This window comes from Spermophilus citellus (assembly GCF_964194105.1).
Source record: "Spermophilus citellus genome assembly, chromosome: 2".
NCBI lineage: Eukaryota > Metazoa > Chordata > Mammalia > Rodentia > Sciuridae > Spermophilus > Spermophilus citellus.
In genome coordinates this window covers 151,227,725-151,299,813 of record NC_138183.1, presented here as the reverse complement: position 1 = coordinate 151,299,813, position 72,089 = coordinate 151,227,725, and the positions used below count along the sequence as shown (strand labels likewise).

Below are 72,089 nucleotides of genomic sequence, written 5' to 3'. Positions count from 1 at the left end.
GGACCAGGGGTCCCGCATCCTTCAGTCACCTCCCCAGTCCCGGAGCAGCTGGGGTCCACCCTGGCACAGATCCCCTGCCTGCCTGCCTACCTCTGATGACCAGATCCTGCAGGGGGGCCCAGGCATTGGGGAAATCCCACTGCTGGCCTGTGTTCCGGAGAGAGGTCGGAATCCCATGCTGGTAGGTCAGGACCTGGCTGTCCTAGAAGGTTCCAGACATTGCTGGGACTGTGGGTGGAGCCTGGGCAGGGAGCCAGGATGCTGGGCCCTCAGGGAGCAGAGGGGCCCTTCCTTCCCTCCTCTTCTTGGCTCACAGCTGTCCCCTGGTGGCCTGAGTGGGACCCGCAGGCGAGGACAGGCACTGATAGCAGTGGGTAGGTGGCTGGCCTGCCAGGTCCCTGCTCAGTGTCTCCAGGGGCTCAGAGCGGCCAGCTGTCCCTCACCTCCAGGTATTTCAGAGCCTTGTCCACGGTGGCAGGGTCAGAGAAGCAGCCGGCCCAGAGCGGGGCGAGGTTGGAAGGGTAAAACTCCAGGTTCTTGCCCTTCTCTGTGTCGTAGTCGAACCAGGCGCCTTTCTGCTCGTCCCACAGGAGGGCATTGAGGGCGGCCAAGCGCTGGGCCCGCAAGTTTCTGTACCTTTCAGCCTGGGAGTGGTTCCCTGGTGGTGGCATTGCATTTGGACTGAACTAGCAGGGCCCTGCCCTTGGGTCCTAAGGAAAGAGCTTCTGAGGTCTGAAGCGGAACATCTGCCTCTAACCCCTCGTTTCAACCAAACAGCCTCCCCAGCCTCCTCAGGTCAACGTAGACTGCGGTCACCTCCAGGCTGCCGAGTGCTGCCCCCTGTGCCACGTGGGCTCCCCACTGGCTCTCCCCTGCCTGAGCTCCTGGGCCAGGCCTCTCCACCAGGGATGGTACTGGTGCCCTGTGTGGGGGGAACTTCCTCCCCTTTCTCTGAGGCTAAGAGAAGCCAGCAGTTTGCCCAAGTTCACCCAGGACCTGGCGCTCCCTGGCACTGAGAGCTGCTCAGCATGTTTGTGCTGGCACAGCCCCTTCCTCCCTGACCTGAAAACACCTGCACCCTCTTCTGCTGGTTCCTCAGAATCCCTGAACCTCCCACACTAGAGCCGGCAGAAAAGGGCAGAGAGGACCTGATGTGCAAGCCCCCGTGGCTCCTGCCCTTGCTGTTCCCGGGACACATTCCTCCATGTCTACCACACCTGGGGAAAGCGTTTGGGATTTCCTTCCCTCTTGGCCAGACACTGGGGTGGAGGCTGCCCCTTGGATCTGGCTTGTTGGTGACAGCCGTGATGTGAGGATAAGGGGACACAGGGGGCCACAGCCTCTCAGTCACTGCCAGGTGCTCACCTGCCCAGTGCCAAGCTGAGTGGTCAGCTTTCTACTCAGAATCCAGTTGAGCCAGGTCCTCAAGGGCCAGTAGCAGGGAGTTGAGGACACCAAGGCTTGGCCTGATCCGGCCCTGACCACCTGGACGAGCAGCCGCAGACCTGGAGCGGAGCCTGGCCACTGCCTGCTGCTGCCAGGTCTGTGTGGCATGTGGTGCTGCGGAGCCTGGAGTGCTGGGGAACCTGGAGCCAGGCAGTGTCCTGGGCAGGGCCAGGCCCGCTGATGTGATGTTCCCAGGGACTGGAGAAGGCCTGGTGTGTCGGTGTGCGTGTGAACACGTTTGTGTGTGTTTGTTGGGGGGTCTTAAAAGTCTAGTGACAAACATGGCTGAGAGAAGGAGGGTCATCTTCCCAAACATGGCAGTGAGCTCAACAGAAAACACTCAGCCAACCAGCCTCTCTGAAGTCCTCACTGCAATTGCTCAAGACAAAGCCTGATTGTTCCAGATACTATCTTTCCCTTCACGCTCCACAGCTGATCACCAACAAGTTCAATCTTCAAAATAAATCCCCTTATCGAACCACTCAGCACCATCCCAGTGCTACCCCTGGAGACAAGCCAGGGTCTCCTCTTTCTGGGAGCCCCCTCCCTCCTCTTACACTCAGCCTGTTCTCACCTCTATCCTGGCCACAAGAACCTGCTTCCTGATCCTTGAAAGGTGCCTCAGGGCCTTTGCATGCAGTTTTTATGACTGGATTGTCCCCTCCCTGATCCAATCAGGGATTGGTCCTTCCACTATTCTGCTCCCCAGAGACACTATTCTGCTTCCTCTTGTTCAACACCCTCTGTTCACCCTGAGCAGTTCCCCAGCTGCATTCACTGTGATTTGTGCCTCTCTCCCTATCTAACTTCCGTTCATGCTCTTCTTGCAAGAGCTAGTGAGGTGGTCAGGGTGGGCGAGGAGAGCTCTGCAAGTCCACATGGAATGAAGAGTGGTCGGCGCCCTGCGTGCAGGAGGCAGGATGGGCTCACTTTGTAGTTGGCGATGGAAGCCAAGACTCAGGAGGGAGGTTTGACTTGCCCTGGGGCAGAGAGAGAGAATATCAGGTCCGAGCCTACCCAGGGGTTCTGGAGGCCTTAGGCCCCCTCTCACACCTAGGCTGGGGACACTGGGCAAAATGTTTGAGTCCTGTGGTTCAAGGAGCGACTTGGAGGGCAGGCTCTGGTCAGCAGCTCCTGGACTGTGCACAGGCCATTCTCAGGCTGCTTCACCTCGTCCCAGGTCTGGAGGCTCCATGCTGAACACTGTGCCAACTGTGCAGGGAAATGGGGCCACAGGCTCCTTCAGGCTAAGGCTGCATCTTACAGAGAACCTCCCAGGGCTGCAGGGCAGACTTGCCCAAAGATGGTAACTTGGCAGCAGAAGCAGGCCAGGATGCCTGATGGCAGAGCCTCCTAGAATTCTAGTCTCTTCTCTGAGTTGTCCCTGGGGCAAGAGAGATTGCAGAGGGCAAAGAGTCAGGGGCCTGTAGTGAGGGGGCTGGACATGGGGCTTGCTCCTCTGCAGCTTGACCCTTGACCTGTTACTGCTGCCCTCTACTCCCAGGGCAGAGCCTCCCACTTGGCCAAGATCTGGTACAAGACAAGGAAGGCTCAGCTCCCCTCCCCCTACTCCTTCACTCAAACCACAGCCACCAGGGCTGGGGTGGAGCTCAGTGGCAGAATGCTTGCCTAGCATGTGTGAGGCCCTGGGTTCAATCCCCAGGACCACAAAAAAAAAAAAAAAAAAAAAAAAATCATCTACAGTCAAACCACAGCCACCTGTGGATCAACAAGGCCTCTCTCTTTTAAATTTAACCCCCAATTGCCCTAAAGATGTGCACCTGAAAGATGTGCATGACTGGAGCTGGAGTTGAGTCACTGTGCCTGCACACACCGGGGACTCTGAGCGCTCACCCTCAGCGTCTGCAAGCTTCTGCATTTCAGCACATGGCAGCAAATTTTGAAGCAAGTATGTAGAGTGCGCCTCTGGGCCTGGCGCTGGCGAGCTGCAGCTGCCTGCAGCCGCCTCTGCCCACCAACAGCACCCGCCCGACCTCTTGTTCTCACTTCAACCACCGTGGCTTCCTCTCTCCCTGTGGGAACAGGGCAGGGGGTCAGGGGCACCCACCATGCTTGGGCTCCTGGGCTTCTCCCTGCCAGCCGGGGAGTCCCACTGCTGCTGTCTGTATCAGCAAAGTCAGATGCCACTGGTGACCCCAATTCAAGTCATGTGTTCTCCTGCGTTTTCCCTGCAATCCCCAGGATTCCTAGATCCCTACAAGAGACGTTTTAAATCAGAACTGCATCCCAGGAGACCCGATTGAAGCCTCAGCTACTGCACCACAGGCCGTGTGCCCTCGGGCAAGTCCCAGCTCCTTTTCAGGTCATTTACTATGAATTGAAGGCTTTGCTCTTTATCTGTGGGTGAAACTCAAATTCCAAGTTGTCGGTGAACAGGTGAACAGGTTGCAGATAAGGAAGCCGGCAGTGCGATGGCTATGAGAGGTAGGGTGTGCTCAGAGTGACCGAGACTGGAGTGACCTGGACATACAATGCTGTGTCATGAGGGGCTCAGCCACAGGGGATGGTTGCTGTGGGGCATGTGGATTTCTTATTTAAAGAAGTTCCTGGGTCAGGGGGGTGTGCTGGGGTTGTGGCTCAGGGGTAGAGCGCTTGCCTTGCATATCTGAGGCACTAGGTTCGATCCTTACCAACACATAAAAATAAATAAGTAAAGATATTATATCCGTCTACAACTACTATATATATTCCTGATTTGTTGAGGGTGGGTGGGAAAGGTGGAAATGCATATTTCTAAGTGTTATCTTCTCAGTTTTCAATGTCTCAATGTCTCAAATTCTAACCGTAAATCTGAGAGCAATTGCTGTGTGTGTGGTGGTGGTGGTGTATGTATTTAAGAGGGGGCATGACCACCAGAGGGTTCTGTGTGTGGGATCCTCTCCTTCCACAGTGCTCAGGGCTCTGTCCTAGAACCCAGCCTGAGCCTGGAATTTATTTATTTATTATTTATTTTTACTGTAGATGGACACAATATCTTTTATTTATTTATTTTTATGTGGTGCTGAGGATCGATCCCAGTGCCTCACACTGGGTGCTAGGCAAGCACTCTGCCACTGAGCTACAGCCCCAGCCCCTGAGCCTGGAATGTTAGCTGAATCATTGGTGTCCCCCTTAAATCAATGTGCTGTGTGTATACTGATATCCTTAATAGGTAGAGATCTCTTACAAATTTAAAAGGAAAGAAAAACAGTGCTTTCACACAGAAAAAGTGTACAGAATACATTTGAACAGTCAATAAACATAAGTTGTGTTCATTCTTCTCTAGATGTGGAATAGGCCTCGGCCCCAGGACCCAGCTGCTGGCCACCCCCTGGGTTGCCCGTGCCCTGATCCTCTAAGGCTCACCCTTATCTTCCCAGTCTTTTACATATTTATAAGCAGAAACAGCACTGATGGGAAAAACAGCACTTCAAACTATTTACTCAGCTTTGACTTTGAGGTGGCATTGCAGGCTGGGAAGAGAAGGACTGAGACATCCCCACTCCAAGCTGCAATCAGGGCTTTGTTAGAGAGCCTAAGGGGTCAGCTTTCCTTCTCCTAGTAACACGACCTGATCCCAAAGTACATTCCTGTCAGCAGTGGTGCTGAGATTTACTGGCCCAGCACCCTTTGACAACATCTTGGGTGTGGCTCATTGCCCTCTGAGCCTACGTATTTCTTTAAGGAAGAGCCACCTCTGTCTGGAAAACCTAAATAAACTCTCTAACTTTGCTTAAAAAATCACTAATTTTGAAGTTACACAACTTGGCAATCAATACATTATTAGTCTCCCACTAGTTTTGCTGTTGGTAACACCTCTGATGTGTCTGTAATGATGGTAACAGTTGCCTAGGTTACTCTCCAGGGACCTGAAGGCCACTTTTCTTTTATTGATTGATTGATTGATTGATTGTACCAGGGATTAACCCCAGGGCACTTAACTACTGAGACATATCCCAGCCCTTTTTTCATATTGTATTTAGAGTCAGGGTCTCGATGAGTTGCTTAGGGCCTTGCTAAGTTGCTGAGGCTGGCTCTGAACCTATGATTCTCCTGCCTCAGCCTCCCAAGCCACTGGGATTATGAGCATGTGCTACTGCACCTGGCCTGAAGGCCACTCTTCACTCGGCCTGCAGATGTTGGTTAGGGGCTGGAATGGGAAAAAATGGCTTGGCATCTCTTCCTTCATATCGTGTCTGTCTGCTTTGCTGCCTTAGCCTTCGGTCAGATTCTATTCAGCATGTGGACATGTGGAACATTTGAGAAATGCGTTGTCCAAACCTATAATACAGGGTTAACTTGACCTAGACTTGCCTAGTCTCCCTAGCCTGTAACCCCTTAAGGTTAAAGATACCTCCTAGCTGCTACAGAAGGAATGAAAAGAGGTGGCACCTGAGTTCCTGAAAGATCTGTCTGTCTCTCCTACCTTGTTCCTGTCCTATGTCTCTAACCCCTCAACCCTGCAGTAGAGAAGCTGATTTGTGAGCTGAGATTCCTCTTCTCCATTCTTTGGCTACTGAACAGAGCCTTTCTTTCTCCCTAGCACTTGTACTTTGGACATTGGTTTTTCCATAGGATGAGCAAGAGGAAGTCCCTTTTGCTTTCCCTGGAGAGGGTTTAGAGAAAGCTCCTTAAAGGAGATTCATCTGGTTCAGGTGCAGTGCACATGCCTGTAATCCCAGTGATTTGGGAGGCTGAGGCAAGAGGATCACAAGTTTGAGGACAGCCTCTGCAACTTAAGCCCTAACCAACTTAGAGAGACTGTCTCAAATTTTAAAAATAAATAAATAAACAAAAGAGCTGGGGCTGTAACTCTATGCAAAAATGTCCCTGGTTTCAATCCCCCGTATTAAAAAAAAAAAAAAAAAAAAAGATTCACCTGACTTGGCTCTGTGTTCCTCACCTTTTACCCCTCCCCCTTCTTCCTGTCTGAAGGACAGATGAAATGTTCTGGAGCTGCAGAAGCCACCTTGCAATCAGGAGGCAATGGACAGCTGCAAGCTTCAGCAGAGCAGGGAGGTGGAAAGAGACTGACTGGGCCCTTATGGTCTCTGTGAGTCACCAGAGCCCTGGGATCCTGTTATATGAGACAGACAAACCCCTTGGTTGTTTTCAGACTGCTCTGGTGTTATGGCTGAAGGGAGTTTCTAACAGAGCAGCTCTTGTTCTCTTCCCCAGATGGCTTCGGGCCAGGACATGTTCCTCCATCCCCACGACATTTTCAGCCAGATTCCAATGTCCCAGTACTGTTGTGCTCCTGGCTGCCTGTCCTAACCCCAGCCCAGCTCTAGGGGTGTAAGAAGGAGGAAAAAGGAGGGAGAGGATACCTTCTAGCACACAACCAACAAAAGCCTAATATCCCTACTCACATGGATCCAAATATCCCTGCAGCAGGTGGTGCTGAGCATGCGCATTGGCTGCCTCCCAGTTTGCCCCAATACAGAGGAAAGCAGTTCCAGACACCTGACCTTATCGGCTCCCTTGGGTAACCAGCTCCTGGGAGCTTTGGAGCGGGTAGTGAGGCTGGGGCTGTCTGGCCACGCACTTCCAGCTCTGGGTGCTGGTGATGCTCAACTTCACGACCCCATGATGAGGTGTCTGCCACACAGTCTTACGCATCTTCCTGCGCCATGTCATATATAGCTCATAATGAAATCACTTGGAAATTTTAAAAACAAGTCCATCAGGCAGCATGCTTTGGCTCCATTTGGACAGGAGGGGAAAGGGCGTGGATGGCCAGTGGCTCGCCTTGGGACGTGGACAGCTGCATCTGGCTGGAGGATGGGTCCGCAGCCTCCCGATGGGTCGGCGTCTGGGGTTGGCTCTCGCTGACCCCCGGAGCCCTGATGGGAAGCCGAGCTGTTCATCTCTTAGAATAGCTGCGCACCTGCAGATAAGCAGTTTCTGTTGTGGTGAGAAATAGTGAAAAAATAAAAATAAAAAAGCAGAAAAGGACAAGCTCATCCTCACAGACAATTCTCTGCTGCTGTAAAACTACTACGGTCTAACACCTCCCACGCACTACCCTCAATCAGTGCCCTGGGCGAGGGCAGCGGAACTTGGCCAAAGCCATCTGAGACGCGGCTGCCCGCCACCCCTGGATTGCTCACTCTTGATCACTAGGCTGAGGCAGCCCTCTGCGGGGGACTTGGAGACACGTGTCCTGGTTTTGCCACACTTGGCCTCATGAATGCAGGCAAATCGTGTGCACAGCCCTTGCAACCTAATCACTTCTTAAAGGTCCCACCTGGTCCCATCTCTCAATACCTCTCAATGGGGATTAAATTTAAGCATGAGTTTGGGTGGGACTTTGAAACCATTGCAGAGCTTCGAAGGGAAGGAGGAAGCTCTGGCAGCAGACCCTGACCCAGAACATTGACCACCTTTCCATGGCATTGACTGCTGCCTGAAAAACACACTTCCAGGTCTCCACCTGAACAAGGCAGCCTTCCCTGCTCTACCCACCTGCCTTGGCTTGTCTAGCAGCTTGGCTCCTCTGGCACTTTCTCCACCCTCCATTCCTGGGGTTTACAGTGCGGATGTGTAGATGGTCCCGTGGGGATGGGCGGGTGGGGTCTTCTGACATGAAAATTTTCAGGGGAGACAGAAGCATACAGGAGGCTCATCCCCAGACTTGTCAACAAGATCCCCAAATCAGTGTGGGCTGCTGCAGGCTCCTGAAGGAGGGAAGAGCCTATTACCAAGGAAGAGAGAAAAGGAAAGAGAGGTGAAAAGGGCTTGAAGGGGTGAGTTCAAAGCTCTGCCCTTCTAGCAGCCTGAGGACACGGCAACAAAGTATCACGTAGGAAGGAGAAAGTAAGCCTCTCTAGACAACTGGTCTCCTGGAGCCTTGACCCTGGACTCCTCAGACTCCTCAGATCTCAGAAGTGGATCCCAATCAGTTTCTGAGGTTCCAAATGATCCAGTTCTGGCTATGTGGATAGAGCAGCATGAAGGGATTGAGGCATCTGGGATGCCTCGGTTTCTCTGCACTCTGGAAAGGACACTCTCTGGCCATAGGGTGCTTAGCTGACAGGATCACCCTTCATCACTTTGAAAATACCAACCCACTGCCTTCTGGGTTCCAGGCAGGTTCTGGTGAGCAATGTGATAGGAACTTGTGAGGAAGTAATGTTGGAGGAGCCCTTCCTCTCAGGCTCCCAGATGTTAGGAATGTGGCCATGGGTCTCAGGGGGGCAGAGCATTTTGTTCCAGTGTGGTGATATGAGTGAAGTGCCACCAAGCTTTTGACGCCAGTCAATTGAGTTGGAAGGAGGAGGAATTACATCGCTTGAGAGGACATAGAATGGGGTCTTTACAAGACTCAAGTTATGGCACATTTGTGTACTCCTAGAGCTACTGCCTTGCACAGAGCATGGTGCACCGGGACCTGAAGGCAGACAACATCCTGCCAGAGGCAGCATCAAGTTCTGTGAATTTGTTCTGGTCTGCAGTTTCATGGCTGGGCAGTAGCTGGACGTGTTCTGTACCACCGTTACCTCCTGGTCCCCAGAGCTGTACCAGGGGCAGGAGTACATAGGCCCCGTGGTGGACGTCTAAAGCCTGGGTGTCCTCCTGTACCATATGCTCATGGGGTGCCTCCTGTTTAATGGCACCACCTTGGCGCAGCTCAAGAAGCAGGTCCTGCAGGCCAGGTACAACCTCCCCTCCAACCTGTCCATCAAGGTGCAAAGCCTCATCTCCCAGATGTTGACCATGGAGACCAAGCACAGGCCCATGCTAGAGCAGATCCTGGGGCACCCTTGGCTGAGCCAGGGTGAGTCCTCCTGCTGAGCTGCTCCCCAAGTACCCAGATCCCACATCTTGCTGTCCGTGTTGGACCTGGGTTATGGGCTGCAGGAAACTGGGTGTCGGTGACAAACCGCCCATTTGACGAAGTCATAGCGACCTACCTCATGCTCCACTGCCAGAAAACCCAGGGGTGGGGGGTGAGCTGTAAGGTCCAGCTGCAGCCTGGGCAGCAGAGGTGGGGCTCTGCCCATCCCCCTCTATCCCTTCTAGCTTCACTCTAGACTCAAGGAGAGGCACCAGCAGGCTGGCTGTTTGCTCCTGGCCCCTCTTGTCCCGCCTGCAGGTGCCTCCTGAGCAGCACAAGATGTCAGAGCAGAGGGCAGCAGAAGAACCAGCCTGCCTGCCGCTACCCTGAGTGACCTGCCGCCTAGTGCCCCTATTCCCAGCCTTATGGCCCCTCTGCTTGGCTGCTGGCCAAGCGGCAGCAGGAGGGAGGCAGAGAGCAAGTCCTCCCAGGCTGTGGCATCCAACCAAGCTCCCACTCCACCCAGCAAACCCCACCACACACACAACCGGGATCCCTGGCTTTGCTGGTGACACCACAGGGGCTGGAGAGGAGTGGCCAAGAGGATGGCCGCCTGTCTGGCAGCTTCTGTTACTGTGTGCGGGTGCCCCAAAGCTGGGCCCTGAAAACAAACAGTGGCTCCCGGGCCAGGAGGACACACACCACCTGCACCTTTGGACCCAGTGACTCCCCCCAGTGGAGGGCAGGGCCACAGAAGGTGGTTCAGGAGTAGAGTGGCTCCCTGGGGGCACACAGCTGAGACACCAGCAGAGCCAAGTAGGAGGGGCGCTGCTGCCTTTGATCTCACCTGTGCTTTGCTTGGTGTCCTTTTCCAAAGCACAGATCATCTCCGTGCACACTTGTGGGGTGCTGTGAGGTTTAGGCCAATCTGGGTGCCATGGGGTGGTTGACTCTTGCCTATTCACTTATCTGTGTCCTTAGTCAGATCCCATGGGGTCTCACCTAGGAGGAGCTGCAGCTGCTGGAGGGAGTCGAGCAACCTGCTGTGCCTGCTGCCTCACGCAATCCAAGCCGCCAGACTCCAGTGGCCTCTCCGCTCCATGGGAATAGACATTAGGGACCTTCCTGGGACACTTTCCCCTGTGCTGCCTTCTCTGCTCTTTCTCCCAGGTTCCTGGGGTAGACGTGCTTTTCAATAAGTTCCTAATACATTTCCATCTCTCCCAGATCTTATCATAAATTTGGTGCTCCATCAATGATCAGATATTTCCTTCCTTGGCCTCCTCCCTGCAGCATCAGAAGAGTGGGTGGTAATGTTGTTATGGGAATGTGTAAGTTGGTAGTGACTTTAGAGACCTACTAAGGTCCACTGAGGGCAACACGTGACTCAAAGTGTTCCAATGGACAAGACTCTGAGCTGCCTGGGGGCAGAAATGTGGACCTTGTGTGTGACCTGACACAGATGGTGCCCGGCTGCCATATCAGAAGGGAACCATTGACAGGAGGAGCCATCAGCTAGCGTACTCCTGGGGAGACACCCAGAATAGCTCAAGGAGACCCCGTGGTACAGACCAGGATGGGAGTCTGGGTATGGGTGAGTGCCTCCCCCAGAACAGCTTGGGAGCTGCTCTTGCTTCTTAGTTTGACCGTAACATGCAAGGAGTTCCGTCTTCCAAAGGTGATGCTTGACCTCTTGAGCAGCTCCACAGGACTGTCCCTTTGAGAATCCTGACCCAGGGATGGGCTCTTCAGCCACCCTGAATTTCCAGGGGTGTTGAGCAGTGAGCCAGACATCCTATGGGGTGAGGAGAGCAGGGGAGGATGTATGTCCAGAGATATCAGCCTGGAGGGGTGGAGGAGTGGCCAGGGCAAGTTTTTGGAGTAGAACATTTCTCTTCCTATCACCAACTTGGGGTGTGTGCTCTGGCCCTTTCTTTGTGATTCCCATGGGGTTTCCACTTAAACTGTGGAAGATACAAGTCTGATGTGAATCTACAGCAATAATATTCTTTTTTTAAAAAATATTTATTTTTTAATTGTAGTTGGATATAATACCTTTATTTGATTTATTTTTATGTGGTGCTGACGATTGAACCCAGGTCCTCACATGTGCTAGGTGAGCGCTCTACTGCTGAGCCACAACCCCAGCCCCAACAATAATATTCTAATGTGCAGCCCTGACCCCATCCCCCTTGGTTGTTGATGTCACAAAGCCACCTGGGCATACACAATGTTTTCGGTATCACAGACTCTTAATTGAGTGTTTTTTCTAAATTAGTCCCTTCCACGTAGACAACTAAAGTAATTCCAGCTCTTAGAATTGTCATGAACTTGCATATCCAGAGACTTGTGTGGCGTCACCCATTTCTGAGTCCCTGTCTAATGTCATTCAGTTCATCATGAAGGACTCTTCTCATGAAGGGGAGGTCCAGGCGTGACCAACTCCCTTGACTTTTGTTTCCTTGTGCTGTGGTTTGAAGAGTGTGTCCCTCCAAAAGTATTGTTGAAACTTCAATGCCAATGCAGTAGTTTTGAGAAGTAGGCTTTCGGGAGGTGTTGAGGCCACCAGGTTCTGCCTTCCTGGACAGGATGTGTTACATCCTTGTCTAGCAGGCAACAAGGCCCAGTTCCACCCTCAGTACCACACATGTGCATGTTCGGGCACATGCACATGTACACATGCACACTCATGCGCACACACACACACAGACTTATCATGTTGGGCATAATGGTAACTGCCTCTACGTGTTGGTTAGGAGGCTGAGGCAGGGGTATTGCAAGTTCAAGACCAGCCCAGGCAACTTAGTGAGACCCTTTGTTAAAAGAAAAGAGAAAGATGCCAGGCATGGTGGCACAGACTGTAATCCCAGCAGTTTAGGAGGCTGAGGCAGGAGGATCACAAGTTCAAAGGCAGCCTCAGCAAAAAGGAGGCATTTAAGCAACTCAGTGAGACACTGTCTCTAAATGGGGCTGGTGATGTGGCTCAGAGGTCAAGTGCCCTTGAGTTCAATCCCCTGTACTACAAAAAGAAAAAAAAAATATGGAAAGGGTTATAGGAAAGTAGCTCTCTACTTTAGAGTCCGAGTCTCTAAAAAGCTGTTCAATCTCCGCTGTGCAGATGGTTGCAGGGCCCCTTCCCTTCAACTTAACCAGGTATGGATAAAATCTTCTTTACATTATGAATCTTCAAGGCATATTGGAATGTTTAGAATATAAGAAACACAAATGTGCCTACCACCTGGCTTTGTCTTCTTTCCTTCAGATTTGATTCTGGATTTTGGATTTTTTTTTTTAAGTGGAGATTGATTTCAGGGGTGCTTATCCTGATTTTGGAATGGAAACATCACAGTTCCACCCAAAATATCCTGAATTCCCTTTCCTTTATCTTGCTCCTTGTCCTGGACATGACTGGCCTCCTGAGCCTGCAGATCAGCATTCTGTCCTAACAGTTATGCTGCTCTTGGATATGTGTATGTCTGTGAACAGAGCTTGGTGAGGAACAAAGCATGGTTTTCATCATGGTAAAATACACATTATATGAAATTTACCATTTTAATGACTTTTTTTTTAATACCAAGGATTGAACCCAGTGGCACTTAACCACCAAGCCACATCTCCAGCCCTTTTTATTTTTTTATTTTGAGACAGGGTCTTGCTAAATTGCTTAGGGTCTCACTAAATTGCTGAAGCTGGCTTTAAATTTGTGATCCTTAGTCGCCCGAGCCGCTGGGACCATCGGTATGCACCACCATGACTGGTGCTCAGTTTAATTTTTGAGGAACTGTCACAGTGCTTTGCTTTATTAAAAACCTTATGTACAGTGGTGCACACCTGTAATCTCAGAAATTTAGCAGGCTGAGACAGGAAGATTGTAAGTTTAAGGCCAGCCTGAGTAACTCTTAGTGAGACCCTGTCTTAAAATAAAAAATAAAAAGTACTGGGGATGTAATTCACTGTAAAGTGCCTCTGGCTTCAATCTCTGGTACTGGGGGGGGGGAAAATAGGACAAGGTATTTGACTATCATTTGCCAGTTTGCTGCCTTTTTTTAATGCTGTATGTTTTTGAGACTTAGCTATCATAATACACAAATTCAGTCTGAGCATTAATGCCTTCTAATGTAGAAGTTTAAGTGATTTAAGGTTATTTTGATGATGATGATGATGATTATCTGAGTTTGATTTTCCCTTTTCTGAGTTTCCCTTCTCTTGCTTCCTACTCCTTTTTTTTTAGAGAGAGAGAGAGAGAGAGAGAGAGAGAGAGAGAGAGAGAATTTTATTTTTTATTTTTTTTAAAGAGAGAGTGAGAGAGGAGAGAGAGAGAGAATTTTTAATATTTATTTTTTAGTTCTCGGCGGACACAACATCTTTGTTGGTATGTGGTGCTGAGGATCCAGGCCCACACGCATGCCAGGCGAGCGCGCTACCGCTTGAGCCACATCCCCAGCCCCGAGAGAGAGAATTTTAATATTTATTTTTTAGTTTTCGGCGGACACAACATCTTTGTTTGTATGTGGTGCTGAGGATCGAACCCGGGCCGCACGCATGCCAGGCGAGCGCGCTACCACTTGAGCCACATCCCCAGCCCACTTCCTACTCCTTTTGAATTTCTTTAGACTCTTATCACTTGTAAGTTTCATTCATCTGTTCGATTCTTTGGCTTGGAAGTGCTGGATTTCATTCCTATTCTAAGTGTTTGCCTCTATTGACAAGACTAAAATTAATCAGGGACGGTCTTTATGGGGAGTGGGACTTGGCCCCGTCACTCCTGGCTTCTCACTGTCCCCGGATCATCGTCATGTGGTTCTCCATGGCAGTGCCCACATTGGTTTATCCACAAGTTCCATTGGTTTGTTTTTACATCTCACTCCCGAGCTCCATTTCCTTTCTCTCACCATAATATCTCAGTAGTTCTGCCGTTGGTGATGCTGGGAGAAACTCTTCCAGTCTTCATCTGAAAAGGTCCTTTTTTTGCTTGCACTCCATTTGGGATGACCTGTGGAGGTTATGGCTGCCAATTTTGCCCTGTGCAAGCCCCCACTCCTCCCAAGGAGAGGCAGAATTGATTTTCCCTCTCCTAGTGTCTGGGCTGGCCTCGTAACTTGCTTTGACCAATAGGAGGTGGATGGTCCAGGCCTTGGCTTTGGAGGTCTGGCAGCATCCATTTTCACTCTCTTGGGATCCAACCATCATGAAACCAAGTCCACCTGCCCTACTGAGAGAGAGCAAGTGGACCTGAAAGATGAAAGCCAACAAGGGGAGAGAGATGGCAGCCAGTCACCAACGGCTCCAGCCCCTTCCACTGAGGACCATGCTTGTGAGTGAGGCTGTCGGATCTATGGCCCAAGTTGAGCCACCCCCCACCCCCAACACCACACAGCACAGCAGGACGTCCCAGCTGAGCCCTGACCAGACAAGTGACTGTGCCCTGAGTGAGGAGGTGGCAGTGGGTTTTACGCTGTGGCATCTTGGAGTGCGTTCAAACAGCAGTAGGGAACAGGAACCCTCCCGAGTGGCTCTGTGGGGTCTGAATTCCAGCGTGAGTTATTTCTTGTCAGCACTTTGAATCTGAACTCCAGTGGCTCTGCCTTCTCTTGCTGCTATGGAGAGTTCTGCTTCCTGGACACCCCTCACCCCCACCCCCTGCCTCTGCCCCAGGTGATCTGTCAGGTGACTTTTAAAATCATCTCTGTTGTCCATGTTCTGTGGTTTCTCTGAAATGTATCTAGTACAGGCTTATTTTTATTTATTCTGTTCAGGAATTGTGCTGCTATTACTGCTTCTACCTTCTGGTCCTTTTCCTTCCAAAGGTGTGTTTTAAGCGTCTGTTATACGCTAAGAACTCTTCCATATCGCCACCTACCCAGTGGCGCCCTCATGCTGGGTTCACAAAATCGGACTATTCCAATAACTTCAGAAAATGACAAAGAAAGCACACAAACGCACAGAAGTACCTTTTCAAAACCCATTACGGCTCTTTGACCTTAAGGGCCACGGAAAGGGAGAGAGCCACTGGAATTCTTTATTCTTATATAGGGGACACACAAGGGGAGGTTCCATGGAATGTCCTATCCCGAAAAGGACAAAGGGGAAGGATCACAAAGGAACAGGTGGGTGTAACTCAACCCCAGCAGGTGACACCTACTCCTACAGCCACGCCTTGTTATCCAAGCTGGGGGAACACCCAGGGTACTACGGAAGGCAATAATTGCTCAGAACCTGGTGCATCAGAACTTAAAGGCGTCTGCAACTTGCCGCAGTCTGGCTGGGCACAAAATCACGAGCCACTCACAGCCTTGTAGATTCAAACAGCAATTCTTTATTCCCGAACTCACACCGGCACTCTACACACGTTCTGGGGAAATTCACGTTCTGAATCCCAAATACTCTCTGAATCCCATTTTAAAATCAGGTTTTCTCTCTCTTACTGTTGAGCTTTAAGAGATCTCTGTGTGTTTTGGATGGCACATCTTTATCAGGTGTGTCTTTTACAAATATTTTCTCAGTCTGTGGCTGTCTTTTCATGCTCTTAACATTTGCTTTTTTTTTTAATATTTATTTTTTAGTTCTCAGCGGACACAACATCTTTGTTGGTATGTGGTGCTGAGGATCGAACCTGGGCCGCACGCATGCCAGGCAAGCGCGCTACCGCTTGAGCCACATCCCCAGCCCTTAACATTTGCTTTTTCAGAACAGTTTTTAATTCAATAAAGCCCAGCTAACAATTGTTTCTTTCATGAATTAGAACTGTGGTGAAACTAAAAAGTCATCACAAAACCCAGGAACATGCTTTTTACTCGGTGTTTATAATTTTGTGTTTTATATGTAGGTCTATGCTCCATTTTGATTTCAGTTTGTGAAGGATGTAAGGTCTGTGTCTAGATTTGTTTTCTTGTATGCACGGCTGGAATTTTTGCTGTATTACTACTTTTGCTCTTTGGTCAAAGATCAGTTGACTGTATTTATGTGGGTCTATTTCTGGGCTCTCTATGCTGTTCCATTGAGCTATTTGTCTAATTTTTTTTTCCAGTTCTGGGGAACAAGCCTAGGACTTGACCACTGAGCTACATTCTCAGTTATTCTTTAACTAATACCATTCTGCCTTGATTACTGTAGCTTTTTTTGGGGGGGGGGGGTACCGGGGATTGAACTCAGGGACACTCAACCACTGAGTCACATCCCCAGCCTTATTTTTGTATTTTTTGAAAAAAAAATTTTAGACAGGGTCACACTGAGTTGCTTAGCACTTGCTAAATTGCTGAGGCTGGCTTTGAATTTGAGGTCCTCCTGCCTTCACCTCCCGAGCTGCTGGGATTACAGGCATTTGCCACGGTGCCTGGCTGAATTATTGTCGCTTTATATCAAGTCTTGAAGTGAGACAGTGTCAGTCCTCCAACTTTGTTCTTCAATACTGTGTTGGCTGTTCTGGGTCTTTGGCCTCTCCATATAAACTTTAGAATCATGTTGTCAATATCCACAAAACAACATTTCCTGGGATCTTGACTGAGATTGCACTGAATCTAAAGTTCAGTTTGGGACGGACTGACATCTTTTTTTTTTTAATTGGTTGTTCACAACATTACAAAGCTCTTGACATATCATATTTCATACATTAGATTGAAGTGGGTTATGAACCCCCAATTTTACCCCAAATGCAGATTGCAGAATCACGTCGGTTACACATCCACAATTTTACATAATGCCCTATTAGTAATTGTTGTATTCTGCTACCTTTCCTATCCCCTACTATCCCCTCTCCCCTCCCCTCCCATCTTCTCTCTCTACCCCATCTACTGTAATTCATTTCTCTCCTTGTTTATTTTCCCATTCCCCTCACAACCTCTTATATGTAATTTTGTATAGCAATGAGGGTCTCCCTTCATTTCCATGCAATTTCCCTTTTCTCTCCCTTTCCCTCCCATCTCATGTATTTGTTTAATGATAATCTTTTCTTCCTGCTCTTCCTCCCTGCTCTGTTCATAGTTGCTCTCATTATATCAAAGAAGACATTTGGTATTTGTTTTTTAGGGATTGGCTAGCTTCACTAAGCATAATCTGCTCTAGTGCCATCCATTTCCCTGCAAATTCTATGATTTTGTCATTTTTTATTGCTGCATAGTACTTCATTGTGTATAGATGCCACATTTTTTTTATCCATTCATCTATTGAAGGGCATCTGGGTTGGTTCCACAGTCTAGCTATTGTGAATTGTGCTGCTATGAACATCGATGTGGCAGTATCCCTGTAGCATGCTCTTTTAAGGTCTTCAGGGAATAGTCTGAGAAGGGCAATAGCAGGGTCAAATGGTGGTTCCATTCCCAGCTTTCCCAGGAATCACCATACTGCTTTCCAAATTGGCCGCACCAATTTGCAGTCCCACCAGTAATGTACAAGTGTACCCTTTTCTCCACATCCTCGCCAGCACTTGTTGTTGTTTGACTTCATAATGGCTGCCAATCTTACTGGAGTGAGATGGTATCTTAGGGTGGTTTTGATTTGCATTTCTCTGACTGCTAGAGATGGTGAGCATTTTTTCATGTACTTGTTGATTGATTGTATATCCTCCTCTGAGAAGTGTCTGTTCAGGTCGTTGGCCCATTTGTTGATTGGGTTATTTGTTATCTTATTGTCTAATTTTTTGAGTTCTTTGTATACTCTGGATATTAGGGCTCTATCTGAAGTGTGAGGAGTAAAAATTTGTTCCCAGGATGTAGGCTCCCTATTTACCTCTCTTATTGTTTCTCTTGCTGAGAAAAAACATTTTAGTTTAAGTAAGTCCCATTTGTTGATTCTTGTTATTAACTCTTGTGCTATGGGTGTCCTATTAAGGAATTTGGAGCCCGACCCCACAATATGTAGATCGGAGCCAATTTTTTCTTCTATCAGACGCAGAGTCTCTGATTTGATATCAAGCTCCTTGATCCATTTTGAGTTAACTTTTGTGCATGGCGAGAGAAAGGGATTCAGTTTCATTTTGTTGCATATGGATTTCCAGTTTTCCCAGCACCATTTGTTGAAGATGCTATCCTTCCTCCATTGCATGCTTTTAGCCCCTTTATCAAATATAAGATAGTTGTAACTTTGTGGATTAGTCTCTGTGTCCTCTATTCTATACCATTGGTCCACCCGCCTGTTTTGGTACCAGTACCCTGCTGTTTTTGTCACTATTGCTCTGTAATATAGTTTGAAATCTGGTATCGCTATACCGCCTGATTCACACTTCCTGCTTAGAATTGCTTTTGCTATTCTGGGTCTTTTATTTTTCCATATGAATTTCATGATTGCTTTATCTATTTCTACAAGAAATGCCATTGGGATTTTGATTGGCATTGCATTAAACCTATAGAGAACTTTTGGTAATATCGCCATTTTGATAATGTTAGTTCTGCCTACCCATGAACAGGGTATATTTTTCCATCTTCTAAGATCTTCTTTTACTTCTCTCTTTAGGGTTCTGTAGTTTTCATTGTATAAATCTTTCACCTCTTTTGTTAGGTTGATTCCCAAGTATTTTATTTTTTTTGAGGATATTGTGAATGGAGTGTTTTTCCTCATTTCCGTTTCAGAAGTTTTGTCGCTGATATACAGAAATGCCTTTGATTTATGTGTGTTGATTTTATATCCTGCCACTTTGCTGAATTCATTTATTAGTTCTAGTAGTCTTTGTAGACCCTTTTGGGTCTTCTAGGTATAGAATCATGTCATCTGCAAATAGTGATAATTTAAGTTCTTCTTTTCCTATTTTTATGCCTTTAATTTCTTTCGTCTGTCTAATTGCTCTGGCCAGTGTTTCGAGAACTATATTGAATAGAAGTGGTGATAGAGGGCATCCCTGTCTTGTTCCAGATTTTAGAGGGAATGCCTTTAACTTTTGTCCATTCAGAATGATGCTAGCCTGAGGCTTAGCATAGATAGCTTTTACAATGTCAAGGTAAGTTCCTGTTATCCCTAGTTTTTCTAATGTTTTGAACATAAAGGGACGCTGTACTTTGTCGAATGCTTTCTCTGCGTCTATCGAGATGATCATATGGTTCTTATCTTTAAGTCTATTGATGTGGTGAATAACACTTATTGATTTCCATATATTGAACCATCCTTGCATCCCAGGGATGAATCCTACTTGATCATGGTGCACAATTTTTTTGATGTGTTTTTGTATTCGATTCGCCAGAATTTTATTGAGGATTTTTGGATCTAGGTTCATTAGAGATATTGGTCTGTAGTTTTCTTTCTTTGAGGTGTCTTTGTCTGGTTTCAGAATCAGGGTGATGTTGGCCTCATAGAATGAATTTGGAAGAGCTCCCTCTTTTTCTATTTCCTGAAATAACTTGAAAAGTATTGGTATTAATTCTTCTTTAATGGTTTTGTAAAACTCCGCTGTATACCCATCCGGTCCTGGGCTTTTCTTGGTTGGTAGTCTTTTGATTGCTTCTTCAATTTCATCCATTGATATTGGTCTGTTCAAATTGTGTGTATCCTCCTGACTCAGTCTGGGCAAATCATATGACTTAAGAAATTTATCAATGTCTTCACTATCTTCTATTTTATTGGAATATAGGTTTTCAAAATAATTTCTAATTGTCTTCTGTATTTCTGTAGCATCTGTTGTGATATTGCCTTTTTCATCCCGTATGTTAGTAATTTGAGTTCTCTCTCTTCTTCTCTTCGTTAGCATGGCTAAAGGTCTGTCGATCTTATTTATTTTTTCAAAGAACCAACTTTTAGTTTTGTTAATTTTTTCAATAGTTTCTTTTGTTTCAATTTCATTGATTTCTGCTTTGATTTTAATTATTTTTTGCCTTCTGCTACATTTGCTGTTGTTTTGCTCTTCCTTTTCTAGGGCTTTGAGATGAAGTGTGAGCTCATTTATTTGTTGGTTTTTTCTTTTTTTGAGGAATGACCACCAGGCAATGAATTTTCCTCTTAAAACTGCTTTCATTATGTCCCATAGATTCCGATATGTTGTGTCTGTATTTTCATTTATCTCTAAGAATTTTTTGATTTCCTCCTTTATGTTTTCTGTAACCCATTGATCATTCAGTAACATATTGTTCATTTTCCATGTGATGTAGGATTTTTCCTTCCTTTTTTTATCATTGATTTCCAGTTTCATTCCATTATGATCAGATAAAATGCATGGTATTATCTCCACCCCTTTATATTTACTGAGGGTTGCCCTATGGCATAATATATGGTCTATTTTTGAGAAGGATCCATGTGCTGCTGAGAAAAAAGTATATCCATTTGATGATGGTTGATATATTCTATATATGTCAGTTAAGTCTAGGTTATTGATTGTGATATTGAGTTCTATAGTTTCTTTATTCAACTTTTGTTTGGAGGATCTGTCCAATGGTGAGAGAGGTGTGTTGAAGTCACCCATAATTATTGTGTTGTGGTCTATTGGATTCTTGAACTTGAGGAGAATTTGGTTTATGAGTGTCGCAGCACCATTATTTGGTGCATAAATATTGATAATTGTTATGTCTTGTTGGTGAATGGTTCCTTTTTTTTTTAAAGAGAGTGAGAGAGGAGGAAGGGAGAGAGAGGGAGAGAGAGAGAGAGAGAGAGAGAGAGAGAGAGAGAGAGAGAGAGAGAGAATTTTTAATATTTATTTTTTAGTTCTCAGCGGACACATCTTTGTTGGTATGTGGTGCTGAGGATCGAACCCGGGCCGCACGCATGCCAGGCGAGCGTGCTACCGCTTGAGCCACATCCCCAGCCCCTGAATGGTTCCTTTTAACAGTATATAATGTCCTTCTTTATCCCTTTTGATTAACTTAGTCTTGAAGTCGATTTTATTTGATATGAGGATGGCCACCCCTGCTTGCTTACGAGGACCATGTGCGTGGTATATTTTTTCCCATCCTTTCACCTTCAGCCTGTGTATATCTTTTCCAATCAGATGTGTCTCCTGGAGGCAGCATATTGTTGGATTTGTTTTTTTAATCCATGATACCAGCCTATGTCGCATTATTGGAGAGTTTAAGCCATTAACATTCAAAGTTACTATTGATATATGGTTTGTATTTCCATCCATGTTTGATTATTTATCCTTTTTTTGAAAAAATTTAGTTTGTTTCTCCATGATTATCTTTCCCCTTGCCCTCTGTCTTTACTGAGGCACTTCCCACTGATGGTTTTGGTTATTGTTTTTCATTTCTTCCTCGTGTAGTGTTTTGCTGAAAATGCTTTGCAATGCTGGTTTTCTGGCTGCAAATTCTTTTAACTTTTGTTTATCATGAAAGATTTTTATTTCGTTGTCATACCTGAAGCTTAATTTTGCTGGATACAGAATTCTTGGTTGGCATCCATTGTCTTTCAGTGTTTGAAATACATTGTTCCATGACCTTCTTGCTTTCAGTGTCTGTGATGAAAAATCCTTGTTAACCTTATTGGTTTACCCCTGAATGTAATCTGTCTCCTTTCTCTTGTAGCTTTTAATATTTTCTCTTTGTTCTGTATATTGGATATCTTCATAACAATGTGTCTTGGCATTGGTCTACTGTGATTTTGTGTGCTCGGTGTCTTGTATGCATATTCAATTTGTATATCTGTTTCCTTTTTTATTTCTGGAAAGTTTTCTGTAATTATTTCATTCAGCAGGTTACTCATTCCCTTGGTTTGAATCTCTGTACCTTCTTCTATCCCGATGACTCGTAAGTTTGGTTTTTTTATGTTATCCCATAACTCTTGGATGTTTTTCTCGTGATTTTTTACCAGCCTTTCTGAGTTGGCTAGACTGTTTTCAAGATGATATATTTTGTCTTCATTATCTGACGTTCTGGCTTCTACTTGCTCCACTCTGTTAGTGATACTCTCAATTGAGTTTTTAATTTGGTTTATCGTTTCCTTCTTTTCTAGAATTATTGTTTGATTATTTTTTATAATCTCTATCTCCTGATAAAGATGCTTAACTTCTTCTTTTAGCTGTTTATGTAATTCATTCTCAATGTGTTCTTTCGCTGCTTGAATTTGCTGTTTTGTATCCTCTTTAAGGTTCCATTCCATCTGTCTAAGGTGTTCCTTGAGTTCTTTATATGACCATTTTTCTGATGACTCTAGGTCCTCCTGAATATTTAGGCTGTCCTGCATTGTTTGTACTCCTTTTCTTCCTTGCTTTTTGAAGCTGCTCATGTTACTTCTTGTTCTGTTTGACTGCTGAGTTACTGTTTACTCCTATAAATTTATTTGATGCTTGGGAGGAAAGGTATTAGAAGGGAAGGGAAGAAGTCACTAAAGAAAATGAGAGTAAGCAGGTAGAATTCAAGGAAGGGGGGATAAGATAATTGAAAAGAAATGAAAAGACAAAAGAAGAAAAAAAATAGAAAAGAAAAAAAGAAAAAAAAATTTAAATAATAAAAAAATTAAAATTAAAATTAGAAGAAAAAACATTGTAAAAAAATTTAAAAAAACAACAAGAAAGAAAAATGAAAATGAAAGAAAAACCCAAATCAAAAAAAAAAAAAGAGAAAAGAAAAAAAAACTAGTAAATGCAGTCTTAGAGTTTGATTAACTTCTCTTCCAGTTGGTGGCGCTGTGCCCACCAGGCCAAGTTTCTCCTGTCAATACGCGGGAACCAATCACTGTGCAGCAGCTCCTCCCAGACTGGGCGAGTCTCCAATCCTGAGTGCCTAGAGCCTCCTCTTGTGTCTAGTCACTTCCCACTTTTCCTCTAGCCAGGCCCCTCTCATGGGTGCCACTCACCACAGTACTGGCTACATGCCAGGTCTGTTGCTCCCAGGAGCCCTGTTTTCATGAACGACTGGGCACACTCTTCCAGTTTGCCATTCCCTCAGACCCTAAGTTTGTAGAGCTTGGGGCTGAGAATCCTCAGGGAATTTTACTTGCCCTCCGGTAGCCATGCCCCCGGTAGCTGGTGCAAGAGAACTCAGCTGTCAGCCCTGGTGGGAGCAGTAGTTCCGGCGGATCCCGTGGCACCTCTGATTCCCTCGGTCTGGCTATCGCGCTCACGGGAGAGCTGGGAGGGGCCCTTACGGGAGAGCTGGGAGGGGCCCTTAAGGTTTCCCCAATGTGTGGAGAGGGAAGGCTAGGGAATTACACACCTGTAGCCGCAGGTTTCAATGAAGTTATCTCCGGACTGACATCTTGACAACACTGAGTTTACTGATTTATGAACATGAACAAGAATGTGGTTTCCACAAATTACATGTATGAAGATGTGAATTTAGTGTCAACATACCTTATATACAATCAGATAAATTGTGGTATAAAGGTGTATTAAGAATTGTAATGCGAAAAATAATAATAATAAGAGAGCTCATGTATAATGGCGTAATTTGGAGTGAACATACTTCATATACAGAGTTACACAAATGGTGTTGTGAATGGATAAATTATGATTGTAATGCATTCCACTATTGTCATGTATGTAAGAAAAAAAAAAAAAAGAATGTGGTTTCCGCTTGTGTGTCTTCCGGGTAAGCTGGGATCCTGGCATCTGCCTGTCTCTCCAGTTTGGAGGCAGCAGTTCATCCTGTGTCCTCACTTCTCTTATGGATTCAAGACGAATTATTTTTTCAGTCTGTTCAGCTTTTCACTTGCTAGGACAGTGTGGCAACTTCCAGGCTCCTTATATGCCAAACCAGAAACCCTGCTTTAGGTATTTTTCTTCACAACTTCATTAAAGAATAATTGTTAAAAAATAAACTGCGGGCTGGGGTTATGGCTCAAGCGGTAACGCACTCGCCTGGCATGCGTGCGGCCTGGGTTTGATCCTCAGCACCACATACAAACAAAGATGTTGTGTCCGCCGAAAACCAAAAATTAAATAATAAAGAAATTCTCTCTCTCTCTCTTTAAAAAAAAATAAAAAAAATAAACTGCACACATTTAAGGTTGCAATTTTATTAGTTTCAATATAAAACCATCCTCACTATCAAGATAACAAACATCCCTCACACCCAGAAACTTCTTCATGCACGTTAACAATCATCTACTTCCTCCTATCTCCAGTGATTCACTTCCTGTCACTATGAGTCAATTTACATTTTCCAGAATTTGACTTTTATAGGGAATGTATGTATTCTTTTCTTCTTCTTTCACTCATCACAGTTATTCTAAGATTCATTCATATTATTTCATGTGTCAATAGTTCATCCATTTTTATTGCTGACTGGTGTTCCATTACACAGGTATGCCACAATATGGTTACCTATTTAAGCTTATGGATATTTGGATACATAAGGGAGAGGTCTGAGCATTAGCACCCAGGACAAACTGCTGCTCCCAAGACTGGAGAGACAGAAGAATATGGGGTTTATGTGCTACAGGGGAGCATGCTGGTGGTAACCCCTGAGGATTGAGAGTGCTCTAGACTGGCAGATAGGCCTGTTCTACCTACCGTCTTCATCCTCCTGATCAGGATGTTACCAGCTGCCGTTGGGTCCTTGAAACATGGCTGCTGATATTCAGGGCCATACCCCATGGCTTGGGGTGTGGGGAGCTGTGGGAGAGTCCCACTGAATGCCTCAAGGCTCCCTTTAAATCTATTCTACTGGTGGTGTGTCCTCTAGGCAGCCCTCAGCCCTTGCTTTGCAGAAGTTTCTGCTTTTAGTCCGATAAGGAAGTTCTCGGGCTCTGCTTTCTGCATTTCTTGATTCCTGTTGGATTCCTATTCCAGCTCAAAAGACTTGTTGTGCCAAAGTGACATATTTTGGGGGTGACATATTTTGATTTCCCACAAATTCTCAAAGCTTTTGCAAATTTTCTTTTGGCCAATTCTGATCCAGAAATAAACAGGGAAGAGGATTCTGGGGAAAGTAGTTTTAGCTTAGTCAAGTTGGCAAACTACAAATCTATCAGAGTAGAACTTTATAGGACAGGAGATTTTAGGAAATGCAGTTCCACATTAGCTATGTGGGCAAGTTACAAAACCATCATATTCTACCACTTGCTAACCTGGCATTAATCATACCTCCCACCCCACACCCATCTCTAGTATACTAGGAATTGAATCCAGGATCAAATGCACTGAGTTACATCCCCAGCCCCATCCCCCATTTTAATTTTTGAGACCCGGTCTTACTAAGTTGCCCAGGCTGACCTCAAACTTGTGATCTTCCTGCTTCAGCTTCCCTAGTCATTGGGATCACTGGCACACACCACCACATGGCCAATCACATCTCTTTTAAAGCCATGTTTAATTTCCAAACAAGACAATAGTAAAATCATGCTTCTGAAAAATGTTCTCCACTATCTATCAAAAAGTCAAACACATGCTAAACCTCTCCCTAGAAGAGGACACCAATTTATATATGTCACTTTATCTTCAGATGATGTTCAAGGCTTTTCTAATCCCCTTCTCTAATCCCCTTTGTGTAAAATGGTTAATCTCTATTAATAGTTCTGTCTCAGATGGTGGAGAATGTGAGGAGGGAGAACGAGAAGAAATGGTTAATAAATAAGGAAGAAATACTCCGAACTATAATGGTTCTCATCTCTTGCCACTGATCATGTAGTTATGAATGGTGTTTACTACTTCCTTCTTACTCCTGCCTCAGCCTCCTGACAGCTGGGATCACAGGTGTGCACCACCATCGTGCCTGGCTATTTTCCATTAACTTTTATCACATTATACAGTCACCCTGCAGGATCTGCATCACAGACATGATCTTCCTTATTCTCTTAATGTAGTTATAAAGTTAGTCCATGATTCAAATCAGAATTAATCACCACAAAGTCGTTCTTTGCCTATTGGTTTATTAGCTTGAGAAGCTCAAAGTAGGCAGGCGACAGTCTCAATTTCCAATCAGTGGAACCACTGCTGAGCTCCTTGGTGGAGGTATTCCTCTCTTGGGAACTAACATCTCTGAGCCAGTAGAGCCCAGAGTTGCCTTGGTGTGGTGAGCCAGGCAACACTTGGTTCATGATGGGCAGCTCAGGTTACATATTAACCTGGTGACTCTCAGTGGTCTCATAGTCAGGCTCTACCTACTAAGGTCTTGGTGGCAAACTAGAGCTGTTTTTCAAAAGGGGAATAATATTACAGAGGATGGAATAACTTTTCTTTAAAAACCCTCAAGGTCTGTGCAGTCATTCACCTAAAGGGGTATAGCAAAATCTCCATAAAGCATCCCTATCTGCCAGATACTTTAAGATTATTGGCTCTGCTGGATCAGAAGACCCCTAATGTCAGAACTACCTGTGATAACACCTAGATGTGTTGCAAAGCAAGTCAGATTTCCCAGTGAACAGGTTCAAGTTAACACACTCAAAGTATCTAATGCTAACAAACACTCAAAAACCTCTTTCTTAAGATACAGCAATTTGTCTTTCACATAGAATGGGATATTTGCAACATGACCAAGTCCATTGAAACCTTGGAAATTTCACTGAGGAGGCTAGCCCAGGATTTTCAGTGGGATTTATTTCCTATCCTACTATATGCTTGAGTTTTAGTAAAGTATCCAGGGCAAATGGTACATCCTGCTCTGTATTTCCATAATACAGTGTACCAGCATGATAATCTATAGCATTCAGAGGTGATTAGAGGAGTAATAGGACAATAAAGTTGTATCACTGGTCCCGTCAGTTGAAAGAAAACTGCTTTTGACAGTTATTACTATCAAGTCTGAAGAAAAAAGGCTTTCACTACAACAGCTGTGAACAGGTGGCAGGGGACATATTGATTTGCTCTACCAAAGCAAACATCTGGAACAGCAGTTGAAGTCACCTCCTGATTTTTTTGATAATCTGTCAGTCTCCTAGCCTCTTCTGCACAAACCAAATATACGCATTGAATAGAGATTTGGTGGGAACCACCAATTCTGCATCTTTTGAGTCTTTGTTGATAGCACTAGTCTCTTCAATCTTTTCAGAGAATGTGGTATTGTTGTTGGTTTACTACTTTGATAGAGGCAGTTCTAGTTGCTTCCATTTAGCATTTTCTGTCAAATTGTTTCTTATTTCTGTGGGCCAGGGAATTCATTTGTGGATTTGGTCAGTTGCTGAGGTTGTCAATTCCCTCTATGATGTCTAGATCTGTTTATACAGATGAAGTAAAGCTTTCCTAGGCTGCTGTTTGTTTCAGTCCTAGGGACATGGTAATCAATTAGCTCAAGATGAGGGCCCTTCAAACTCCCAAGGAAGCCTTCTTGTCTTTGAATGTTGATTGCATGTTTAATTTTCTGATTCTGTAAGTGCCTGAGGACCTATTGTCGCTGTAATAATCACCACAGCCCCATTTCCCCATGTCTTTCCTTTTACCTGCATTTCATTCCATGATACCCCCAGTCAAAATCTGAATTGTGATACCATCATTTGCAGTGAATTAGTCAGGTTCTATCCTCTGTTCCTCCACCAGCCCTCATAAAGATATCATTGAGCTCATCAGATATGACTAACTCAACCCCAGAATTTCATTTTCCAAGTGTTTCCTGGGGTCACTTCTAGTACCAATTACTCTGTCAATTTGGGTTCCAACCAGAAAAAGATGACACACTTGCAACCAAGCTTATTATACACAATCTATTTAGAAAGTAATAAGTGTAGCAGAACCTAACAAGGGGAGGACAGTGGACAGAAAATGAGGGATAGGGTCATGTAGATCCTATCAGAGCTGAGGGACAAAGCAGCCAGAGATAATCTTATAGGTAGGGAACTGGAGGGACACTAACTCTTAACTAGGGATGCAAAGGACCTTACTCTTCCCTTCAATTTCCACAGAGAACCCCTGGCCAGAAAAAAAAAAAAAAAAAAAAAAAAAAAAGGAAGCCAGGGAATAGAAGAAATGTTAACGTGATTCATACAGGTCAATTCTGGAGACTGAGATGAGAACAGACTTGGGAAGGCAAACAGATATATCTTGTAATTAGTGTAATCAGAATGGAAAATATAGACACGTCTAGGAACTGTTTCCAAGGAAATCTGACCTTATACCAGCCTGAACAATAATCCTAAGTGATTTTCACGTCGATTCTCCTTACACCTCAGAAAGACTGGTGGCATGTCCCCTTATGTGACTTCATAGTCTAAAATGTTTCCTAGTCAAAGAACTCAGTTTGAAGGCAGGTCACCCAATTTGACTTTCTCATGTACAAGCTGCAAATTTTGGACAATCTCTTTGAATTCTGAATTTACTGGAACTAAATCATAAGAGCATGTTCTGCTTTCTGCAGAACCCAACCAAGGTCACAGATTGTTTTTCCAAGTTTTTGTTTAATATCTTTAGGTCTTCATTTTTTAAAAAAACAGACAGGGGTGTACTGCAATTGTTTAAATAACATGTAGCAGTCGCACACACCAGTTTCACACGTTAACCTCAGCAACTCAGGAGGTTAAGGCGTAGGATTCCAAGTTCAAGGTCAGCCCCACATAAAAGATGATAAACTAAAAACGCCCCCCCCCCCACCATGGTAGGGCAGTGGTAGAGTGCCCTTGAGTTAAATCCCCAGTACAGCAGGGAAGAAAAATCTTTCAATTGTTTGCATCTATTTTGTTCCATTCTCATACAGACCTATTCTTTTGCCAATACCTGTTAACACTCTTTTGACTACTATAGTCTTCCAATTTCCTGCTTTTACAAGTTAAGGCACAACTTGCCTTCCCATATAAAAGTTTAGAATCAGCTTGTGGAAATCTACAAAAAAGCCTGCTGGGATTGATTGGGAATGCAATCTATACAGATCAAATTTAACTTCACCTTAGTATCTTCCCAATCCATGACCATTACTGCTCTCTCCATTCATTTAGGTCTGATTTCTTTCATATTTTGTGGTTTTCAACATATATCGTAAATATTTACGTTATCTATTGAGGGGAGGGGTGGTAAGGTCTGTGTGAGAAGTTTTGTCTGAATTTCTTTATTTAGGTCTTCTGATTTCTTTCATCAGTGTTCTATAGTTCTCTTTTTTTTTTAATTTTAATATTTATTTATTTTTTCTTAATTCTCGGCGGACACAACATCTTTGTTTGTATGTGGTGCTGAGGATCGAACCCGGGCCGCATGCACACTAGGTGAGCGCGCTACCGCTTGAGCCACATCCCCAGCCCCTATAGTTCTCTTAATAGTTTTTGTGGGTGTGCTTGGCTTTATGCCTGAGAATAATTTTGGGAGGTAATGACATAATCCCTTGACATTGTGGACATCTCCCTCCTTCCCAACTGATTACTGGGTTCTCTATTTAGGCTAGGAAGATTGTAATCGTGGGGCTGAGGATGTGGCTCAAGTGGTAGCGCGCTCGCCTGGCATGCGTGCGGCCTGGGTTCGATCCTCAGCACCACATACCAACAAAGATGTTGTGTCCGCCGAGAACTAAAAAATAAATATTAAAAATTCTCTCACTCTCTTTTTTTAAAAAATATTTATTTAATAAATATTTTAAAAAAGTGAGAGAATTTTTAATATTTATTTTTTAATTCTCTGCCACCGCTTGAGCCACATCCCCAGCCCCCCCCCCTCTTAAAAAAAAAAAAAAAAAAAGATTGTAATCATATGGCGGGACACTATCTAGGACAGATGAATACTCAGATTTTAGTCATCGGGACTCACAGAAATACTGCTGAAAACATCTGACTGCTTCACCATATGAATTACTTAAGTAAAATGTTCTCAGACTGAGACACGCAGCCTGCTATCATGGATATACAGCACACACACAATTGGAGTTCCAGTGGGCTTTTATTGAGATAAATTAACAAAAATCAAGATTTTTACCAACCATCTTTTCTGAACCTTATAAACTCAACTGAGACTCTGGTCTATATACGGGTACATACAACATAACACATCCCATCAAAAACAGTCCCACTGGAACACTTGCCAATTAACAGAAAGCCAATTTTCCCTTTCCCCAAATGTTTTCAAATTTGAATTTCCACTGTTCACTTCTCAGTGGAACTGGTCCCTTGTGGCTAGGGACACTAGAATTTTCTCCCACTTTTTACCAAACAAAATTTTTTTTTCAAGTTTGTTTTGTTTCAAAAAAAGGGAAGTGACTTTGTTTTGTCCAGGCACCCCTCCCCGACAATCACTGGTTAAAATACAGTAGCCTGTATCTTAATAACCCAGCCCTACCCCCTCCCTTGCCCTGCCCAGCATTGTCTACTGGAGAATTTAAATACACTTCTGTTGGAATCTGTCAGCTGTGGAGGGGCAGAGTCCAGGTTCCAGGCTAGCTCCCTCTGACCTCATGAACAGTTAAAACCTTAGGACACTTAACTCTTTTCCCCAAAGATGAGTTTTCAGATCAGAGAGAATAGCTTTTCTTTGGGAGTTAAAAAAAAAAAAAAGAACCCATCTTTATGAATATAAAGCAGAACTACACAAGCTCACCAGTGCACATTAAGTTCACCAAAAAGCTGACTTACTTCAGCTCCCACGAGGCCAATAATTTTGCTTGACAGATATTTGGCAAGAAAATGATTCCACAATAACAACTATAAAGATACATAGAACACTGGAAAACGCAGCAAATTAAAATAACATGGCTTCATTCCCAAGAACTTATTTCATCTTTTTGTTACTCATCTAGAAGGTCAGGAGTGTGGCTAAAGGCAGTTTCTGATGAGGTTATGAGCTTCCAAAGTGTTTCTAAATCCTTAGTGCAGACACCCTCCCCTTTGGGACACAGTACCCTCCCCTCCCACCCACATTAAAAAAAAAAAAAAAAAAAAAAAAAAAAAAAAATTAAACCAAATGATCAGAATGAGATGTTTTGATTCCAAAAATTTACACTCAAGGCTTTGTGCCGAGTTGTCTTGTTTTAACCAAGCATGATGGTATAAAACACAAAGCAGAGGAAAGATGCTCCCATCTCATTCTGAAAACAAATACTGATTAACCACCCTCCCACCCACCCACCCCAACCTTTTGGACCAACTTGAAAATAATTTGGAAATATATTTTGGTTTTCCTCTCCCTTACTTCTTTCCATCAAAGATCATTTTAGGATAAACTTATTCCACACCGAAGGGAAAGGCAAGAAAGTTTCATTTCAGAACACAAGAGAAAAACAAAACAGGCTCAGAGGCAGCAAGGTGTGTAATAAATGATACATAACCCACTACACTACTACGTGACCAGAAAGCTAAACCACGAATTGGATGTAGTTTTAATAATAAAAACGGGGCCTAGTTATCATCCAAATGAACCACTAGGAAGAAAAATAACCATTACTGAAAAAAAAAACAAAAACAAAAACAAAAACTGGAAAGAATCTGAAGACAATTTCCAATAGTAACAATGCTCCTTATAAGGGATTAAAAAATAATAATAAAAAAAAAGGACTAGGCTTTGACCTAGTCTTTAGAGCATCTTTCCATTTAATAATTCCTATTCAATCAAGCACCAAAACTAGACAGCTGCCTGTCTAAAAGACAGTGTCCAATTGTGGTGTCCCAGATAGTTTTAAGTGCCACTTCCTCAACAGAGGCTGTACTTCAGTAATACTTTCAATTTAAGTCTGTGCTTTAAGAGGGACCCACAGGCATGTGGCACCGGCCAGCAGTCTAAGATTGACAAAGAAGACTGCTTTTTGTTTAGTTACCCACAGGCTCTCTGGCGAGACACAAAATTGCATTTATACTCCTTTCTTGTTCTACATGAATGATCCCTCTTATCTTGCCAGAGGCGGCAGCAGGAGGGGGATATAAGAGAGCTGCATCAGTACAAGGCCAAGATATGTTGGTCAGAAGATGACAACTTTAAAGTTCCCGCCCCCTTGGAAAAAAGTTACTTCCTTAATATAGGGTTTTTATTTATTACCCAATGTTGACTAGATAGGGCATATGTGATTTGGATGCCAAATAAAGGCGCTTGCTCTTTTTGGGTTTGTACTGTGCAGCTCTTGCTACAGCTGTTAAGGAGTTAGGGCTGTCTGATCAGGAGGCATCTGCAGGATTTTGATCCCCAAGCAATTTGGGGCAAGTCTCAGATAGTTTTCCTTAGAATTAGGCAGAGTCAAAAAAGCAACTTCAATTAACTGATTTCTTTCTCCAGATGAACTGACCATGAAAGCATATGCAGGATTTATCTGTAATATTTTAGGGGTTTGAAAAACAATGGAAGATAGAAATCAATTTTTAAAAGAATTTTTGTTTTTTGCTTTTTTTCCTCCCCAAGATGCCTCCTGATTGACCTAGTACACTGGGTTAAAAGGGAATTAAAAACATTTTTTAAAAAAAAAGTTCACTGGTTTTGATTCATCTCATTCCTTTTGCCTGGAGATCAGGCCAAACATCAAGCATGTTGGGAGGGGCGCAATTTAAAGCAACACTACTGACTGTAAAGCATTTGCCAGCAATTTACAATGCAAAATGACATAACAATTCTTGTCACAACACAAGAGGATAGCAAGCAGCTTTCTGTAGCATGGAAGTTAACAGCTCTCAGGGGTTGCCCATTTCTGCAGAAGTTTATTTATCAAGGTGGGCAGAGGGCAACGCATTTATACACTACAGGAGATGATCCACAGAAAAATTAAGCTCCAGAACTGCTAACATTACCAAAGCTGATACTGGCTAATATTCTGAAATGCAAATCCATGCTTTATACATATTCTGCTCAAAGACACTGCTATTTAACGTAATTCCCACACTGCACAGATTAATCTTTGCCCCCTTTTGCAGAGTATGAAAAAGTTCCTCAAACTTTTATAAAGGAAGAAGCAAAATCAGAGAGCTTCTCAAAAAAAAAAAAAAAAATCACTTTTAACTAGATTTTTGAAATTTTCTTGCTCTCTGGTGAAGACTACTCCAAATGTACTATGTGACAGTGTGGCAGCAAACAGTGCATTCCAGACCTTTGGGTCCCTTTTCTAACACAGGGTCCCAAAAGATGTCTGGTTTCTACAGTAGAGGCCAATGTACTCCTTTTTAGAATTTAGTGTTGCAGAAAACTGAGCCCCTCTCATCTTTAGCTGCTCCCATAATCACTCTAATCCCCTTAATCCCAGCAACCTTCATCAAAGAAAAAAATAATATATATATATGTATATATATATATATTATATATATATATATGAACCCAGAAAAAAACTTATTTACAAAGTTTTTACAAGTATACACACCCAATTTTCTATGGGACACACTTTGCCACAGAGGAAAGAGGGTCAAGGCTCCGATATCATGTCTACACATCAAGTGCCATACTGCTAATGGAGGCGTATGTAAACCAGTCTTTAGTGTTCTGCTATAGAGCACAAAGGCTTGTCATATGGCTCCTGCAATGATAGACTGCTCTTTCCTTTGGGAGCGATGATGTTGTATCTACTCAGCCCAGAAGAAATTTTTACTTGGGATTGTTTTTTTTTTTTTTAAATACATGTATTTACAGTGCGGATGAACTGCAGTTGCATATCAACTCCTCCTCATAAAGAAAAAGAAAATGGTGTTTAACATTACTAGTAAGTTTCATCTTTCAGCCCTGGGTTTCGGTACTAGGTAAAAAGGGAAGAGAGAGACTTCAACTTGAAACCAAAATGGAAAGACAAAAAAATAAAAATAAAAAAATTTAAAAACTAAAAAAAGAAAGAAAAAAGAAAGGAAGAAAAATTGTGGATTCCTCGGGCTGCGTCTAAAAGATGATATTCTGAATGGTCTTATAGCATAAGGCACTTCGCACAAATAAGTAATAAGCTCTTCAGGCTTAAAAAACGGATGAGCAATTAGGGAGAAGTTGAAATGCACTTGAAGAGTCAGCTGTTGGAGAATTTTGAAATTGTAGACAAGCTTGTGTGTTCAAGATTCTTCTCTTTTTAGGGTTTCTCCCCTTCTCTTCTTTTTCCTCCTTCCTTGTCCCCTTTCCCCCAAAAAACATTTTTTTTTTAAAAAAACCAGCAGTTAGTGCAACTAATGTTCAGTCAGCACACAGTGCAAACCAGTGGAACAAAAAAGGTATATTCCTTCTTTTCAGTTTTTTCCCTCTTCACCAGTTAAAAAAAGAAAAATGTCTGAGCTCTTTTAAGTCTTCATAGCTCCAAAATAAAAGAAGATGAAAAACCCACAAAGAGAAGAGCACCCCCCAAAAAACGATGTGTCACAGATCCAAAGGAGCATTCTGTAGTTTTGTCAAAGCCTACAGAAAGAGTGGAGAAATCTAAAATTAACATTTGTGAAAGCTAGGATATACACATTTCACAATTCTCATTCCAAATCTCTGTCTAGTAGTTTCTACTGAATTTTTGTTTACTGTAGAATCCACTGGGGGTGGGGGACAGGGTTGTGGCTCAGCAGTAGAGCTCTCGCCTAACATGTGCTAGGCAATGGGTTCAATCCTCAGCACCATATAAAAATAAATAAAATACAGGTGTATATGTATACACACACACACACACACACACACACACACACACACACACACAAGAGAGAGAGAGAGAGAAAATATATATCCGAATATCCACTGGGCACAATTAATGAACTCCTCCTAGCTATTCTTGAGACAGAATGAGATCCTGAAAGTCCATGTTGCAGCCCTCATTAGTAACAATTACATCAAGGAAAAAAAATGCTTATTTAAAGGCTGAGATTGTAGCTCAGTAGTGGAGTGCTTGCCCACCAAGTGTGAGGCACTGAGTTCAATTCTCAGCACCCCATAAAAATAAATAAATAAAATAAAGGTCTATCGACAACTCAAAAAATATTGATTTAAATGAATTGAATAGTATGCCAAAGTACTAACAAATATTTGTAGTTTTGTTCGTCTAAGGGTTTTGCATTGATATTTAACTTAGGGAAAAAGTTAAAGTGAAAAGAATAATTTGATAATTCTTTAAGCTATATTAATATGCTTACTATGACTTTGAAATTATTGTCAAATTAAATTGGATAAAGATAAAAAAAGATGGCTCTTCAGGAAATCAGAGTGGGCATTTTAAAAAGCCATCTTTATAACTGTCAAATTAAATACATAATTTTTTTTAAACTTTATTTTTGGAATCCAAATGTGTGTTAAGTACTGCTACTACATTCATCAGGAAGCTACATTCCAGAATATCACTAATATATTCTCTAATGATATTACTACCTCACCCAAGCAATGTCTGCTTTTTGCCATTTATGTTTATGTTTTTTTTTTTTTTTAACCCTATTTGCAATTATACATGGTGGCACACCAAATTTCCCCTAGGAAAAAAGACTCTTATTTCTTTCCTTTACATTTAAAAGTTCTGCTCACTTCACTATTGTTAAGTACATACATGCTTGTTAAGGTTTCTCATCTTCTACAGGCTCGCTGTGGTATTCTGCCACATACAGGCTCTTGTCAATGTTGCTTGGAATAGGTTTAATTTCTGTTCCCAGCTGCTCCTCAATACTTTTCAGGTTGAAACGATCATCATATGTGATCAAGTTGATGGCTAAGCCAAGATGACCAAAGCGACCTAAAAAAAAAAAAGTTAAATATGATAATACATACATAGGTATAAGTCTTTAACCTGGCAAAAACACAAAGAATTAATATCTACATTCAGTGCCAGTCTAGTGTAAGAAAACATTTCTTATGATCTCCTCATTACCAGGTTATCTTCAGATCTCAGTCCAAAATAGTACAGTTGGCCTTCTGCATCTATGGGTTCCATATCTGCGGATACAACCAACCACGGATCGAAAATATATGGAAAAAAGTCTAATTACACTGAGTGTGTACAGACCTTTTTTGGCCATTATTCCCTAAATACTATAGTATAACTACTACTTCCATTATATCAGGTATTATAAACAAGTTAAGGAAAATTTCTAAGTATACTGGAACAACGTGCACAGGTTCTGTGCCAAATACCATGCCATTTATACAAGAGACTTGAACTTGAGCACCCAGATTTTGATATTCATAGGAAATACTAGAACCAAGACCACATGGATACTGAGAAACAACTGTATTTTATTTTACCTTCTTCAAGTGACAAAATAGATGCTCACATCATCAAAAACTGCCAAAACACACACACTGAATAGTATAGTCACATACAGTACCATCCAATGAGTCAAGTTTTCGCATAATTTCATCTTAAAATAAGTAGTCATTTTAACTCTTAATAAATTACTTAAGAATTAGAAACTGGAGTTTTAATCAAATGACTGAATTAGTGTAAATTCACTGTTATAGTAGATAGTGTATTTTTTATTTTTGTTTTTTTTGCAGCACTGGGAATAGAACCCAGGACCTTGTACATGCTAGGCAAGTGATATACCACTGAGCTACAAACTCAACCCTTATACTGTTCCATAAAGGAACAAAATTTTAGTAATTACACTTCTCAAAAACCAACTCCCACAAACCATCCTCTTTCTCTTCCTCACCTGATCTTCCAATACGATGAAGATAGGTCTCTGCCAGCTTTGGGAAGTCAAAATTTATTACCACATTCACAGCTTGTATATCAATACCTCGGGTAAACAGATCTTTAAAAAACAAATAAAAAGATTAATTTCTATTATACCTTTTAATTTAAACATGCTTCTTCTTGACACCATATTTTAAACACATTTCTTGTAACCTAAGTTTTAAAATTTCAGTTATTAACATGCACTTGCAAATTACTGACAATACCTTTCATGATTACAACTCACAAATTACCCTTTTCCATTCCTATAAAGTTTTGTGGGGTTTTTTTTGGTGGTCTTGGGGATTGAACCCAGGGATTTTCACATGCTAGGCAAGTGCTCTACCAACTGAGCTATATCCCCAGCCCCTGTGAGTTTTAAATAATGGCCTAAGGTAATTGCACAAATGCAGGAATACGACCGTGATGACTGGTATATTAAATTCATAAAGAAGCCTCAGGAGTAAACAGTAATTTCCTTTAGTCTATTTTCTAGCATTTAATCTAAGATTTATACTTTACTTCAAAAAGAGATAATTTCACTAATCAGCATGTTTTGTTTAGCATTCATTCCACTCTGCTAAATGATTTACAACAGACTTGAAGTAAGTTAATGGGCAAAATTCCTTCTATTCCTTTCTAGTCCCATAATTACTATGCTAGTTCAAATTCTGTGGGTGGAGGAGACCTAGATAGGAACAAGTTAAATCTAGCTATTATTTCTATCAGCTCCATGACAGCTGAGCATGGTGTCACATGTCTTTAATCCCAGGTACTTGGAAGGCTGAGTCAAGGGGATGGCAAGTTTGGGGCCAGGCGTGGTAACTTAGCTAGACCCTATTTCAAAATAAAAAATAAATACAAAACAGGGCTGGGGATGTAGCTCAGTGGTTGAGTTCAACCTCTGGCACCCAACCCCTAACCAAAAAAATTGTTATTAGATAAAATCTAAACTGACAGTTGAGGTCCCCAAGTTGGTCCTAATTTAATTCTCTAATACATTTCTACCAAATTCATTCACTTGTTCTTTCTCAAACTTACCTTCTAGGCCTTCTATGGATCATTTATTTAAAAAATCCCAGTCACCTAACTTAAAATTTCTTCTTCTGCAGGTCTAAAACTTACCCAGGTTATAAAGCTAATTAAAATTACATCTCTTCTCAAATCACCTCACAGCTAATAATTTACTGTGCATTCCAATGAACACTTACGATTTCTTACTATTTGTACTTCATACTTGCTCATCACTTTTTCCTCTTTTGAATCCAGCCCAACTAATATTTTTTTGTAAATAAAGTTTGACTGCAATAAAATTACGCCCTTTGATTTATGTACTAAGGCTGCTTTTGAGCTACAATGACAGAGTTGAGATTACTTGTAAACAGACACCATATTGTGTAGAGTCTAAAATATTTACTACCTGGCACTTTAAAGAAAAAGTGTGGAAGCCTTGCCTTAAAGCTGTTTGTCTTTTTGTGTCTGATTAAATCACTGCTCCCTGAAGAAAGGGTAAAATTTAAATGTTTATACATTCACACCTATGTGTTATGTAGAACTTGTTTAATGACATATTACACACTATCCTGAAAAAACAGAAAGTATTAGCATTCCAAAACCTTATCTGAGGGCAACCATGTAATAGTTAAATTTTTAATAGTTAAATTAAAAATAAAACCAACTAACCAGTGTAACAATTCTTTTCAATGTGCAAATGCTAAGAACTTTTACTATTTTATTTTTGGGAACTAGAGATTGAATCCATGGCTTCTCAGTCTCAAATTCCTTTTCTTAATTAAAGAAAAACTGCTGGGCACCTGTAATCCCAGTGGCTCTGGAGGCTGAAGCAAGAGGATTGCAAATTCAAATCCAGTCTTAGCAACTCAGTGAGACCCTGTCTCTAAATAAAATAAAAAAGGGCTGGGGATGTGGCTCAGTGATTGTGTACTACTGGGTTCAATCCTCCGTACCAAAAAAAAAAAAAAAAAAAAAGAGTAATTCACTAATTCACTCTCTAATAAGGGAATGCCTGATGGCAATTGGTACCATTTCTCTATAAATTCTGAGACAGTATAAGAGAAAATAGGACTCGCCCCAGGTCACAATTAGAAGTTTAAAGGAAAAAAACAAAACTAATCTCTAAACTCAAGGAGTCTAATATCTTTTCCATTAAATCAGGTTATTTATATTTTAAGTATAATTAAAGGTCAAGTTGCCATTCGAGGATTAATTCCTAGCTCAAATTGTCCTTTCAGATGTAAGGCAAAGACACTATAAATATGCAAGATGTTTTATAATCACTTTCTTTCTTTTTGTCAATCACCACAATTTAATATTCTGGAAGAAAAATATTTAAGTTTATTTCTAGAACAGCATTTTTATAAAAATCCAGATTTTTAAATATTCTAAATCTTTATCTGAGTGATTGTTGTTTGAGTGTATACATATGCAAAATTTAATCAATTATTGTACAAATTAGTGTATTCTTCTGTGTATATATCTCAAATTCCAAGTTCTCCATTTTAGTTTTTTTCTTTTCTTTTTTTTGGTACAAGGGATTGAACTCAGGGGTACCCAGCCCTATTTTTGTATTTTATTTAGAGACAGGGTCTGAGTTGCTTAGCGCCTTACTGTTGCTGATTCTAGTGATCCTCTTGCCTCATCCTCCCAAGCCACTGGGATTATAGGCGTGAGCCAATGTGCCTGGCAATATACACTAATTATTAATCTCATACCAATAAGATTCCAAGTGTAGAGATGGAAGGGTACTGAATCCATTTGCTTTGTCTGACTTGACTGTCTACCTGTCTTTTCAGTTTATTTTTCTTCATGTAGCAAAATAAACCAAAATAGACTAGTCTGTTTCTGAGGAAAAACAAAAAGACAACTTCAAAAACACATGTTAATTTCTTTTTAAAAAACATACGGAATTTCTTAGTATTCATTTTGTGTTAGCGCATTCCTGTATGCTAAAACTACTCAAAAAACACAAATTCTTGGGGCTGGGATTGTGGTTCAGCGGTAGAGCACTTGCCTAGCAGGTTCGAGGCCCTGGGTTCGATCCTCAGCACCACATAAAAATAAATAAACAGAGAATAAAGGTATTGTGTCCAACTACAACTAAAAAATAAATGTTAAAAAAAACACAAACAACAAAACACAAATTCGAAAAATAATTTAAGAGACAGGTGAGTGCCAGTGGGGGAGAAGGATGAGAGGATGGGAATGGCAAAAACAGTAGAATGAATCAGACAAAATTTCCTGTTTATATATAAATATATGACCAGTGGTAGAGCGTGTGCTCACCAGAAAAATGGGAAATTATATTCTGTGCATATATAATAGTCAAAATAAAATTTACTGTCATGTATAACTAAAAAGAACAAAAATAAATAAATAAATAGATAGATATCAGACAAGTATTCTGAAGATTCAGATAAGGAGCCCAACTTTGGGGGTTAACTAAGGTTCATTCTTAAACTTCAGAAATTCTCAAAGTGGTAAGTAGGCTATGCTGGTCTACATTACAAGCTACTGTATGATACATAAAAAAGCAAACAGAAGTATGGGGGAAAAAAAACAATAGGTAAAAGAAACATGAAAAAATACTTACCAGTGCAAACAAGATTGCGGCATAAGCCATTTCGGAAATCATGAAACACACGATTTCGATGTTCCTAGGAAGAAAAGCACTCCATTTAATTAAAACTAATACACAGCACAAATTTTTGGTCATTGTGTCTCCTAACCAGTCAGTTCTTTTTTTAATATTTAATTTCCTGTGGGAGCTGGGGATGTGGCTCAAGCGGTAGCGCACTCGCCTGGCATGCGTGCGGCCCAGGTTTGATCCTCAGCACCACATACAAAGATGTTGTGTCTGCCGAGAACTAAAAAATAAATATTAAAATTCTCTCTTTATGGGGCTGGGGATGTGGCTCAAGCGGCAGCGCGCTCGCCTCGAATGCGTGCGGCCCGGGTTCGATTCTCAGCACCACATACCAACAAAGATGTTGTGTCCGCCGAGAACTAAAAAATAAATATTAAAAAAAAAAAAAATAAAATAAAATAAAATTCTCTCTTTAAAAAAAAAATTTTCCTGTGGTACTGGGGACTGAACCCAGGGACATTCTACTAGTGAGCTACAGCCCAAACCTTTTAATTTTGAGAAAGGGTCTTGCTAAGTTGCCAAGGCTGCTCTTGAACTTGTGGTCCTCTTGTCTCAGATTTCTGGATCCTTAGAATTATAGGCATGCACCAATACACCTCGCTTCAATCTGTTCTTTACACCAAAATGATCCATGACATTAAGCTTTATTTTCTCTTTCATTTGTGGTATGGAGGATCGAACCTAGGACCTTGTACATGCTAGGTAAGCACTCTACCACTGACCTACATCCCTAGCCCATGACATTAAGGTCCCTTCAAAGCCAAATTTAATGTCTTAATCAGTCTATACTAACTTTCATTGTGTGTGTGTGGGGGGAACCTATCAGTTTGGGGACCATATACAGTAGTTTAGTCTTATCCTTTGTTTTGCTTTCCATAGTCTGTTACCCATATTAATCTCATATCAATAAGATTCCAAGAGTAGAGATGGAAGGGTACTAAATCCATTTGCTTTGTCTGACTTGACTATCTACCTGCCTTTTTAGTTTGTTTTTCTTCATGTAGCAAAATAAACCCAAAATATTAAATGGATAAGAAACCCCAGAAATTCAATTGTAAGTTTTAAATTGCACACCCTTTTGAAGAGTGATGAAATCTTGCACCATTCTGTCTGGGACATGAACAATCCCTTTGTCCATATATCCACACTGCACATACTACTGTATACACTACCCACATCACCTAGCTATCTCAGTTATCAGATCAACTGTCATGTCATACTGCCTATATTCAAGCAACTCTTATGTAATAGCCTAAAGTTGCATCACTCATAATGCCTAAGTGATTCACCTCATTTCATTTAATCACCTCACATCATAAGGGTGAGTTTAGTATAGTAAGATATTTTGAGAGGCATCAGTAACATGACATTATAATCTACTGCATAATTATTCCATTTTATTACCATTACTAATCTATCACCATGACTAATCTCTAAGTGTGTAATATATAGAAAAAACAGTATTTAGAGATGGTTTTATGAAGTTTCAGGCATCCACTGAGGATCTTGGTACCTCCACAGATAAGAGGAAATTATTATAACAGTAAGTTAAAAATCTAGACCAGAGCTTTCTGTAATAAAGGAAATGTTCTTCATTACTCTCCAATATGAAAGTCACTAGCCATAGGTAGCTGACTGAGCTCCTGCAATATTGCTAATTTGTCTAAGAAACTAATTTTTAATTTTCCTTAAAAAATAAATAAATTTATTTTCATGTGGTGCTGAGGATCGAACCCAGTGCCTCATGAGTGTGAGGCAGGTGCTCTACCACTGAGCTATAGCCCCAGCCCTTTTTTAAAAAATTTTTTAGTTATACATGGGTACAATATCTTTATTTTGTTTGTTTTTATGTGGTGCTGAGGATCAAACCCAGGGTCTCACACATGCGAGGCAAGCACTCTACCACTGAGCCACAACCCCAGCCCCTCCTTTATTTTAATATATATTTTTTTAGTTGTAGTTGGATTCCATATCTTTATTTATTTTTATGTGGTGCTTAGGATCAAACCTAGGGCCTCACATGTGGTAGGCATGCACTCTAACCCTGAGCCACAACCTCAGCCCCTAATTTTTAATTTTCACTTTGACTAATTTTTAAAAATATCTATTTACTTTTATGTGGTGCTGAGGATCAAACTCAGGGCCTCGCATGTGCTAAGTGAGCGCTCTACCCCTGAGCCACAACCCCAGCCCACTAATTTAAATCATCATATATGGCTAGTGGTTATTGTATGCAACAACATCTAGAGCTTACCTAGGAAAAAGGAATAAAATTTCACTTCTGTATCATGCCTGATAGCTTAGAATACACTTACTCACACATTATTCTCAATCTTTTTGCACCTTCTAAGGTATGAGTATACCATTACCCCTTTTTATTTTTAGATAACTGAACCTTAGGGAGTGTTATAATGAAGGGGCCTTTGCTACTAAAGAACAATACTATTTTTCTCTCCTGGTGCTGAAGATTGAACCCAGGGCCTTTCATTGCCACTAAGCTAAACCCTCAATGAAGAATCGTCTATTCTTAAATCCAGGGCATTTGGAGGCATATTAAAACAAAACAGCCCATGGGGCTAGAGTTGTGGCTCAGCAGTAGAACGCTCGCCTCGCACGTGCAAGACCCTGGGTTCGAACCTCAGCACCACATAAAAAAATTAACAAGTGAAATAAAGGTGTTGTGTCCAACCACAACTAAAAAATAAATTAAAAAACAACAATAAAAAACACCAAACCCAGCCTAGTACATTGGTACATGCCTATAATCCCAGCAACTCAAGAGGCAGAGGCGGGATTGCAATATTAAGGACCGCCTGGGCAATTTGACAGGACCCTGTCTCAAAATAAAAAGGACTGGGGATGTTGTTCAGTGGTAAAGCACCCCAGGTTCAATCTTTAGAAATGAATAAAATAAAATCCAAGAAATAATTAGATTATTTTTGTAAATCTGTTCAAGTCCACTTTATACTCACCTGCCTCATTTTAGCATGGATATAGAAGCAGGAATAACCCAGTTGAGAAATCTTCTTGGCTAGCAATTCAACTCGCTGAGAAGAGTTACAGAAAATGATCGACTGGTTTATCTGAAGCTGAGCACAGAAAAAATTAATTAGTATGAGAAAGAAAAGCAAAGACTTTCATTTGTTTTGCTAGTAACTAGCAAAGAAGAAAAATGCCAGCATGATGGCAGATTACCTAAGCAACTCAACAAGCACCCCCCACCCCCTGCCATAAAATATATTAAGAAACAATGGCTGGGGATGTGGCTCAGTAGTTAAATGCACCTGTGTCCAATCCCCGGTACCAAAAAATTTTAAAAAGGCCTAAAATTTGGAATCTTATGATATCAGATGGAAAGTTAAAAAAACTGTAAATGTTTTGTTTATTTAATAATTGCAGATAATTATATAATGATTATAACTCATGACTGCCAAAAGCTTTTCCAACCTACATTTTCTCTACAAGGCAAATTAGTCTTGTGTTTAGGAGCAGTGAGCAAACTCTTCAGCACTATGTGAAGGGGCCATGTGAAATAGTGAATCATCAACACGAAAACAAAACAATAAAAAACACAAAAATTTGGGGCTGAGGTTGTTGCTCAGCGGTAGAGCGCTTGCCTAATACGTACGAGGCCCTGGGCTCGATACTCATCACCACATAAAAATAAAAAAAGATATTGAGTCCAACTAAAATATATATATGTATATAAAGAAAAAACACAAAAATTTGATAAATACGGCATTAGAAGTGCCAAACAGACACTGATTTACAGTATGAGAGCTAAAACAAGAAAGCAGAGTGTCATCTTCCCAGACCTTTAGTTGGGAAATGTACATGTCAAGTGAGTCAATTTATGGCCAACCTGCATAATTCAAATGATCATGAAAGTACATTCAGCATTGATTTTGGAGCTATAAATAATTTTAGTGACCAGGCAAATTCATAAACAGACGGTGAATAATAAGGATAACTATAAGTAAGGTTACATTATTGTAGACTAAAAGTGTCTGTCTTGATTATAAAGTTTCAACTTCAGGTCAACAACTAAAACTGCTATTTACTGAAGATCAAAGCAAAATTCATATAACTTTTTTACTGGAATTAAATGATAGAAAATATTCAGCAACAGAAATCTACTTACCCTGGAAAAAAGTGTGTTGAGGCAGTGTACTTTTTGGCGCTCAGTTACATATGCGTAGTACTGGGTTACTCCCTTCAGAGTTAGTTCCTCCATCAGGTTTATCTCATAGGGTTTCTGCAAATGGGAATTCTGAAAGTAAGAAGAAACACACTTAAAAGAAAGCAGTATTTTTCTCCCTTTAACTCAAAAAGCCAAAAACTTGAAATAATCGGTGTAAAGCGTATACTCTAAGATGTAACTATGGGTAAAAGCATACAAGGCAACAGGATGGCACTGATTACAAGTACAGATTTACACTTACCATGAACTTTTGTACACTAAGAGGGAAAGTAGCAGAATATAGTAAAATCTGCCTGTTTTTAGGTAGCGTGAGAATAATATCCTCCATTATCTGCACAAAATCCTGCGACAGCAACTTATCCGCCTATAGTACAAAGAGAAGACAATTTTTAAGACAATGAATTAATGTATAACGTTGTTGGTTAATGTGTAGTGTGGACAAAGAATAAAGCATAATCCAACAAAAACACCCATGGAACATTGCTGGTTATAAATAAGTTCACTCCAACACTGCACAGAGTACAATGGCACCAAGACAAACTGCCACTGATCCAGAAAGGGAAAAGTCTATAATCCCTATTTTTTTAGGAAAAAGAAAAAAAATTCTAGACTGAAGCCACCCCCCATCCCCATGACAGAATTTTTCAGGTGATTCCCATTAAAAGGGTAGTATAAAATATATATTTAAAACCTATACTTAAAATATAGGTTCTAGAGTCAAACCATCTGGGTTGAAATGTCTCTTTTATTCATTAGCTGTTTTGGGATATTTCTCAATCATTTTGAAGCTTGGTTTCCACATCTATTAAGCTGGGTTATCTTCTTACCACACAATCCAAATGGGAAAACTAACTATGCCAGAACATTTAACACTGATATTCTACATTTATAAAACACTATCCGGATTCCAATGATAGAAAGTTGAGTAAGTTCTTAAAAGGCACTTATAACCTATTCAGATAATACATGTAACCAAAAAAAAAAAAAAAAAAAAAAAAAACAAAAAAACAACAACAACAACAACAAAAAAACAATATAAAGCATTAAAGATTAATGGGATTTACAGACAGTATTATAATCAACTTGGCTTTGAGGTTATTCAGTAACTCCTCATCTTAAAAGGTACTGTGTCCAACTGCTTAAAACAAAAACAAAAACAAAAACAAAAATTAACTTATCTGGTATCCCTAAGGGAAAAAGAGACTGAATTCCTATAAATGCCCATCATCTACTACCTTGGAAGATAAACATGTTTTTTTAATAAGCAAACCAGTTTAAACTTGATTAGTCATGTTATTAGGTCATAAACAGAAACAGACTTCGCTGTTTCACTGGAAATTATAAGCAAAGCAAAGAATTGTACAGAAAAATATCTTTCTAAATGGAGACATTACCTCATCCAATACTATCATCTGGACATGATCAACCTTTGCTACTCCTTTCTTGATAAGATCCAGGATTCTGCCAGGGGTAGCAATCACCACATGCACTACAACAAGATTTAGAAACATTATTCTCATTAATTTTAGTTTGGACCAAAAGGACTGTAAAGGCTTTAACATAAACACTGTTATAGAGACGGGAGTAATATAAAAAGACACAAGGATGTGTTTTAGGCTTTCTATTTCCATTTTACCTCAAGACAGCTAAAAAACAACCTTTACTGCACTTCTACACTGGGTGAGCTACAGCTTCCCAAATCATTTGCTCCAAATAGGGGACATACATCCTGTCTGAGGACAATCCACAATAAATACTAGTAGAAATGCCTCTAATCTAGAACAGGAGACTCAGGTGATACTGTTATAATGATAAAATGACAATTTTTAACAGTTGTGCAATATAAAAAAAGTACCAATTAAAGAGATAATTATATATAAAATTCTGACAAAAATCTGTATGATCTTTTAAGTAATCTCATTCTTGCTAGTTGTTACCTTTACATTCAGTATGTACATGGAGATCTCATCATACAAGTGAACACCAATCATCTTTACTCTTTAATGGCTACATGGAAGTCCATTCAGATCAAAGCCCAATGTATTAGCCAATTTATTGATTTAGAGTAATCTGATTTTTTCAGCACTATATACCATTTAGTAAATAACCATATATCCATATATCTATATCTATCTATCTACTCTTGTACTTACCAATTATTTCTTCGGGAAAAATTCTTGAAAATATACATTTATAATACTGAGATATAATGCCAAACTGCCCACAACAGAGATCAATTTATACTCCCAAATTGTTAGACAGCCTATATTTCCAATAACTGATGTTAACCATTACCATTATTTTTCAGCCTTACAAATTAGATAAATATAAATTTGCTATTTTCAGTTACATTAAAAAATTACTACTTAAATTAAAAACTTTTCAATAATCAATTTGCCCTTTATTGAATAAAATCATCTCTTTTCATTTTCTATTGCAATGTATCTGTTATCTTAATTTTTAATAATTTTTACTAATTTACTGTAAGGAAGCAACATGTGACTAAAATTATAAGAGAACTATTGTACTTTATATTAACCATTTCCTACCTGTATCATCAAGACGCATTATGTCATCCCGTAAATTGGTTCCTCCTGTGGTTGCCATCACTTTGGCCCCTCCCATGTGTTTGCTGACCTGGATGCAAATTTGACTGACCTGTAGAGCAAGTTCTCTAGTGGGAACAATCACCATTGCTAGAAAATATCAGGGAACAGAAAATGGAAGGAAAAAAAAATGTCAAGAGTTTAAGAAGCTATAAAAATAATGTTCCTTGTAAATCAGATACTGAGAGATATTAAAAGTCTAATTATCACAGGCCTAAAAGATCATTAACAATATTCTTAACAAGTCCTAATTACATTTGTTTGACAGGGAGAGATTCACTAATTTAAGCATCCAAGTAGGAAACTGCCCAGGTTCTATATTTGCACCATAGGAAAGAATGGAAAAGTGATAATTATAGATCAAGAAAGTGGAATACTTAAAAAATGCTTTAGAGGTGACATCTTAATTCCATTAGCTTACCCTGGGTACAACTACAGAAATTTATTTTTTCTCTACTAGACTTAAAATCTCCAAATCATAACTTTTAAGCAAGATTGTTCAGGTTTCTACCAGGAACTTTGCAGACACACAGCTATGACAAGAAACAATTCAGTTCTACAGTTTTTAAGAATGTCCACTAATTTCCTACCAATAGGGCATTAGTACTTAGTTTGATTATGTCAGTGCAATGTTGTCAACAACAAGAAAATTACTCCAGACTATGTAAATTCTGTTGCAAAAAAGACAGAAATATCTTCTACATGGTTCCAAGATTTAAACTGCCATTTTGACTTTAAAATAAAAACAAACTTGGTGCTGAGGCTATAGCTCAGTGGTAAAGTGCTTGGAGTGTGTGAGGTACTGGGATCAATCCTCAGCACCACATAAAAATAAATAAAGATATCCTGTGTTCATATACAACTAAAAATAAAAGAAAAACAAACTTTTCTCCAACTAACCTTGTATATTGTCCTTCTTCAGGTCTAGCCGTTCAAGTAAGGGAATGAGGTAGGCACCGCTCTTGCCTGTTCCATTTTTTGCTCTAGCTAAGATATCCCTACCAGACAAAGCAATGGGAATGCTCTCCTCCTAAAAGACAAGATAATGCAAACATTTTTTTTTTTAAATAAAAGCAGTATACAAGCTAATTCTTCTCTAAAATAAGTATATTTTGGTATTGCTTTTAAGTGTCTTACATTTCCATTTTACATGAATACAAAAATCAAAGTAAATTAACAGGACCAGTGAACAGCACCATCATTGTCAACCAATATCCACAACTCATAAGGATACATTTTAGGGCTGGGGATATAGCTCAGCTAATAGAGTGCTTACCTTGTATGCACAAGGCCCTGGGTTCAATCCCCAGCACCACAAAAAAGGGATATATTTTAAGTTGCATCCCAATATAATAACTATGTAAATGTATATGTGTGTACAAAGAAGATGGAGGAAACACAAAGGACCATAAAAAGAACCTGAACATATGGACAAAAAGGCAAAGAATATTTCTTTTAAAATGGGGGGCAGGCACTAGGATTGTGGCTCAGTGGCAGAGCGCTTGCCTCACACATAAGAGGCATTGGATTCAATCCTCAGCACCACATAAAATAAAGGTATTGTGTCCATCTACAACTAAAAAAAATATTAAAAACAAAAATCAAACAAACAAACAAAAACCCACTTACTGGGGGAACCCAGCAGCTCAGGAGGCTCAGGTAGGAGGATTGCGAGTTCAAAGTGAGCCTCAGCAACAATGAGGCTCTAAGCAACTCAGTGAGACTCTATCTCTAAATAAAATATAAAAACAGGGCTAGGGATGTAGCTCAGTAGTCGAGTACCTGAGAGTTCAATCCCCGGCACATGCCCCCAGACTCTCCCCCCTCAAAAAAGGGGGGGGGGGAACAACCCACCAACAACGCCAAGGAATGACCATAGATAATATTTTCAAACCAGTCAGCCTATCTGACTTTGTAGATTGGGTCGGAGGTGTAGCTCAATGGTAAAAGTGTGTGCTTAGAATGATGGAGGCCCAAGGTGCAATCCCTAGCACCAAAACCAAAAATAGTAACTTAGCTTATATTTGCATAAAACAGAAATAGGCTGGAAATGTTTAACCTCCAGTCCTATCTGGCATTTACTTATATAGTACATAAACCCCCAATATCTGATATGTCTTACACCAAACTTCTTTATCCTGAAATGTGCTCAAATGGGAGTTCAATCCTATTTTGGTAATCTCATCCTATGGTCATATCTTTAATGACTTCTCATTTTCATATTTAGCTTACTTTGTCATGCATGTTTTACAAAGATAACAATACTTCCTATTAACTTGGAACACAGTAAAGGATTCCCATCAGTTATTAAAAATTAAGTACACATGTGCAGAGAGGAAAATGAAAGGAAGAACAAATACAAAAGGTCTGGGGATACAGATCAATAGTACAGCATCCTTGGGGTCATCCCCAGTACCAAAACCAAAAAAATTTCTATAAACAAACAATAGACAACAGCATCTCAAACACACTATACCAGTCATTAGATAAGAGATTCTCTTTATATTAGAAAACAATATATGCTGGAAGGATAGTTCATCTAAAGAACAACTAAGGTTTTACACGTTTGAAAGTTTGTTTTGAACTCTCTGTAATTCTCTATCTTAAGGCAAATATCAAGTAAAAGACATATTCTGCCACTCTTCCACCACAATTTGACTTTACAGGCCAGCTAATTAGACATAACTAGCCTTTTCATTCTAATTTAATGATGTTATGACACTTCTTACTTTTTAGTAAGAAAAGTCCACCCTGTGTGACCTGAAGTTAAATTTTCACTTTAAAATGAAAGACCGAAAAATTATGTTAAGAGGAAATGGGACAGAATTTTTAATTTGCAAAACTAAAAAATTAGGAAAATAAATAAAACAGATTCACAATCACTAACATATTTTATTCCTTCTACATCTAGGCTAATTATCGAAAGAAATGTCTCCAGTACTTTAAATTATTAATTTATAAATAAATAATTATTAGGCAGCTTAACTTCCATCTTCCACCATGATACCATTTCTATCTAGTATGCCAGTCATACGAGTCAGATGGGTTCCAGATAGGCAAAATAATATAGCTGTCAGACCCATGAAAATGATTCAGTTCCAATACTGTTACTTTAGTCTTACAGACAGATTAAATAATCCGCTTATTAGGGTAAGGCAGTCAAAAGACAAAAACCTTTGACCCCTTGGTCTTTATTTCTCCCTTCCTTCAGGATTTGAGTCAACTTCATTAATCTTTAGTTGTTTCAGAGATTCCAACTACTCCCACAGGTTCACCCTCTTCTGTGGTTGTGTGGTACTTGTGGACTGTGGTTTTTAAGAAGCTAATTGTACACTATTCAATTCTATATTATTGAAAAGTTAAGAAGGATGGTCTCTGTCTGTCTGGGTCAGGTTTTTAAAGGATAATACTTTTGAAAATAATGAGGGCAAAATTATGAATGGAGGACTGATACTTATTACAACACGAAAAGACCCTGAAACCATTACACTAAATGAGAGAAGCCAGTCACAGACCACATACTGTATGAATCTATGTATATGAAATGTCCAAAAAGGGTTCCCTCCCCCTTCAGGACTGGGAACTGAACTCAGGTGCTCTATCACTAAGCTATATCCCCAGCCATATGCATGTATGTATGCATGCATGCATGTATTTATTGTTTTGACACAGGGTCTTCCTAATTTGCCCATGCTGGCCTTGAACTTGTAATCCTTCTGCTTCAGACTCAAGTAACTGGGATTACAAGCATGTGCCACTACGCCCAGCTAAAGATGCAAATTTATAGGAACAGAAAGTAGATTTATGGTTGGGGATGCAGCTCAGTGGCAGAACATTTGCCCAGAATGCATGAGGCCCCTTGGTTCAGTCCCCGCTACTGCAAAAAAAAAAAAAAAAAAAAAAAAAAGCAGTTGCTTAAAGCTGTAGGAAAATGAGGGGTGATTGCTGAAAAGTGTTTCTTTTGGGTGGGGGGGGGACCAATTGTGGCAATGATCATACAACTCAACACAAAACTAATGAACTGTTTTCTTTAAATGTGTGAATTGTACGATGTGATTTAGATCTCAAGTCACTGTCTCCTTCTCAAAAAACAATAAACCCCACAACTTTAGGTCTCTTTTAAGTCTGTGTTCCACTTTAATGTTTAGGGACTGATCCATAGGTATGATTACTGTGTTTCGTTTTACCCAGTAGCCCTTTCCTAACAGCAACCCAAATTCCCTCTAAGGAATTATATTCCTTCTTCACCCACTCTAATAAATCAGGTTTGGCTACACTTCTAAGCCAGGTGGTAAACAGATAACAAAACTGAGAACATTTGAAAGTTCCCTTCTAAGAAGGAACTAAATATAAATTGTTGTAATGCATCCATTACAGCTTCCTAAGCCATTCAGACCTGCCTCAGTTTATGGCCATCTCCAAGTGTTTTTGCAGGCAAAAGCACATGTTCATCTCTGGGGAACTACTACCCCACAGCCTAGAATAAGACCACTTCTTATAGGTTGTCCTTCCATACTCTAATGGCTACAATCATATGCAACCATAGAAAGGTATACATCATATTATATTGAAATCATCTATACAACTAATTAGCTGTCCCTTCCACCAGACTTTAGGATTTAAACCTTATTTATCACAGAATTTCAAGTGTTTAACACTTTCTAGGTCACTCAATACATGCTTGTTCAATGATAAAATACTCAGTGATGTCACAGCATTTGACCTCAGCACAGCATGGATTCAACTTACATCTGTTGTCTTCATCAAACGGGTATAGGTAATAGTATGTGCTTACACATAAGTACATGCACATGCACATGCACTTACTTGTTTTCACTGAAAAAATTAAAGTAGCAAAATGTGTACCCAGTGCCTACAACATGGTTCCTAATACTATTTCCCATTAAAAGGAAATCAGGGCTCCTTGAATTTCAAGGCTGGGGCACTATCAAGCATAAGATAATCCTGGTATCATGCCAAAAAGTAAGAAAGTGCTAAAGAAAAATAAAGGAGTACATCACAAAAACATAACAACTGGCATGAAAATGTTTTCAAAGGACAAATGTTTAGGCAATCTGGACATAAAAATATCAGTTAAAAAGGGAATTAATGAGTTCATACTGACAACAGATAAACAGGGTGGGGGAAAGAGAAGGCTCTTCTTTATAAAAGGGTCAAATATGGATGATGTGCTACAGCCAGAAACTCATTATAACCCATAAGAGGAGATGAGACCAAGTAAGAGTCATCAAAAGATGTTTAAATGAGGAAATTTTGATGAAGAGCAGAATATTTGCACAGTCCTCAATGTGCCCCAGGCTGCTTGTCTGTTTTAGAAAAGTAGTAATTAGATAGTAGCAATAAACAAACAAATAAATAAAAATCAGATAACACTTTGACAAGGCCATCAATTAACTAGAGGGACAATATGTACATCTTTAAGTATGGTACTTTGAGAAGACTAAAGCATGACTTCTTCAATATTCTAGCTGAGAAAACATAACTTGAAGCTAATCACATGGAAATATCAGACAAACCCACAAGAGAAACTCCTTTTCCCTATCAGGAAAAAAGAAAGGGGTTGTTTTAATGTGTTAATGTCCCAAGAGGGAAAAAAAAACCATGTCATGATTAAAAAACAGGTTAAAGAAATAATAACTAGAGAGAAAATGGGGACTGAAATAAAATTTCCTGTATATGTATAATCATATCAAAAGGAATCAAAAAATTATGTAAAAATAAAAATATAATGCTAAAAAAAAAAACCAGCACCACCACACACAACACAAAACCCAGACCACACACACACACACACACACACACACACACACAAAAAAAAAAAACATAATCTACAAGCAATACTTGATTCCAGACTAGATTCTGTACCAGATAGGAAAAAAAAGCTATTAAAGGTATTTTGGGGTCAATTATTAATTAGAATATAAATTAATTAGAATATAAATGATATGTATCAATGTTAAAATTAATGATTAATGATAAGGATACTGTAGTTAAAGAATATTCCTGTTCTTAGGAAATAGCCACAGAAAGATTTAGAGGTAAAGGACGTAATTCTATAACTCAACCTTAAAATTTTCAGAAAAATAATGTGTATAGGTATGTAGACAAGAGAGAAAAGTTACACCACTGCTACAGATCAGAAAGAAAGTTTGTAATGTGTGAAACATAACCATATATGTATATATATGATAAAAAGAGTAAACATACCTGAATAGGAGATGGCTTTTCCCAGCCCATTTCAAAAATTCCCATCAATAACTCCCGTTTCAAACAGTAATCTTCAAACTCATTTCCTTTTGTGGAGGTCACATCCTAATTAAACAAACAATAAAATATGGTACAATGTGTTTGGTACTTAGCATGTTTTTAAATCTAAATTTATTTATTTATTTTGGTACTAGGAATTGAATCCAGGGGTGTTTAACATCTGAGGCCCATTTTATTTATTTTAAATTAAAGAAAAATTATATATATATAAATATATATATTATTATTATAGATGAACAATACATTTATTTGTTTACTTACTTGTTTATTTGGTGTTGAGGATCGAACCCAGTGTCCCACTCATTTGAGACAAGTGCTCTACCACTGAGCTATAAACCCAGCCCCCCCAGCCCATTTATTTATATATCTATTTATTTATCTATTTATTTATTTATTTATTTTTGAGAGAGAATCTTTAATATTTATTTTTTAGTTTTTGGTGGACATAACATCTTTGTTTGTATGTGGTGCTGAGGATCGAACCCAGGCCGCACGCATGCCAGGCGAGCATGCTACCGCTTGAGCCACACCCCCAGCCCTATTTATTTATTTTTTTGAGGTAGGGTCTTTCTAAATGCTTAGGGCTTTGCTAAGTTGCTGAGGCTGGCTTTGAACTTGTTATCCTCCTTCCTTAGCCCTCTGAGTCACTGAGATTATTATCTAGGAGACTTTAACTCTTTACGTACTTAAATATATACTAATTATTACTGTTTTAATCTATATCTCACCTTTTCCTAGAGAATAACCACTTTTCCTTCAACACAGACAAGCCACTTCAAAATTATGCTTTGGGAAAAGGAACTCTGGTCCTAGTCTTCTAAGACTGGTAGAATACTGTTATTTCTAAACAACTATCAATGCTATAAATTGCTGACCACAAAATGTTAAGTCAAACCCTAGCTCTACCATCTTCAGCTACATCTAGGTTTCTTAAGTTCAGTATAAAGAAAATTCTGTTTTAAAATGGTGTCCTGTGGGGCTGGGGATGTGGCTCAAGCCGTAGAGCGCTCGCCTGGCATGCGTGCGGCCCAGGTTCGATCCTCAGCACCACATACAAATAAAAGATGTTGTGCCCGCCGAAAACTAAAAAATAAATATTAAAAAAAAAATAAAAATAAAATGGTGTCCTGTATCCACCAGGGGAGATAAACAAAAATGTTTCTAGCTATCTAAATGTCCCTTGGGAGAAAAAAAAAAAGCACTCCTGACTGAGAACACTGAGTTTAAAAAAAACTAACTTCTTTAAATTTCCAAGTTCTTATACACAAAGTGGGTGTAATGCCTAACTTGAATATCTCACTAGGTTGCTGGGAAGAAAGGAAATTTTTGAGAAAATTAGGTAAAATGTGCATATTTATAAACATGTTATTTTTTACAACATAATATATAATTCCACCCAAAAATGGTAAAAACAAAAAAAATTGTGTCAGCCCTACATATATGAATAATTTCAACCATTTTTATTTAAAGTAAACTCAATGTCTACTGTCCTATTACAAGGAACTACTTCTAGTTTACCCACCATTTTTACACTTGAATTCTACACCCAACTTACCGAAGTTTTGATTCTTAGATCCTTTGGAGGGAGTTTTAAAGTCTTTTTCCAGTCATCACCAGGTCTAGAGGGAAAATATAGTAAATGTGAACATCAAACTTCCTAGCCTCCTGATAGTTCGATAATACAAGATAATTCATTTAGAATATAATTAAGTTCTAAAAAGCACAGTAATGTCATATATTGGTATTTAAGAATATAGTTAACTTCAGAGGAAGTGATCTTAGGAAAAACACAATATAGGGATCAAAAATCAGGAACAGAAGAGTTTAAAGGAATCCATCTTGCTGGGCATCATAACTCATGCCTGTAACCCCAGCTACTGGGGAGGTTGATGACAGGAGGATTACAAGTTTGAGTGAAATCCTGTCTCAAAAAATAAAAAGGGCTGGGGACTTGGCTCAGAGGAAGAGCATCTGCCCTGGGTTCAATCCCCAGCATCCATCCATCCACAATCAATAAATCAATTAACCAAGGCATCCAACCTTTTAGGAGAAGCTGTGTAGTATACAGTGTATTATACAGAGCAACATCAAAACGTGTTTTGTTTAACCTACACAGTATTTTAATTTAAATTAGCTGCTAACATTTAAAAAATAGGAGATACATCAGATTTCTTGACTTTCTTTAGAAACTGGAAGCTTTACTGGGTTTGATCCCTAATACCACAAAAAAAGGAAAAAACTCTGGAATCTTAGCAACACTGTTTCAAATTCTTAACAGGGTAACATGTTGTTTAATAAAGCTTAATAACTTGAGTTTAAAATCAAGCAGCTGTCCCTTTAAATATGGCAAGAACCTTATAATTAGGCATGCTATTCTGTAGGCACTTTAGTTTGTAACTTTTGGTGACTAGTTAAAACCAAGGTGCCTAATTCCCAGCAATTCAGAAGGCTAAGGCAGGAAGATCGGTTGAGCCCAGGAAAAATGTACCTCAACTTGAAAAGTTCAAGTCCTGACTACTTCTTATTAGTTCTATAACCTCTTATAAACATCTATAAATCTCTATTCTCTAAAATAAAATGGGTTGCTAACAATTTTTTAACATATAAAGTACTCAATATAAGAATATAAGAACCAATATAAGAATATATATACAGCAATATAAGAACTCAATAGTTGCTGTTCAAAACATCTCAAAGGGTTAATTTATTTTACTTAAAGTTAGAGCCAACATAATACAAATACCCTAACACAGGTAACCCTTGCTACCAATTCCAAAGCCTTTCATCTCAGGCTATACCATCAAACTTTGAGTAAAAATGTCAATTCAACATCCTAGAAAACCAGCCTGTGCATTCAAATTCAATAGTACATGTTGGATAAGATACAAAACAAAACCTGCCCACAAGGTATTTGTAATCTTAAAACGTAAAATAACAATTTAAAATAAGTGATAAGAGTTAAAACAGTAGATGTAATTTTAGAAGGCTTCATTAAAGAGGTGGCACACAAAAGTGATATCTGGAGAACCAACACAACAAGAAAGAAACCATTAATCCCAGAGGGAAGAAAAAGATTAAAACCCACTATTGTCTTACAAAATAATTTTTTTTTATTTGACCCTGAGACTTTATTCATAGGCATCTTTCTTCTGATCAGTCTTTCTCAGGAACAAAATAATTTTTAAATTGGAAAATACTTTCATAATGAAGTAGCAAAGCTTTACATTTCCTATCCTCAAGAAATAAAAGCAATCTAAATTTTGCTAGCCTATTCATATTTTGTCAAAACAAATTATAATTCAGAAAATACTGTTCATTTTCATACCAATTAAAACATACTTCTTAAAAATAAAATGCAAAAATCTCAATTCTCCCAGTAGGCATCCAAGTTCTGTTGGAGGTGGGAGATTTTTACTTTATTTTTTGATCCCAGGGGTGCTTTACCATTGAGCTACACCCCGCTTGCACTTTGAAACAGTCTCCCTAAGTTGCTGACAGGAATTAATTCTTATATGTCACTAGTGAGCCATATAGCAGTAATTATCTTTATGATATTCTGAAACCATTTTACCCTAGGAAATAAAAAGATCTGGGTTATAATAAAATATATACTTCAGTTAAGTATCATCATCTTATGCTCATGTTATATTTTTAACAAAAAGCCAAACCTTGACTGGGATCAAGAGTCTAAGTATCAATTCCCTATACTGAATATTTGGAGTGACAATTACCATTCAAATAACACTTAAAGAGGACAATTAGGCTACATTCAGCTTTAAAATATACTCTGTAGTGACAAGAAGCTCTTAAGCCTGAGCCAACAAATGGTTTGAGACTGTTCAAAAATGTGTTTCCAAGAGTTTAAATATCCTAAGTTCCCTTTGATTTGTGTATTCATGAAAAAAAAATTAAAAAGGAGGGAAAAATGAATATCCATGAACTAAAAAAAGTTATGAATAAATTTTCTAAGGCTGGTCACGTTTTAAAAATTGAGTCTTCAAATTAGCTTCTTTAAAAAAATTTCCAATTGGTTTTAAAACCGCTGTTTAAAATTTAAATTAGGGTAAGATGCAGTGTTAACACTGGAAAAACAACACTGACAAAAACAAAATGAATCTGATAATTTCATTCATTTGTAACAAATCCAACTAATAACTATAGAGCGATTAGGAAAGTCAGGAATGTTTCCAAAAATAATTTACACAAAATTAATATACATCACCTGTGCTTATGTGCATTACTTGCTAAATTATGTTATTCTACTATAAATATCTACTGACCATAAAACAGTCATCTTCCTCTTTACAATCAAAATGATTACATTACGGTCTGAACAACAGAAAAAGAAATCTTGGTTCCACAATGGGTTTATTATTTTCTAACACTTACTTAATAGTGGTGGTCATACTCTGTGCTTGCTGCTGAGTGCCATTATTGATTGTGTTGGTGTTTTTCAACTGGTTCATCTGTTGCTGTGACTGTGTGCCCCCTCCTCCGGGGCCACCACTGGGCTTCACAGGGCCCCTCAGCTGACCATTTTGACTGGACAGACCCATTATAACAGGGTTCTCTGTTCTGGCCGTGCTCATGCTGTGTTAATTGCAAAGGTGTCTCTTTCAAACTTCAAAACTTTTGAAAGTCAGTAGAGAAACTGTAATAACAGTTTATTAGGCTCTCCAAAACGAAGAGATAAATAAGTCTTGCTCAATATATGAGTCCTTTATTGCAATGCAGGCAAGCACCTGTAAGTCTCTGAACGGTAAGCAGCAGTAACTTGCTGTCATGCACCGAATCAACTTTTTATTTTTAAAAAGCCCTCTAACAAGCTTGAGTAATATCTGAATTCACTCACTTCAATCTGAAACAAAGAAAAAATTAAGTTAGCACACACAAGAAAGTTAAGAAGAAAACCGTTTCCCTTTTAAAGAATTTCTTTAGAACTGTCATCTTTAAAAAAAAAATAAGAATACTGCCATACTTAGGTCAAATCACTAGCGAAGCTAGGAGAGACAGTGATGAGCTGCCTCAAAAACCAGTCAGTAGTGAGACCAATCTCAAACCATTAAAAATGTGAGATCAAAGCAACCCATAGAAAATTATGGTGGAAATATACTATGATTAAATAGTATTATTAAATATCGTGGAAAGATACTATGATTAAATTAGCATTACTAGTCAAAAAAAAAAATCCGAGCTGGGTGCGGTGGCGCAGGCCTATAATCCCAGTGGCTCGGGAGGCTGAGGCAGGAGGATCACAAGTTCAAAGCCAGCCTCCGAAACTTAATGAGGCCCTAAGCAATTCAGTGAGACCCTGTCTCTAAATATAAAACAAAAAAAGGGCTGGGATGTGGCTCAGTGGTTAAATGACCCCAAGTTCAATCCCAGTACCAAAAAAAGGAAAAAAACAGTTTCCTCCCTAATGAATTCTCTACAAGTCTCTGCCACCTTTAAAAGTTAATGATTCATTATACTTAATCACATCACAACTCAGTGAAATATCAATCTATTTAATGTAATTCTAGATTTGAACAAGGCAATTTATTATTTTTTTTATTTTTCTGACAGCAGCCAAGAACCTTTGAAGAGTTAAATTAGCTTTTAACTTGAACATTGTGCTTTCAAAAAAAAAAAAAAAAACTTTTGTTCCCTTCTGAATTTCAACTATTGAACTTTATGAAGAAATATATTTTCTTTTTTCCCTTAAGTTTTTGTCCTTTAAAACAATAAATAGGATATGGACATGCCTATCTGTCAAAATCTTTTGCTTCAAAAACAGCCAAGAAAAATCTTTATAGTTACCTTAATAAAACCTAGAAACTAAAAAGTTACTAGTTACTTCTCAATAACACTTTTCAAAAAGTACATCTTAATTTAAAATTGCATCTTTAAAAAAAAAAAAGTAAATTTCCTGTTTAAAAAAAAAAAAACCAAAACACTGTAAAAAGCTAAACACACTAGTGACTTCAATAAAACTTTCCAAACAACCCAGAGTAGTAAATCTAATTACTAGTTCTTAAAAAGATCTGGTCAACTTCCTCTATTTTTCAATTGTTCCCCAAAATAAAAAAATTTAAAGCTTAATAACAACTTACACCAGAAAACAAAAGTCCAACAGTTATTTTTTAACCCCTTTCCTTTTCTCCTCTCCCCCCAATACTAGCTTAATCAGTGATGATGAGTTTTGCCATACACCAAAATCTCAAAAATTTAAAGCCAAGATAACTCAAAAAACTAGGGAGAAAAGCTCCCTAGTTACATCTACCTTTAAAAAAATTTTTTTTAACAAGTTGCTCACAAACAAATCCTGAATGTATCACATACACTGAGCTGTTTATTTAGAAGTTTCCCTGACCCCTATTATCTGTTTACATGGTTAAGATCTACTTTTCTGTATTGAAAAGGTTTATATTATGATCAACAATATCATATAGTTCATAGGGAGATTTTCTTGTTTGCAAAGCACTAAGACGATGAAGAAGGAACCTCTAAAGACTGAGCGATAGTCGTCATTGTCCATCAAGCACAGTAAGACTTCCTATCTCCTTAAATCCAAAATGAGATAACTGCTCCCTTCTTAAACTGACACCTGCATTGCAGCTTTATGTCTCAGAGAAAGAACTATTCCTCCTACCCCCTTCCCAATTTAGAATTCCAAGTTACATTTCTACGTTTTTCAAAAACCCGAAGGAACGTAGACTACTTGGGAGGAGTCCCTGTCGGAGTTAATTACAACACTTCCCAGATCGTAGTTAGCAATTGACAGTTTCACACCCAAAACAGAATCGTCATCTCCAACAAGAGCTTTTGTTTGCAAATGCAGCGCAATTTCTTCTCTAAGCTTTGGCAGCTAGTTGGAGTGCCTGGGATTTACTCTTAAGGGAAAAGGAGACTGTAGAAGAAAAAGGGGAGATAGGGGAAAGAGACAAGCCAAAGATTGAAGCCCCATAACTACAGGGCGATAATTTCTTGGGCCCCCCCTCCCCCAACACTCAAGTCAGCTCCCTCGAACCAGAAACACAAAGGGTTGGGGCCCTGCAATCCTATCTGCGCAACAAGAGCCAGGAACGAGCTCCGCCGGTTGGAAACAATAGGGACTCCCCCTGTAAGGTCCCTAGGAGGTTCCCCCAAACCCAAAAAGCCCCTACTTTCCTCCACGACTCGGGGACTCCCTAAGCACCGTGTTACTGACCTACAAGGTCTACTGCAATCAAGCAGCTGCCGGTCCTCCTCTGAACCGAACCTTTCAAAACGGCATATCCCTGCCGCCCCCTATAGGGCCGCCTCGTACCCTATAACCTCCACCATCACCCCCACCCCCCGGTCCCAGCCGCCCCTTTTGGCACCCTTTCCCATCATCTTCTACCAAGCTCCTGCGAGCTCTTGGCCCGCCTATCCTCCCGACCCCGCCGCGCACCACATTCCTATATTCCACTCCTCTCAGGCGCCCCCACCCCACACAGCTGCCGCCAGCTTTCCTCCCAAGGCCCGGAGAGGCCTCAGGCCTCCGCCCCAGAGAGCCCCCCACGCCGGCCCTAGGGGCTCCCCGCAGCCCCCAGGGCACCACTGGCCTCGGCCCCACCGCCTCACCCCACACCCCGCGGCTCGGGCCCGAGTCCTACCACCGAGGCCACTGCCGCTCGGCACCCTCGGTCCTTTATTGTTGACTCGAAGCTCCCAAAATGGCGGCGGCTCCTTCCTCCTCGGAAACCTCCGCCCGCCCCCACTCGGCCCCTCGCAAAGGCCTCCGCCCGCCCCCGCCCCGCCCCCGCCCGCTTCGGGGGCCGCGCCGCCCACACCCGCGCCGCGGGCTCCCAGCCCTACCTCCGCTGCTGCCCGCGCTCGCGGTGCCGCCGAAGTCGTCGCCGGGCTGAGCTAACTCGGCTCCTCTGCCCCCTCCCTCGCCGCTGCCTCCCTCCCTCCTTCCCAGCCTTTTCCGCATGGCGGCCGCCGCGGCTCCTCCTCCACTCAAGATGGCGAGAGCTCGGCCGCCGCCGGTGCGGCGTCACGGCCTGCCGGCTTGGCGGCGGGGACAACCATGCCGGGGACGCTCGCTGAGGAGAAAACGGGGGGCCGTTCTCTGGCGCCGACGAGAGAGAAGCTCGAGGGGAAACCCTGGCTCCTTCCGGAATGGACAGAAGGCTGCTTTTTCCACAGCTGAGAAGTGGTTGGGGAATGGTGGCTGGGAAGAGTTGCCCTGACTTCGCCCTAAAGGGAACTTCAGGGGCTATGAGGAGGACCTGCTTAGTCTTGACCAAGGGCACGTTCTGACAACAGTCTTATCGGGCTCGGGGACGGGATGCTGACCTGACAGCTCCTGCGGGCCGGGGAGGCAGCTGCGGTGCTGGGGCCGCGTCCGAGCCCCTTGGGGCGCGCCTCCATCCAGGAACGCGCGGAACTAATGGCCTGGAGGCGCTGGCGCGCGCCTGCCGCGGGGCCGGAAGGGAGCCTGGCCCGGACAGGGGGCAGGCCGAGACGCGAGGGCGTGCGGGGGCCGCTGTGGGCTGGGGGCGGAGAGGGTGCCCTGGAGAGGGACTGGGTCCTGAGGGCGCATCTGGGGGAAACGTGGGGGCTGGGGCTGTGCCCAGTTTGCCCCTGATGGGGAGTATGGAGCGGAGAAGGCACGCCGGGGAGGGGCGAGGGCGCGACCCTTCGCTCTTGCCCCCCGTGAGCGGGTATGGAGAAACGGGCTGATTCTCCACTAGGGGAGGAATACTTCTGAAAAGTCTGTTACAAGCGAAATAGGAGTTCTTCCAGCAAATGCGGAACCAGAAGACGGGTGGTGGTGGTTCTCCTGCCTGAGCCTCACCGTAAAGATGTTTATAAAGGAATTGGAGCATTCATTCCCATCATCTCAGAAGGGAAAGTAAGACCTTGGGTCTCACTCAGCTTGAGAGACTGAATGTACTAAGGGACCGAGGCCAAACCGTATGTGATAATAGAACTCCGACCTAGTACCTCTGTAGCCCAGGATAGTCAGGGCTTTGTGTTTGGCACCTTCCGTATATTTCTAACCGCGGCTTCCAACTCAGGACCAATCAGAGGAAGCCAAATATGCTCTCTAAACCAATTACAAAAGATGCATTACCTCTCTAGCCCTCCTCCAACTTCCTGGTGCCAACAACCTCCAATCGGAGCTGATCTAAAGCCTTCCTTCCCCCCCCCCCCCTCGCTTTCACTGTTAAGCTTTCCAGTTCCTTGGTTGGCCTGAGTCTATCTACCAAACCAAGTGATGGCATCTGACTCCCTTGCGATAGCAAGGTTTTATTAACCTGTTTCCCTTCGTTGGTCCTCACTTATTTCCATACAATGAGAATGCTGTGGAACACAAAAACAATACTTAAAAACACTGTTGGGATTGAAAACCTTCCCTTGAAAAAAATTTAAATTCCGAATATAAAGCATGTCATCTCCCACCCATATTTTTTAAAATCATTTTTTGGGGTGCTGGGAATTGAACCAAGGGTCTCACACATGGCTAAGCAAGTGCTCCACCACTGAGCTACACCCAGTCCCACCCAGATTGTAAAACACCTACTGGTGCAAGGGAATAACCCTGTACATTGTGCTCATTCTAGAGAGAAGGGGACTGAGTGGCTTCTGAATAAGGTGATAATGTGTGAGACAGTGTTCCTCTACTCTTCCCAAATATCAGACAGGTGAAAGGGAGGTGGGCCAAGAAATGTGGGGTCTCTCTTAGGCCACTCAAGGAATGGGACTGGGCAAAGGAATGGGGTTCACATCCACAGGTAAACTGTAACCTTCAAAAGAAATCAGGTTGAGGTAATGACAAAAACAATACTTAAGGAGCTAAAGTGTTTAAAGATTCTTAATAATTTTTTTGTTTTGTTTTGTTTTTGGTACCAGGAATTGAACCTAGGGGTGTTTTTCCGATGACCCACATCCCCAACCCTTTTCTATATATCATTTAGATATTATCTTCTTGAGTTGCTTAGGGCCTAAATTCTTGAGGCTGGCTTTGAACTTGGAATCCTGCCTTAAATCTCCTGTGTTGCTGGGATTACAGGCATGCACCACTGTGCCTGGCCTTCATAATGTTCTTTTAAGATAGTCAAATACCTTCATTAATCATTTATGTTAATCCTTTTCAGTTTTCTGGTCGGAGTCACAAATGGTTTAGAATTAAGCTATGGGGCTGGGCTTGTGGCTTAGTGGTTCAGTGTTTGCCTAGCACATGAGAGGCCCTGGGTTTGATCCTCAGCACCACATAAGAATAGTAAAATAAAGGTATCATGTCCAACTACAACTAAAAAATAAATATTTTTTTAAGAGAGAGGGAGAGGGGAAGAGAGAGAGAATTTTAATATTTATTTTGTAGTTATTGGCAGACACAACATCTTTGTTTGTATGTGGTGCTGAGAATCGAACCCAGGCCGCACGCATGCCAGGCGAGTGCGCTTGAGCCACATCCCCAGCCCTAAAAAATAAATAAATATTAAAAAATAGCTACGAATGCTTAGATGTTTGGGGTTCCATTTTAGTGGTTGATAGGTCCAACTGTCTCAATACATTTTTTCCCTAGTTCAAACAGATTAGCAAGAATCACATAGAATATGATACTTTAGAAATACATGTGAATTGTTTGCTAATGCATATGGTACTCTTATATTTATAAGATGTTAAAGAAATTCAGTCCTTTGGTCTTTTAGTTAATATTGAGTTTAGTAGCTGTGGATGGTCTGTAGTAAATATTGTTCCTGGAGTGTGTACTATCCCCAGTGAACTTACCTATTAAGCAGTTTTCCAAAATGTATTGACCATTTCCGTGTTTTGTTTCTTGGTAATGGGGTTTGAACCGAGGGGTGCTTAACCACTGAGCCACGTTCCCCAGCCCTTTTTATATTTTATTTAGAGACAGGGTCTCCATGAGTTGTGTAGGGCCTCACTAAATTGCTGAGGCTGACTTTGAACTCATCATCCTCCTGTCTTAGCCTCCTGAGCTGCTGGGATTACAGGCATGGGCCACAGCACCCAGCCCCAGCCATTTTTATTATTATTTTTTTTAAATTTATTTTAAGACAGGTTTCAAAAGTTGCTGAGGGCCTTGCTAAGTAGCTGAGCCTGGCCTTGAATTTGCAATCCTCTTGCCTCAGCCTCCAGAGTCACTAGGATTACAGGCATGTGCCACTTGCCAGTCTTCATGGTATTTTTTAGTCAGTCTAACTACCAAATTCCTACTCCAACCCATCCCACTTTTTGGACTTTGAACTATGAAGGTGTTAACTAAAGTATTAGGTCTTGACTGTTGGGAGGCTCCTACAGAACCTGTCTTTAGGAGATACATTTTAAAAAGGAAAAAACATCAACAGATAGGTTTGTGGTATTTAATATCTCCACTTGAAACACAATAGGATTCTTTTTTTTTTTTTTTGGCAGGGGGGGTTGAGGGGGATTTAACTCAGGGCCACTGGACCACTGAGCCACATCCCCAGCCCTATTTTGTATTTTATTTAGAGACAGGGTCTCACTGAGTCACTTAGGGCCTCACCCTTGCTGAGGCTGGCTTTGAACTCTGTTATCCTCCTATCTCAGCCTCCCTAGCTGCTGGGATTACAGGCAAGGGCCACCGTGCCCGGTTCACAATAGGATTCTTTTATTTATTTCTCCTAAAAATGAGATGGGACTAAAAATGCTACCTGGAATCCAGTCACAATCCTGGGTCCTCTCAGTACATATTCACCAATCTCATATCCTGACCTCATTTATTTTCCTATAAAGAAAAAAACTTGGCTTCCTTTTTTACTTCAATTTAAAGTATTTAGAACCTAGAATTCCAAGTGGTTTGGACCTGGAATGTTTGGTTGTGTGATAATATCTAAACACTCAAATGTGTGGTTTTGATTTTTGTTTGTTTGTTTGTTTGTATTAGTGATGGGACCTAGCGGCACTTAATTACTGAGCTACATCCTCAGCCTTATTTATTTATTTACTTACTGGTACAGGGGATTGAACTCAGAGGCACTCGACCATTGAGCCACATCCCTAGCCCTATTTTGTATTTTATTAGAGACAGGGTCTCACTGAGTTGCTTAGAGCCTTGCTGTTGCTGAGGCTTGCTTTGAATCGTGATCCTCCTGCCTCAGGCACCCAATTCACTGGAGTTATAGTCGTGCACCATCGTGCCCAGCTTTGTGTTTTATTTTGAAACAGGTTCTTATGGCCTTTTTAAGTTGCTGAGGCTAGCTTTGAACTTGAAATCTACCTGCCTTAACCTCCATAGTTGCTGGGATTACAGCTGTGTGCCACTATGCCCAGCTAAATACCCAAATGTTTTTAACATGCTGAATTGGATTCCATACTCCTAACTTTCTGGGATTTTTAAAAACTAGTTTAACTCAAATTACAGACAAATGTGTTTATTACATAAAAGAAAAAAAATGGGGGATGTGGCTCAGTGGTAGACCACTTGCCTAGCATGCTCAAGGCTCTGGGTTCAATCCGTAGCACTAAAAAAAAAAAAAAAAAAATTAAGCAGGACTCAGTGGCACTTGCCTATAATCCCAGCTGTGGAAATTGGGAGGGATGAGGGTGCAGGATCACAAATTGTAGGCCAAACTGGGCAACTTAGTGAGACCCTATCTGTAAATAAAAAGGACTGGGATGTAGCTCTGGAAAAGAGCACCCTTGGGCCCCTGGGTTCAATCCCAAGTACCACAAAAAAAAAGAAAAAAGTTTTACCCATGCCATATTCTCAATAAAATGATTATATCCCACCTGGCTAAGCTTTGTAGTATAGCATTTACCTTCTTTCAGTGATTTCCAGTGTTATATTCTGCTTTTCCCAAGATGGTTCTATGATGTGAAGTTCTTTGCCAAATGTGATTGAGTAACATCTGATGGTCACTAAAAGGCAAATGAGTCCAAGGAGGCAAATCCTGTTTTCTTTGGACTTCATAGCAGGTAAAGATTGCCTTTTCAGGTTATATACCTGAAGAAAATGAAGCAGCAGCATCTACTGAAGGCTTACTAAGGATGTCCTCAGAGAGGTGGCAGACTGTGCTGAGGTAGACATACTAAGCAGGTGTCTCTAATTCCTGAGAGACCACATTAGGCACTTTTTGCAGGAATAAATGTTCTACCTCCAGAGTAAGATATAAGAAGGGAAGTATGTGGGTTGAACACATTTTCTCAAACTGTAGAGTTTGGTTCCTTAGGACAGATAACAGCCCCTCACTAAGACCAGCTAGCACACTCAGCTCACCAGGTGTTTTTCAGCCTCATTAGGTCTCAGCATTATATATGTCTGGTCATCAAAGAGAATTCTAGCTACTCATTTTGCCTTTTCAGTTTCCCTAAGATTACTGTGCATCAGCAATTTTAACTTATTTATTGACTTGAAAATAGTGTATGCCTAGGAAGACACTGAAGTCTGGAAACTAAATTTTTAGGCATAAAAATACTGTGGTCAACTCGGATCAATAAAAAACTAATGCATTTTTTTGTCTCAGATGACTTGACCCCCTTGGGTACTTTATGAGTTAATTCAAGGGCAGCTACAGACAAGCAATATTGTGATCTTGTTGAATTGCAATGTCATTGATATGTTTACCATGATCCCTTTGTACCCAAGACTCTGACAAAATTCTAATTTCTCAATAAACTTCTTTGCAGGAAGCCTGAACAATCATGAATACTGCCCAGCTCTGGTTTCCTGCTGCTTGACACTTTGTAGAGCCTTTTATTGATCCTTGAAAATAGAACTGTCATGTGCGCTGGGAAGGGGGCTTATGGCTAAGGAGTGGGCAATTGCATCCTGAGGACAGGAACAAAGGGATCTCTTCAGTGCAGAGATCTCCATATTGACTTTCCTAGTTCTTCATCTGTTTGATGCACTTTATTTTTTTTAATCTTTTATTGATTTTATTTTTTTAAATACACGGCAGCAGTGGAATGCATTACAATTCTTATTACACATATAGCGCATGATTTTTCATATCTCTGTATATAAAGTATGTTCACACCAATTTATGCCTTTATATGTGTACTTTGGGTTTTTTTGCATTACAATTCTTAATACACATATATATCACAATTTTTCATATCTCTGTTTGTATATAAAATATCTTGACACCCAATTCGAGTCTTCATACATGTACTTTGGATAATGATGCCCACCCATCACATTCCACCATCCTTGCTAATCCCCTGCCCCCTCCCTTTCCCTCCCACCCTTCTTCCCTATCTACAATTCATCTAATCCTCCCAAGCTCCCCCTCCCTATCCCACTATGAGTCAGCCTCCTTATACCAGAAAAAAAAACATTTGTTTTTTTTTTGTTTGATGAATTTTAAAGGTTACTTTTTATTATGTTAGCCATCCCCTAAATAATCCCCCGTGTCCCCCTTTAGTGTTTCTCAGTTTCTTTCTCTCTCTCTCTCTTTAGTGTTTCTCAGTTTCTCTCTCTCTCTCTCTCTCTCTCTCTCTCTCTCTCTCTTTCGATTGAACCCAGGGGCATTTAACCACTGAGCCACATTCCCAAAGCTTTTTATACTTTATTTTGAGATAGGGTCTTACTAAGTTGCCTACGTACTCACTGAATTGCTGAGGCTGGCTTTGAACTCACCATCCTCCTGCCTCAGCCTTCGGAGCTGCTGGGATTATAGGTGAGTGCTCCACTCCCAGTTTATTTACTACATCAAATCTACAGTCCATTGATAGATCAGGACTGTCGATGTACCTATACAATCTGACTTCCTGCTTTCTCCCCGCAAACATTTGCTCCTCTGGTCTCTTCATAGAACACTTCCACCCCCACTTCCCCCCACACACATACATACCTTCCATTGCTTTCCTTAGTTAGAAGCCCTTTTATCTCCTTTCCTCTGGGTCTAAGTCCTGCTGAAAGTCCAGCGCATATATTGACTCCAAGTCCTGATGCCACCAAGCTTCCCACTCTTTCACTCATAACCAACCAGAGCTCAGCTTCTGGAATCAGACAGATCTGAGTTCAATTTCCAGTGTCACAACTTATTAACTCCATAAACTTGAAAAAATCTCTTAACTTCTGAGCCTCAGTTTCCCCAGTATAAAATGTGGATAATAGGACTGAGAACTATAGTAAGTGCAAATGAGAATTTGCATAAATCACTTTAGTAATTGCAGATAGCACTCAGAAATTTTAGTTGGTATTGCTATTAATATTTTATAGACTTTGAACATCTTCCATCAGATTTCAACCTGAGGTTGTTCGATTCAACTCTATTTCTCCAGTCTATCACATCTCGCTTCTTCAGCTCTGTGCCCTACCTTAGTAAACCAGTGTCACACTGTAAACTCACAGCTTCTACCCCAGCACATGGGTTCTAGAGAGAGCCCAGTTACTAGGCTAATTGGCTCAACAAGTTCCTGGTCCTGTACCTCAGCTATGCCCTTTCTGCTGCTCCCCAAGATTTACTGGTGGTTCTCAGGCATGGATGATCATTACAGGCAACAGAGACTCTTAAAAACACTAATGCCTGGGGCCCATCTAGAGGAATTAAATCAGAATCCAGAAGTCATGGCCCACTCCTGTAATTCCAGCAGCTTGGGAAGCTGAGGTAGGAGAATCACAAGTTCAAAGACAGCCTCATCAAAAATGAGTCACTAAGCAATTCAGTGAGACCCTGACTCTAAATAAAATACAAAACAGGGCTAGGCTTGTGGCTCAGTGATTAGGTGCCTCTGAGTTCAATCCTCGGTATCCCCCACCTAAAAAAAAAAAAAGAATCCAGAATCTTTCGGGCTGGGATCGGCATCATTTTTTTGCTTCAAGATTACACACGTGGGCTGGGGATGTGGCTCAAGCGGTAGCGCGCTCGCCTGGCATGCGTGTGGCCCAGGTTCGATCCTCAGCACCACATACAAACAAAGATGTTGTGTCAGCCGAAAACTAAAAAATAAATATTAAAAATTCTCTCTCTCTCTCTCTCTCTCTCTCTCTCTCTCTCTCTCTCTCTCTCCTCTTTCTCTCTCTCACCTCTCTCTTTAAAAAAAAAAGATTACACACATGTTCCTAATTTGCAGACAAGGGTAAGAACCACAGTTATTAAAGAATAATTATCTCCCATAGCAGCATTTCAAATCTTTTCTTTTATCCATAAGCCGACCTTCAAACCAAAGCCATTTCATAGGAACTATGTAAACTTGCTCCACGGACTTCTATACATTTCTGTCCTGGAAGATACAGTATCACATCTCCAACTTAGGCTAATTTACCCCTTAAATCTATCTCTTTTTAAATAAAATATTCTATTCTATCAGTCACCTTTTTCCTTTATGTTTTTACTATCTCCCAATATGTTGGTTCTGCCTGTCAAATTTTATTGATGCTCAAGTTTTTCTCCATTCTAAACAACAAACTGAAACAATTTTTCCTGCTGATAGAAAAGGAAGAACAGCATTCACTGATGGACTCCTAGGGACAAGCATCATAGGTGGCATGCTGTTGCAAAATCCTGTCCATTCCTTACTCTGTAGCTACATTTCCTCTCTGCCTCTTTGTTGTTATTGCTCCCCCATCTTACCAGGATTGAACTCAGGGTCACTAACCACTGGCCACATCCCAACCTTTTTTATATTTTATTTTGAGACAGGGTCTTGCTAAGCTGCTCGCGTAGTTGCTGAGGCTGGATTTGAACACACAATCCTCCTACCTTAGCCTCCTGAGCCACTGAGAGTACAAGCGTGAGCCACTGCTCCCAGCTATGCCAGAATAATTTTCCCAGTAATATCACTATCTACTGCAAGAGTCTTCAGTGACTCTCCATTACCTTTAGAATAAAATTTAAACCCCTCCCATCTCCATTTAGAATAAGTAGGAAGCCCTTAGAACCCCCTCCTCCTAACCCCGTGAATGGAAGTTTGGGCTACTGATCTTTGGGTCCTTTTTTTTTTTAAGTATCCTACAAATCTTAATTTCTAAACAAGTAAATATCAGCCTTCATAACCCACTGAAGCAAAAAGCTTCAGGAGTCCATATATATATATATATATATATATATATATATAGTTGTTGATGGAACTTTATTATTTATTTATTTAGTTGTATGTGGTACTGAGAATCAAACCCAGTGCCTCACACATGCTAAGCAAGTCTTTACCACTGAGCCACAATCCCAGATGTCCTTTTTTTATTATGAAACTCAAAAAGGTCCTGAAAGCGAAAAAGTGAGATGACAACTGGGAATTATGCCTAGTGACTAGGACATTTCCTTCTCTGACCTCAGAAGGAGCCACTGTGAGGAAATTTTCAAACACTGGGTATGTAAGAGGCTGGCTATAGTTGGATTTTTGTCCATAAGTACAGGAAGCTTTGGTGGTAACACTTTCGGGCACCCAGATAGCACATTTGGTGGTTGGTGGCTGGTAGTTGTGGTCTTCTGACACTGGTTTATTTATTTATTCTGTTTTGTTTATTTGTTGTTTTCTTTTGTCTTGTTTTTAGCTAGCATCCTTAGTTGTTGGTTTGTCTCAGGATGTGTAGTGAGAATAGTCTACTATTCTACTTACTACTGCTACAGGGGCCCAGCTCCTGCTGAGACCACCTTCAGGGACCATTATCAGGTCCAGATGGCCATCGAGCAGGGGGGTTTTGCACAGGTGAAACTAGCCTGCTATCTCCTCACTGAAACGGAGATGGCAGTGAAAGTCCAAATGAAGGTAGCTGACATCCCCATCCTATCTGAACGGGATATGATGATGGCCATGGGACACTGAAGTGTGATCCAGCTTTTTCAGGTCATTGAGACCATGGAAAATATCTACATCATCATGGTGGGGGATAGCCACAGCACCAGAACCCAGAGGCTGGTGGCATGCAGGAGGAGGAGGCCTAGGGTTCAGATAGCTCTCCAGTGTTATGTCTACTGCCATGAGAAGGGCCTGAAGCACCTAGAACTGAAGGCAGAGAACATCCTGATGGATTCCAGTGACAACATCAAACTCATTGACTTTGGCCTGAGTGCCAGGTTCACAGTTGAGCAGAAACTGAAGAAGTTCTAGGGTGCTCTTCCTGTATTTTGCTCCTGAAGTCACCCAGTAGAAAGAGTATGAGGACCCTCCCAGTGGATGTCTGGAGCCAGGGTGTTATTCTGTATTTTATGGTCACAGGGAGCCACCCATTATTAGCAATGACATTCCCCCACATGTTTCCAAGGGTACATGAAGCCTCATAAATCAAATTTTGATGGTGTACTCTATGCAGACGTCCACAGAGCAAATGATGGGGTACCCATGTTTGAGCCAAGGTTAAGACTCTTCACCCAGTCGTTCTAGTGAGCCACTCCCCAAATACCTGAATCTCACAATTATGACAATCATGTTTGACATGGGTTATGACCCCTATCATACCTGGGTGTCCCTAGCAAATCAAAACCACAATGAGGCCATAACTATGTATCTCATATTCCAGCACTTGGGGCGGGCTGCACGTTCAAGGTAAAGCCTGTATGTCAGGGGGTTGGGCCTCAACCAGGCCCTGCAGATACTTCCAATGTCCACCCAAACAAGGAGTATCAGTGTATCAGTGAGCCTGCCCTTCCCACCTTCCTCTTGCCTGGTGAGCAGCAGCTGACTGAGGTGGTCAAGCAGACAAGGAAGAAGGGCAGTAGAAGTTCCAGCATGTGCCACCATTCATCTTCACTTCCTGCATTCAAGGACACCCACTTCCAACATAGTCTCTCCTCATGATCTTGTGTCCCACAGGCCCAACCCCTGTACAATCCTCATTAGGTGGGTCACTGCAAACAGTAGCATGTCCTCCCAGCATACTTCCTCAGAACAATCCCCTGACAACAACAAGGATCACCACTTCATTCAATAATTGTTGTTACAT

At 41.1% G+C, this 72,089-nt stretch overlaps 2 protein-coding genes across 5 annotated transcripts in view; both read right to left on the bottom strand.

Moving 5' to 3' along the window:
• The window catches only part of LOC308641661 (trehalase-like), a 2,193-nt gene extending 1,429 nt beyond the window's left edge, over positions 1-764 (bottom strand). Inside the window, exons 1-2 of the mRNA XM_081280295.1 lie at positions 444-764; positions 91-202 (exon numbers count right to left, since the gene is read on the bottom strand). Coding sequence (XP_081136421.1) covers positions 91-202; positions 444-671 — 340 coding nt within the window. The 5' untranslated portion in view covers positions 672-764. The remainder of the gene's footprint in view (positions 1-90; positions 203-443) is intronic.
• Positions 765-31,753: 30,989 nt separating this feature from the next.
• DDX6 (DEAD-box helicase 6) lies at positions 31,754-63,656 on the bottom strand. 4 transcript variants are annotated; one of them, XM_081281022.1, is made up of 14 exons: positions 61,082-63,656; positions 57,650-58,118; positions 54,816-54,879; positions 53,201-53,305; positions 47,873-48,002; positions 46,916-47,062; positions 45,761-45,855; positions 44,608-44,730; positions 44,307-44,435; positions 43,138-43,254; positions 40,112-40,175; positions 36,479-36,580; positions 35,377-35,559; positions 31,754-34,256 (listed from the first exon to the last, which is right to left on the bottom strand). In XM_081281022.1, the coding sequence occupies exons 2-13, from the start codon at positions 57,847-57,849 to the stop codon at positions 35,384-35,386; spliced, it is 1,452 nt and encodes a 483-aa protein (XP_081137148.1). In that variant the 5' UTR covers positions 57,850-58,118; positions 61,082-63,656; the 3' UTR covers positions 31,754-34,256; positions 35,377-35,383. The 4 variants fall into 4 exon arrangements, with proteins under 4 accessions (XP_081137148.1, XP_081137150.1, XP_081137149.1 ...); XM_081281024.1 differs by having other exon boundaries at positions 61,565-63,656; XM_081281023.1 differs by lacking the exon at positions 61,082-63,656 and adding an exon at positions 60,880-60,998.
• Between the last annotated feature and the right edge of the window lie 8,433 nt (positions 63,657-72,089).

Bases quoted from the DNA above. Each gene is read 5' to 3' on its own strand.
- DDX6 (XM_081281022.1), bottom strand. From the start codon at position 57,849: ATGAGCACGGCCAGAACAGAGAACCCTGTTATAATGGGTCTGTCCAGT. The intron at 47,063-47,872 runs GTTAGTTGGAGA...GATATTTTCTAG, and splicing joins GAAGAAGGACAATATACAAG to CAATGGTGATTGTTCCCACT. The intron at 44,436-44,607 runs GTAAGTGTAAAT...TCTTACTTTCAG, and splicing joins TTAGTGTACAAAAGTTCATG to AATTCCCATTTGCAGAAACC.